This window comes from Amborella trichopoda, chromosome 8, assembly GCF_054954075.1.
Source record: "Amborella trichopoda isolate Santa Cruz 75 chromosome 8, AtrichopodaSantaCruz75HAP2 v2.0, whole genome shotgun sequence".
Taxonomy (NCBI): Eukaryota; Viridiplantae; Streptophyta; class Magnoliopsida; order Amborellales; family Amborellaceae; genus Amborella; species Amborella trichopoda.
Genome location: NC_142343.1, coordinates 32,742,625 through 32,809,196, shown reverse-complemented (window position 1 = coordinate 32,809,196; position 66,572 = coordinate 32,742,625). Strand labels below are relative to the sequence as shown.

The 66,572-nt window shown below is 33.1% G+C and overlaps 1 long non-coding RNA gene and 2 other non-coding genes across 8 annotated transcripts; 2 read left to right on the top strand and 1 right to left on the bottom strand.

Annotated features, from left to right (window-relative positions):
* Positions 1-13,765: 13,765 nt before the first annotated feature.
* LOC18423565 (receptor-like protein EIX2) lies at positions 13,766-16,642 on the top strand. The gene is made up of 3 exons (XR_016061456.1): positions 13,766-14,290; positions 14,421-14,640; positions 15,477-16,642. It is a non-coding gene; the product is annotated as a receptor-like protein EIX2 (transcript).
* LOC148781023 (U6 spliceosomal RNA) lies at positions 16,609-16,715 on the bottom strand. Its single transcript, XR_016039817.1, has one exon. It is a non-coding gene; the product is annotated as a U6 spliceosomal RNA (small nuclear RNA).
* Positions 16,716-26,927: 10,212 nt separating this feature from the next.
* On the top strand, positions 26,928-30,320 carry LOC105421455 (uncharacterized). Of its 6 annotated transcripts, XR_016060720.1 has the most exons (5): positions 27,018-27,393; positions 27,499-27,528; positions 28,658-29,052; positions 29,145-29,290; positions 30,057-30,320. It is a non-coding gene; the product is annotated as an uncharacterized LOC105421455 (long non-coding RNA). The 6 variants fall into 6 exon arrangements; XR_016060722.1 differs by lacking the exon at positions 27,499-27,528 and having other exon boundaries at positions 26,928-27,393; positions 29,145-29,231; XR_016060719.1 differs by lacking the exon at positions 27,499-27,528 and having other exon boundaries at positions 26,928-27,393.
* Positions 30,321-66,572: the final 36,252 nt, after the last annotated feature.

Sequence of the window (66,572 nt, the reverse complement as noted above, 5' to 3'; positions counted from 1 at the left end):
AAAAAATAAATTGACCAAAATACCTCAAAACGTTTCGTTATTTTGGTCATTTTACTTCATGTAAAATATTTTTTTTATATTTTTCAAAGATTCACCTATTTTTTATGAATACAAGCTCCAAATTTTAGGTCATTCCTATTTGTAGAAAAAAAAATGAAAAATGAAATACTACCAGACAATAATGACCGCACGATAAACTTTGGACGGTAATGGCGCTAGGTGAAATCACTGTTCATTTTCGCCTATAGGCGTTGCCGAGTGTTTTTCTATATATATATATATATATATATATATATATATATATATATATATATATATATATATATATATATATATATATATATATATATATATATAAAAGATGAGATTAGCCCACTAGCTCATATGAACATATGAGCCCAACGTCCCAGATTTAATCTAGGCGGATCTGACGATCACGGATGTCTAGTAGTGTTTGAATTTTAGTTTTTTTTTTTATAAATCCAAATCACTTGAAATTTTAAGTGTGTGTTCTTCAAAAATAGGTGAATCTTTAAAAAATATCAAAAAAATATTTTACATGAAATAAATTGATCAAAATACCCCCAAAATGTTTTGGGGGTATTTTGGTCATTGTGATTTTTACGAATAATTTGTTTTATATTTTTATCAGGTGCGCCTTGATGAGAAGAATACACACCTGAAATTTGAAGTGATTTGGATTTATATAAAAATAAAATAAACTTCAAGAACTACAGGATATTTGTGATCATCAGATCGGCCCAGATTCAATCTGGGTTGTTGGGCTCATACGTTCATATGAGCTAGTGGGCTAATCCCATCCTTTCCATATATATATATATATATATACACTCACACACACATTATTTTTAGCGTTATTACGAAAATATCTGAAAGCTTTTGTTATTATATGAATATTTGTTTTACTCCTTCACAACATTTTTTTTATAAAAAAATGATTTTTAAAAAAGATAGAACTGCCCTTTCCAATTTTTTCAATAACCAAAATGTTTAAAATTATGGGTTTTTGAAGATCCAAATTAATTATATTTTCAGTATTTCAATAACCAAAAATATTAAAACTTCAGATTTTGAAGAACCAAATTAATTACATTTAACAGAAAATATTAAATTTTTGGATTTTGAAAATCTGAATTCAAAGTTTTTAGTTATTTAATCCCATAAGCAGGGAAGATATTCCTTTAGTTCTCTTTCTCATACAGAACTAACATTATCGTTTACTATTCAATAACAGGAAAGCACACAACCCCTTTAGCTTTTTCGGTTTGGAAAATTGTTTCATGCGGGTTGCACGGCATTTCTACCTATAAAAAATCCCCTTCAAGATGGATGCAAATAGGTGGTCCATCTAAAAACAATTGACACTAACGATCCAAATGTTTTCTTAATAGAATTATTGATTTTAATTTTTGATATATATATACTCATGATCTCTAGGTTAGAGGTTACGTGTCCTTAAAACTTAAGTCCAAAAAAACTTAAGTCCAAAAATTCATCTCAAAAATAAATTTTTAAGAAGCGCCTCATAGAAGCAAGATCCTTCTTTTCTTATGCTCTACCCAAAGAGGGTAAATGTTTCTATGTGACCCCATCAACATATAAGTTATATATGTCCACAATTCTTAGCCGTTCGATATGAATTGAATGGCTACGATTGTTCATACCACAATATCACGTCAAACATTTTTTTAGTTTTCATTTTTTCAACAAAACATTTTTGGATAAAATTATGGGCGTCCCATCATAAAATTGGGGCGGACCTTTAAAAAAAAAAAAAAACATAAATGATGAAAATGCCCTTGTAATTTTCAACAGTATTCTAGTAGTTTTCATCATCGGAAATATGTTTTAATATTTTTTATCTTGTGCGTCCCTTGTCAGATCTATGCAAGCTCAAAATTTTGCTTCAAAATTATTTATAGAATAAAAATAAAACACTATAAGCCATCTGATCAAGATCTGAGGGTTAAGTGCTAACTTGTGACATTGTGACTTAAGCTATCTCTTGAAAGAAAGACTAATGTGATCTTATCGAGGAATATATATATATATATATATATATTTATTTATTTATTTATTTTTCTTCTTTTCACCCATTTTCTTTTCTTTTGGCAAATATCACTTACACGTAGTCTTATTACAATAATTCTTGCTTCAAAGAAAATAAAACTACCAAATCCAAGATATTAAAAACCTTGATACCATTAAACCAATTTTCTTTAAACAAAGAAAATATTCACAATTCTTATGCTTAGGAATATAAAACCAATATAATTAAATATAGTAAAAAAAAAAAGTGCCGGAGATTACCTCAACCGGGCTTATTACACCCCACACCGAGTCACCAACATTTGATGGCACGGGATTAATGGTTTAATTTTAATCTTGAACCAGGAAAGCAAATTTCGGCCAAACTTAATATTCATCTTTAAATCTCTACAAACTCTAACCCCTAAAATTTTCTTGGCTTACCTCTAATTTTCCAACCCTTAGTATTTTTAAAGTATGTTGGGGTGTGCCCTTCTAGAGGCTTAGGAGAGAGAGGGTTAAAGAGAAAAACTTAGAGAGAGAGACCTAAAGGAGAGAGAATGGGGCATGCACCAGTAGGAGAGAGAAAAAAGTGTAGAGAATAGAGAGAGGGTGTACCCCTATTTATAGGAAAAAATTAGGTTTAGGGTTTCTCATAGTTTGTCTCTTTCTTGAGATTGAATATGGACTGTTGATCAAGCTGATTTATGGGGTGAGAGATCTGAGTCATCCATTCTATAGATGGGCCATCAAGATTATGGAAGATGCTTGGACCATTATCCCCCTTTTTTTAAACCATTATCCCATCAATATATTTAAATAAATTGAATCTTATTTAAATATTATTCATTCCATAAAATAACATATTTTTTCCCATACTATTCAAAGATATTTAAAATCAAGATATGCTTTCAATATTTAGGATAAAATGCGGTTAATCGTTTCCATATCTAATATTAGATCACATGTCACAAGTTACCTTTCCTAAATTTGAATAACTTGACAACAAAGCAAACAACCAAGAGGTGGGGCGTGCCACCCATGTGTGGCATGTGTGGGCCCCACCCACATGTACATGGTGGGCCCATGTGCACTATGGGCCCCCCACAATATTTAACAAATTAATTTCTAAAAATTATTTGAATTTTATACTTTTGTAAAATCAATAATTTTATTTTTATAAGTAAAAAAATTATAAATAAAATATCAAAAGACTCATAAAAATTCAAATAATAATTTTAAAACAATTTATATCATAAAACAAATATAATGAAATTAATATAATGGGAAATGAATCCATAAGGCTTAGGAATTGAATTAACAATCTTGGGACACTCCACCTTTAACTGTGGACTATGGATTACACTTGCTTTATCAGACCGACCCAGTATTTTTCATGACCCACAGTCTAAGCAGGTGCTCATTAATGGGTCACCATAGTCTGACCGATGAGCCAAGGGGCCGCAATCTCAGTCTATGGATTTCAAGTGCCTCCCTAGAGATGAGTCAAGGTCACCAAGACCTTACGCGACCACAACTCTATGGCGTATAGGGGTATCTCTCGCACATGCATACGCTTCACCCTAAAAGTTGAATATATGGCTTTCCCGAATGATCTATTGATATGCATGCCGTGTGATGGATCTTGGATGAGGTTTTGATCCCTATCTCTATAGGCCCACCATCACACACAAGAGACACACAGTCCCTCGGCTCATTCATCCAGGCATAAGCTATGACCTCATCAAGGGATAACCTAGAACCCTTCTCGATTTGTTCTCTATGCCCAGATACCTTGGGTTTTCCAACAGACTAACCTAGATCGTCAAGTACAGTCTGGTATCAACAAATATCGTTTTCTTAGTATGGTTCACAAGGGACCACACTCCCACTAAGTTCATGTTCCACTATATTATTTCATTTTACAAGCATTCATATGGTCTTTAAAGGCCACATAAACCCAACGTCTCCCACTTGGCCTTTGAAGGCCTTACAATCTCTCTTTCTCACTTTGTTTCATTCCCATCTCTCTTTCTCTCCCAATTATAATCTCTCTCAAGTATTTTTACTTATTATTTCAATACGTTAATCAAGACTGTCGCCATTAATCTTTTCACAAAAGGATTTATAGAGGCAACACCTTTTTCTCTTTGCTTCTTGGATCTCATCCCAAAAGTGGTCGTAGCTCATTTTTCATATCGCATCGCGAATCATAGACCTGTTGTCGCAGAAAATCATCACGTACCCTCATTGCATGGGGTCATATGTTTATGGGCTCAAAAGAGTTCTTCAAATAAGCTATTCCCTTTTGTAGCCATACAACCAGCACCACACATTTGGGTTGCATGGGTAAACAACATTATAGTCTGTTGTTCCATCTAGCATGTCAAATGCTAGCAGGTGGTCCCATTGGAATATTTAGTTTATCTGGATCTCGATCTTTCTCAATCTCACCTCATTCTTCAGGTGATAAAAACATGATTTTATATATTTGGAGTTCTTATGGAATCGTGGCACCTCTGACACGCATATCGCCGCCGTGCTGTCGCAAAAAATTCTTACTGCCTCATAACGCACGAGGTGAAAGTCAAGTCGATTAAGAAATTTCTTAATCCATATGGCCTCCTTGATCACCAAATAGCACGCCACGTACTTTGCCTCAAAGGTGAACCATTTCGTCCCATCTTGTTTCTTTGATTTCCAAGAAACTGCACCCCCCTCAAAGCATGAACACATATCCAGATGTAGGCTTCGCATCATCTGGATCTGTGAGATAGCTTGCACATGTATATCTGAATATCTAAGCACCTAAAAAAACGTGGGGCCGTAGTAGCTCCCACTCAATTATTGCATATACAATATATACATTCTTAACATTCTTATGCATAAATCATGAGGTAGCATATCAAGTCTCATGCAAGATGTAATTCAATACCCGTTGGTTTCAGAATATACAAAAACCTTCATGAACCATAAAGGTTCAACCACACTATCATCTTGGTAGTAAATTCATGCAAACCAAGTTATCTAATCAACACAACATGTGTCAAGGAAGCCTTGCATGATGGCATTCCTACAACATTTCCTATGATTCAAAGTCTTAGGCAATCGAAGATTCTAAATAACTAGATACATGGGTCAATGCATATATAGGTATTTAAAAAAAAATGGTATATGATAGTTTTTCTCCCACTTTTATAAATACTTTCAAGACACAATGCTTTTCTTTTTAATAAAAAAAAATTGACTTGGTATATATATATGCATTCACAAGCAATAGTTATATAATAGTATGACAGTTTAAAATGGTTTTCAAATCATCCAATTTAATTTTAAAATACATACTTAGCTTTCATAAATCATTTTACCGCATTCACCTTTAATTTCCTATCAAGTCAAGTTCATGGCCATAAAAACAAATCATATATATCATCTTATAATTTTATCCAAAATAAAGCGTGACTAAATAATGTCTATTAAAGCCTTGACATAATACTTCCTTTTTGGCAATTATGAGATTTTATCAAGAGATCATCATCACATGCAACACATCATATTATAGACATTATTGAGTTGATGTTCACCAAGACCGAATTCCATCAAAACACTCCCTTTGTGCTTACATATTTGAATGAGGCACACCCATCTCTCGTGTTTCATCTTTAAGGCTCAAAGCCCTTGGTCAAATTACATCTTCATGTATATCACTACCTTAAGTAGTTCATGCTCAAGCACAAGAGGCACAAAAACACAAGGTTTTCAAAATCGGCTCTTTCAAATTTGTTAGCACTTATCACTTAATATCTATACATTCCATACATATTCATAAAATAATTAGCCAAAATATAACTAAAGCATATTAAACAAAGGTATTGAATCATCTTTCTCTATATGACATTACCATGTAATGTGGGATAGATTTCATACCTCAAAACCATGTAATGTGGTTCCTGAGCTTTCTTGATTCGTCGCTTTTACTTGTTTGACAAGCTTTTGTGATCTTGAAAGTACACGCAACTGATAGAGAATATATTGGTCATTGATTTCACATGTCACGAAGTGTCCATCTCTTCGGTACTTGGATTCTCCTGCCTTACACCGTGAAGAAAATCTCTTCTTCATCCCATTATTTCAAATATCACAATTTCGATTCTCCCATTGATCTTTATTGTTTCTATGCTACCACCAAGTCTTTCTATATATTCCTTCATTTCGAAGAAAATAATATGATTTTATAGGTATTGTGTTTCTTTTACTTTTTGTTATTCCCAAATCGAATACTTTTCACATAGAGTGACATAGCTTGCCAACTCTGTATTACCTCGCTCTAAAGTTTTATTGTAATAAATCATATTGCAGAATTTCAGGATGAACACTATCTAATAAAATTATCTTTTCTCTCTTTCCCTTTCAAACAAAATTTGTTTGAAAGTAGACACATAATAGTAACACATATTTCCACACGCCTTATATCACTTTGTTAAGCAGGCTTGATAAATATAGTTATTCATGTCTTCAATGAAGGACATACTAAATTGTAGAAAATTCAGGATGACCTCTTTTCAATCCAAAATTTTTATTCCTCTCTTCCCACAGATATTTCTCTCTCAAATAAATTTTATTAGAAACTAGATTCAGAATGGAAGTCTAAAAACTTAGTGTGAGCTATAAAACATTATGTTAAGAGTAGAAATAAAATCCTTACTTTCAAGTCATGGAAATAATTTTCGTTGTAGAAAACAACACTTGTGCACCCTTAAATAAATTGATCATATCTTTCAAACCACAAGGAATTTCTTAATGAAACTTTTTTTGTTTGAAAGTAGACTCAATTTTATGGGTCATAATAAAATTTTAGCAAGAAATAAAATAATATCATTTGTAAGAAAAATCACGGAACTCAGTAGACAGTTCCTCGATTTTGCAGGGTCAGAACTGATACCTTTCATTGATGAGTCCATAACTTTCAATTCCCTTAGGATCTCCCACTAAAATTTTGTAGGTAGATCCTACTCTCAAAGACGCACAATATTACTGAAGTATGTAATAGAACAATACATTATTATCTTTTTCATATCACTACTCTAAAATAGCCTAAAATGGCCATTATGCAGAGTGCCTTTTCGGTGTTTGAATATTCTTATAATTCATAACTGGGGGTGTATTATTTGACCACAAAGGTCATTAGCTTTCATATATCTAATTCCCAAGTTTGACCTCGACTCAGTAAAGAGAAAAGATAACTAATAACATCAAATATTAATAGCTCTGATACCATTGAAATAAAGACTAATGCGATCTTGTTGAGAAGTATTTTTTTTTTATTTTTCTTCTTTTCACCCATTTTTTTTTCTTTTTATTTTCTTTTGGCAAAGATCACTTACAAGTAGTCTTATTACAATAATTCTTGCTTCAAAGAAAATAAAACTAACAAATCCAATATCTTAAAAACCTTGATGTCATTGCACCAATTTTCTTTAAACACAGAAAATATCCACAATTCTTATGCTTGGGAATATAAAATCAATATAATTAAATATAGCAAGAAAAAAAAAAAAAAAAAGTGTTGGAGATTACCTTAACCGGGCTTATTACACCCCACACCGAGTCACCAACATCCGATGACACGAGATCAACGGTTTAGCTTCAATCTCGAACCAGGAAAACAAATTTCGGCCAAATTGAGTATTCACCTTTAAATCTCTACAAACTCTAACCTTCGAAATTTTCTTGGCTTACCCTTAATTTCTCAAGCCTTAGTATTTTTAAATCATGAGAGAAAAAGTGAGAGACCTAAGGTTGGGGCATGCCCCTCTAAAGGCTTAGGAGAGATAAAGTTAAAGAGAGAAAGTTGGAGAAAGAGACCAAGAGGAGAGAGAGCGGGGCGTGCCCGTATGAGAGAGAGAGGAGAGAGAGTTGTGGGAGAGAAAGAAGTATAGAGAATAGGGAGAGCGTGCCCCCTTATTTATAAAAAAAATTAGGTTTAGGGTTTCTCACAGTTTGCCTCTTTCTTGAGGTTAAATATGAACTATTGATCAATGTGACGTGTGGGGTGAGAGCTATGAGCCATCCATTCTATAAATGGGCCATCAACATTATGGAAGGTGCTCGGACTATTATCCCCCTTTCTTTAAACCATTTTCCCAGCAATATATTTAAATGAATTGAATATTATTTAAATATTATTTATTCTATAAAATAATATATTTTTTCCCATTCTATTCAAAGATATGTCCAATCAAGATATGCTTTCAATATCTAAGATAAGATGTGGTTAATCTTTTCCATATCTAATATTAGATCACATGCCACAAGATATCTTTCCTAAATTTGAATAACTTGATAACAAAGCAAACAACCAAGAGGTGGGGTGTGCCACCCATGTGTGGCACATGTGGGCCCCACCCACATGGTACATGGTGAGCCCATGTGCACTATGGGCCCCTATGATATTTAACAAATTAATTTTTAAAATATTATTTAAATTTTATACTTTTGTAAAATCAATAACTTTATTTTTATAAGTAAAAACATTATAAATAAAATATCAAAAGACTCATAAAAATTCAAATAATAATTTGAAAACAATTTTTATCATAAAACAAACATAATTAAATTAATATGATGAGAAATGGATCCATATGATTTAGGAATTGAATTATCAATCATGGGGCACTCCACCTTCAACTGTGGACTACGGATCACACTTGCTTTATCAGACCGACCCAGTATTTTTCATGACCCACAGTCCAAACAAGTGCTCATTAGTGGGTCACCAAAGTCTGGCCTATGAGCTAAAAAGTCGCAATTCCAGTTTGTGGATTTCAGCTCCCTAGAGACGAGTCAAGGTCACCAAGATCTCATGCGACCACAATTCTATGGCGCATAAGGGTATCTCTCTCACATGCATATGCTTCACCCTAAAAGGTAGATATATGGCTTTCTCGAACGATTTATCGATATGCATGTTATGTGATGGATCATGGATGAGGTTTTGGCCCCTGTCACTGTAGGCCCACCATCACACAGTCCCCCGGCTCATTCATCTAGGCAGAAGCTCCGACCTCATCAAGGGATAACTGAGAACCCTTCTCGGTTTGTTATCTATGCTCAGATACCTTGGGTTTTCCAACCGACTGGCATAGATCGTCAAACACAGTCTGGTATCAGTAAACATCGTTTGTTTAGTATGGTCTATAAGGGACCACACTCCCACTGGGTTCATGTTCCACTATATAATTTCATTTTACACGCACTCATAAGACCTTTAAAGGTCATAGAAACCCAACATCTCCATCATCTACTCAAATATGATGATTGAAACTTGGGTTACATATAATATATATGTCGGTGGGGTCACATAGAAAGCCCTTCCTTTAAAGAGACACCTGTACCCCTTTGTTTCCCATCCATTCAGCCATACAAATACTTGGTGTATAAAAGCATTGTGTGTGATAGTCAAAAGTAAACCATTGGGAAGTGGAAGATATTTTGAGTTTGGGACCACTTCATGGATCCTAATTCATTCCTTTTCCTAAATTATGTCATTTTCTATGCCAAACCATCAAGATATCGGATCCCCCAACCACGATTTACCGAACTAGATGATTGGTGACGAATCCGAGTGTGACTTTTCGAAAGTTATAAATTTGGTTTCTCTTAGATGACCGAAAACCTTGAATAAGGATCGTTAAAATCTGAAAAATTTAACATTTTCAGTTATTGAAATAACGAAAATGTTATTAATTTGGTTCTTCAACCATCATTTTTTAAAAAAATGTTGTGAAAGGGAAAAAAATGGGTACAAATACTCTAAAAAATCAAATTAGAGACTACCTCAAAAATTTCACTAAAAGAGGTTGTTTTGATGCTCAAATATCTTCATATTGATCATCTCAATATCAAGATGCATGAACATGAGAAAAAAATGGATTGCAAATTTTGAAAATAATGTATTTTGTAACGTATTTTTGGGCCGTCAATTTTCAAGATTTCCAATTTTTCATATATATGTCGATCTATAGTATTTTTGAAACTTTAAACTTTAAAAATAAATATGAAAATATATTTTAAGGCTGTCACAAAGATTTCCAATATTAAAACCACATTTCTCGACACTATTTGAAGGTCGGCTCTAATTTGATTGTTTAGAGCCTAGGCTCTATACAAACCGTATCCTTTTTGTAATAACGTTAAAAATAACAGATATATACCATCTCATATATAGATTATAACATGTAAATAATACATAATGGAAAATTGTTTCACGTGGGTTGGCCCGCATGTCTACATATGCGATTTAAAAAGTGTAAAGCATCCATTTTAAAGATGAATGCAAATATGTGTTCTATCTAAAAACAAGGGAAACTAACGGTCCAAATATTTTCTTACTGGAATTATTATTTTTAGTTTTTTAAATTTATTTATTTTTTCATATTCATGATCTTCATGTTAGAGATTACATGTCCTTAAAAATTAAATATTAAAATCTATCTAAAAAATAAATTTATTAAGAAGCCCATATTTCTACATATGTGGGCTTAATTGCATAAAAACCGGGTCCATACATAATTAAATGGGTAAATTCAGTTTGCTTGGGGATTGGCCGGATCAATATGGAACAAACCCAACAACGTATGGGGTACGCAATAGACTTGAACGGAGTGGAGGAGCCCACTTTTTGAATTTGTCTCAGCCATTTGTACGCAAATAGATAAGGAAAAAGTTTATATAAGGTTGCAACTTTATAATGTAGAGCAACAGATACACCTAACAAATCTATCGGTAAAGGTAGTTTTAATGTTGAAAAACTTTTTGATTGATCATCTCGACATTGAGATATATGGCCATGACAAATAAAAAGATTTTAAGTATCAGAAATAGTGCATTTTACAACATATTATCTACACTCCATTTTCAAGATTTTCATATGTTTATAGATCTACTAGATTTTAACTATTTTTAAAATTTAAAATTTTATAATTAGATATAAAAATAGATTTTGAGATAATCCTAAGAACATTTTACATCTAAATTATATTCTAAGAAAAAATTTGAAGGCGCACCTTACCTCTACAACTACGGATGCATCCGTTTGCCAGCTGTACCTAATAGATGAACCAAAGGAAAAGGTTTATATCAAGTGTCAACCTTATATTGTACAAGTAAGGTGCACCTAAAAAATCCACTAGAGAAGGTTGTTCCTATGCTAGAAAACCTTTAAATTAGTTCATCTTGATCTCGAGATTCATAGACATGAAAACAAAAAAAACATGGATTTCTAGCTCTCAACATAGTTCATCTTCTAACACATGGTCTATGAAAGAAAGACTTACGTGATCTTTTGCTGGAGAAATACAATTTTTTTTTTAATAATAATCACCTCTTATAATTTTGGCAACAAGATCACTCACAGTTGATCTTATTACAAACAATAGAAATTTCAAAAATAAATAACACATTAATAAAATAAATCTCAACTACTTGATGCCATTCATACAACCTAATACCGTGCTTGAGAATATAAAATAAAAGAATTCAACAAATAAAAGAAAAGATGCCAGAGATTACCTCTACCGGGCTTTTTACACCTTGCACTGAGTCACTATATCCAATGGCGTGAGATCTGTGGTCTAGCTTCAATCTCAAACCGAGTTAGCTGATTTTGGCTAAACTAGGTAACCACCCCTTAAAATCTCAACTAAAACTTTAACCCCCAAAATTAACTTAGATCTAGAGAGGAGAGAGAGTACCACCTAAAATTTGGAGAGAGAAAATTAGAGAGAGAAAGATGGAGGAGAGAGAGTGGGGCATGCCCCTTTAGTAGAGAGAGAGGTGAGAGAGAGAAGAGAGGTTGTGTGCATAGAGATTGGGGAAGAACACTCATATTTGTTGTGTATATTTAAGTTTTCTTAGGGTTTTTTCATAGTTTGTCTCTTTCACAAGATTGAATCTAGACCGTTGATCAATGTGACTTGTTGGGTGAGAGATCTGAGTCATTCATTCCGTAGATGGGCTATCAACATTATGAAAGGCGCTTGAACTATTATCCCCCTTTTCCTTAAACCATTTTCCCATCAATATATTTAAATAAAATAAATATCATGTATTCCATAAAATTGCATAATCGATGTCACATATTCCATAAGGATAGGTCAAACATTATCAAGTAAATAAATACTACCAAATATAAATAAGATAAGATCAATATTTAATATCTATTCAAATTGATCATATATCTTTCAAACAAACTTGCTATGAAACAAATAAAGTCATGGTCAATATTTCCCTTCTAAGATTTGACCACATGCCACAAATCAAACTTACCTTATCTTAAAAACTTGAACATAAAGCAAACAAGAGAGAGGGTGGGGTGTGTCACCCTTTTGTGGCACATGTGGGCCCCCATCCATATGCCACATGGTGGGCGCATGTGCACTTTAGGCCCCCATGGAATATTTTATAAAAGTATATTATTTTAAAATTGAATAAAACAATTTAAAATATATATTTGAATTTTTATAACTTTATACGAACAATAACTGTATTTTTATAAGTCCAAAAATCACAAATAAAGTATTAAGAGATTCATAAAAATTCAACTAATAAAATTAAAATCATTTTAATAATAAAATGAACACAATTAAATTAATATGATGAGAGAATGATCCACATGATTTTAGGAATCCAATCTGTAATAATGAGGTACTCCACCTTCAACTGTGGACTACAGACCATGCTACCTTTATCGAACCTACCCAGTGTTTCCCATGACCCACAGTCCAAGTAGGGGCTCATTAGCGGGTCACTAAAGTCAGGTCGATGAATCAAAAGGTCGCAATCCCAGTCTGTAGATTACAGGTCCTCCTTTAGAGACAAGTCAAGGTCACCACGACCTGATGCGACCACAGCTCTATGATGTGTAGGGGTATCTCTCGCACATGTATACGCTTCACCCAAAGGTGGATATCTGGCTTTCCCGAATGGTCTATCAATATGCATGCCGTGTGATGGAATATGGATGAGGTTTTGACACCCGTCTCAGTAGGCCTACCATCACACACGAGGGTATCATAGTCTATCGGCTCTCTCATTTAGGCATAAGCTCCGACCTCATCAAGGGTTAACCCAAAACTCTTATCGGTTAATTCTTTATGCCCAGGTACCTAGGGTTTTTCAACCGTCTGGCCTAGATCGATAAACACAATCCAGTTTAAGCAAACATCATTTGCTTAGTATGATCCTTGAGGGACCACGCTCCCACTGAGTTTATATTTTACTATGATGAAAGTATTTTACACACTCATGAGGCCTTTAAAGGCTACATAAACCCAACAATCTAGACCGTCCATTTTCATGATTTTCAAGTGTATATAGATATGCTTGATCGTCTTGATTTCTGAAATTTTAAATTTCATAATTAAGGGAAACAATAGATTTTTTATATCATTGCAAGGCTTTGCGACACCGAAACTATATTTTCATTGCATCATTTATGTTTTCCAAAGGACTTTTTGTAGATTTTATAATTTCCTCGAAAGGAGACAAAAATGGTTGCCTAGTGCCTCTCTCTCTCTCTCTCTCTCTCTCTCTCTCTCTCTCTCTCTCTCTCTCTCTCTGTGATCTTCAGGAAGTGTGCATCTTTCAACATGGAAATCAATGAGAATTACTTTTCACGCGAGTGTCTTGATTTCCAACCCTTCATTCACGAATACGAATCTCAGTTTTGGTCATTTCCTGTAAATTTCACTGAAACTGTAATCACTCTTCCCCTTATAAGAACCAAGGGGATAGCTTCTGAACCAATCCAAATTGAAGTCGATTACTACACACATCATGGCTTACTGCAACTTTCCATCTTCCATTGTCTCCCCTTTCTCACTGTTGATCCTCTTGCTGCTCACTCTCTTTGCACATTCCTCCGTTTATTCTTTGCCATTGTGCCATGAGCATGAGAGGGCGGCTCTTCTGAAATTCAGAGCTTCTCTCATCCACCCAAGTGAAACTTCGAAGGGGGTTGAATTTTTGGAGTCATGGAAAGGGCTCAATTGTTGTCATTGGGAGCGAGGTAAGTTCCACTACACCAATTCTCATGTCTTGAGTCTATATTTATCTGGCATTAGAGGGGATGATGCTAAGTTAGGCAGAGTGTATCTGAACGCCACCTCCTTAACTCGACTGCAGCAGCTGAGCTTTTTGGGGTTGAGTTTTAACAATTTAGGTGGTGAGCTACCATTTAAAGGTAGATTAATGTCTTCTTCTAATTTATTTAAAAGAGAGCTTTGTGAGTGCCCATATAATTTTACCTGCCCCTCCACGGAGTTACTGAGTTCTTTTTCACTCATTTAATTTATATGGTTATTTGATTGCAGAACTCTCAAAATTGAGGAACTTGAACTTTTTATATTTGGATTCCAATGACTTTGAGGGGCCAATTCCTGAGGAGGTAGGCCTACTTACTTCACTCCATGAACTGTGGTTGGAAGACTGTAGGCTCCAAGGAAGCATACCTTCAGCTTTGGACAACTTGCACCATCTCAAGGAACTCAGTTTGGGTGGTAACCAACTTGATGGGAGCATCCCTCCGTCTCTGTGCGCCCTCCCTGCCATTTTTGGAAAAACTTTGTCTGAAGGATAATGAAATAAAAGGGGCCATACCCTCTTGCTTGGGCAACCTCTCTGTTCTTTCCGGTCTCAACCTTAACCGAAATCACCTAGGGGGTTCCATCCCTCATGAGCTACATAATCTCCAGTCCTTGGCAGTGTTGGATCTCAGTCATAATGATTTATGGGGTAATTTCTCCTTCTCTACTTTCTCAAACCTATCTGAACTCGTCGAAGTTGCCCTTTCTTATAACCCAAAGCTGACAATATTGCCGTCGAATCACACTCTTTTTCAGCTTAGCTTCCTCTATATGTCTCCATGCAATGTAAGCAAGTTTTATACGAGCATTCCAAGCTTTCTCTCCACACAATACATATTAGAATTTGCTGATTTCTCCAACAACAACATTCAGTGGCGTATTCCCCCTCGTTTACTTCAATTCACAGTAGCACTAGATTAGAGTGGGAATTTTTTCTCGGGGGCCCTTGTTTTACCCAACACATCTTCTAGTCTTATATCTTTGGACATATCAAACAATCAACTCAGTGGGGAACTACCAACAAACTTCTCTTGTTTTCCAAGTCTCAAAGTATTGAAAATCTCTAATAGTTCTCTTTATGGGAACATTGCTAATTATATCAACAACCCCAAGCAATTGACCGTGTTAGGTTTATCTGCAAATGATATAACAGGTAATTTGCCCTCCTCAACTTACGATTTTGAAGTCCTGAACTTATCGAACAACAAAATCACTGGAAGACTACCCTGTAATCTAACTCGTGGAAATCAACTAAAATATTTAGGGTTGTCTGGAAACTACTAGGAGGGGCCCTTGATATCTGAATATTTTAACCTTTCCAGCTTAGAATCATTGCATCTTGATGGCAACACATTGAATGAAACTATTCCTGAAAATCTCGTATCGCGTAGTCCATCCCTGGTGATTCTAGACATTGCAAATAATAACACGTCAGGTGTCATTCCCAAACAGCTAAATAAACTTAGAAATTTGCAAGTACTAAACTTACGAGGTAATCACTTTAGGAGTGGAATTCTATTTAGTTTATGTCAATTGCAACACCTTGCCGTTCTCGACGTTGCTCAAAATAAACTTAATGGTCCCATACCAGCTTGCTTCTGTAATATTTCTTTATTATCTGGCAAGCCTGATACCCTTGGTATTCATGTATCTATTCGCATTAAGTACGGCATAAGATTCCCAATTATAGGAGAAGAGATCAATTTTGCCAAAGGACATGTACAGTTTCAGTGGGAAAGCCCTTGTATACATGACTCAGTTGGATTTGTCTTGCAACAAGTTGAGTGGCCCAATTCCACCAGAGATGGGGCGATTGAAAGCACTCGAGATGTTAAATCTCTCCAACAACCATCTAACTGGGCCAATCCCCAATTCCTTTGGAGAGTTATCAAGTCTCACAACTTTGGATCTTTCTCACAATGGGCTCTTTGGTCCATTACCTCCTCAACTGAGTAAACTCAGCCTTTTGTCCATCTTCTCCGTCGCAAATAACAATCTATCAGGTTGGATACCAAGTGGGACCCACTTTTGTACCTTCAATGAGACTTCTTTTAGTGGTAACCCTGGGCTGCATTCTCTCCAAGGAGTCGGATGTTCCACCACCGTATCACACAATGCTTCGAGCACATCAAATAATAACGAGGGAGGAGATACAGAGGAAGGATGGCTGGACAGAACTCCAATATTTTATGCTTGTGTTGTTTCGGGCTATACTACTGGTTTTTGGGGAACTGTTGTATTTCTCTTTGTGAATAGGAGATGGGGACTCACTTGTGTGAGAGCCATGGATAAAATATTCATCTACATCTTTCCTTCTCAATACAAGCAAATACTTGCATAATTCAAGCATTATTTCACACAAGAAAGTTCTCTTTTGTAGGGTTAATACCATTATGCAGTTATGGTTTTTGTAAAAGTGAACGAGCAATCCATGTTTTCTAATGTTGTTATCCTTGTGCAAGGGCTATACTAATCTTCTCTGTATTGTTCCAATTTTATTGGATGTATTCGAAGAGACAATCCATGTTTTCTAATTTGGGATGTGAGTGAAAGTTGATTCAAGGACATATTATATGCATGCGTAGATGTTTTTTGGCAACAAAAATCGACCACCGACTAGGTAACTCGAGTGAGTCCTGGCGTACTTGTATGAGTCCATGGCGAGCTCAAAAGTGGCTAAAAAACGTTTTAATAGTAAGGAAAAATATTGAAAAATCTATAGAGACCAGGAAAAAAACAAAAGCCAGAATGTGAAATGTACAAGGAAGATGAGAAGAGATTTTCAGAAAGTAAAAAAAATGAAAAAATATATTTTAAAGGTTACTTTCTCAAAAAAATATAAAAAAATGAAAAAATATAGAACCCTAAAAAATCTAATGAAAACTACATGTAAGTCAGTATAGAAATACAAGTCGGTTAGTATATAATTTAGGTGGCCTAGAGTTTCGAAGGACATGGGCAAAGAAACTTGCAATACCTGACTTACTCGGGTAAGTCTGAGTTCGGGTGGAATCACACGAGTAGATAAATATTGGTGCGTACTATGAAACTCTTTATTTTTAACTTTTTTTTTTTTGATAGAATCTAATTTTTCTTTTACTATGTGAATGTAATAATATTAATCTTTAAGGGGTTAACAGTAATCAAATCATGCAAAACATAACTGAAATTATGCATTAACCTCAATATGTTTATCAATTGTTGCTTTAATTTAATTTACTATTAGAAGATGGTCTTCAAAACAAGTTGATTTCTTGATTTGAAGGCCATAAATATCTGAGAAATTGGATCCAATTAATATGATATATGCTCATCAAAATACTTTGTAATAAGCCTACTAGAAGCCACCAATAGATAAAGTAAAGACCAATTACAATATCAGTGTCATGTTTAACACAAATTCTTTTACTTTTTTCACCAAATTATGTATATCTTATTCTTTTCATAACCAATTGGTGCATGTTCTCTGTTTATATTGCTCAGTAACCTAACTCTCAAATTTATTTCAGGACCGAAGTGTTGTTTCACTCTCAAATTTTAACTCACCTCGCGTGATGAGTGCACCAGGCCAAGTGGCCTAAAAAATCAGAAAAACATAAAAGAATATTAAATAACAAATACAAAAACAAAACTAAGGCAAAATAAAAAAATCTAAAAAATTAAAATATAAAACATAGATTTAGAAAAAAAATTAATTTATAGTCGGAGGCAGTTTAAAAGATACAAAAAGAAAAAAGAGAGAAAAAAATATAAACGATGCATTAATTAAAAAACTCACAAATCGTTGTAACAAAAAAATCAAATTACATATATATAATTTTATGCATTATTCCATATTTTTATATATTTTCATTTATTTATTTTTTAATTCAATTCTTTAAGTAAGGATGCCGCGAAGCTTTGAATCCTTGGATGAAAATATTAAAAATGTAATTTTAATAAGAACATATCAAAACCAGCATTTGACCTATCGAACTAATTCGATTTCCTGTTCTAGTGGACCATGGGTTTGGGAAAGTTGAATTCAATGCCATTTTTTATAGTTTCTTGCCCACTTTTTAAATGATTTTATACTTTTCTTTTTTTTTTTTATTCCAAAGGGAACTTTTTATTGCCAAATATTGTACCAATAAAATTGCTATGAAAAAGAAACTATATCATACTTTGGCTCTTTCGAAAAATAGAAAGATCAAATTTGTCGAAATTTTTTTTTTTTTTTTTTTTGATATTTTGGTATTTTTTTTTAATTTTGATGGCTCATTAAAATTTAAGTAAGATCTATTCATGTTGTCATGATGATTTATTAAATGTACATAATTTTGGGAACATAATGTATTTCAAACATAACATCTTTGTGTGATAGTCTCTTGAAAATGAAGTAAAATCGATTCTTTTTACAATATTTGAAAAATTGGCCAATATTTACCTAACTTTCGAGAGCTAAACAAACAAAATTTCATGAGAGTTTTATCAGTTGTATTCAACTAATATGGGAAACATCAAACTGTTTTCCCAACTTTCTATTGCTTTTACCTAAAGTGTTTCTGATTTTAAATGAATTTTTGATAATCTAATAAATCTTTAAATCTTTTATATTGAAAAAGAGGTCCCATATCTGTCGATTTGACCGGTTTTGATTGAACGAGTTCTTTTGCGGATTCAAACAGTGGTAGGATCTTGATAACAATGGGTTCATGTATTGCTCTTTCCCTCTTATATTTCTTTTGAGGCCCAATTGCTCCTCCCTCTCAAATGTATTCCAAGACCCAAGTGTTGTTCTCACTCAAATTTTAACTCGCCCCACCTGAGTAGTGCACCGGCCCCAATAGGTCCTAAAAAATAAGACAAAAAAAAACTGAAAAATAAGACAAATATTACATAAACAAAACTAACGGTATGTTTGATAAGCCCAAAATATACACATATTACGATATATTATAAGATTCTATTTTTTGCAAATTCAATTTGGTTAAAGTGGTGTTTGATTGGTCCAAAATAAATCTTATAAATTTTGAATGTCGCCCCAATATCAGTATCCTCACAAAAATTCGGACTTCAATTTTAAAAGATGCTGAAAAGCGTTAACTTGCAGGTTAGCATTTTTCCTTATGCGTGTGTTTTTAGTTTCTGCCCTCACGTTGAAAATTTTTCCTCTTAGCAGTATCTCTTCTTTTATATTAGAAAGCTTGTCCATTTTGGGAAAGTTTCCATACTTCTCCTACAACATAGAAGATCTATGCTTACCCTACCATCCAGCCGTCCAATTTTGATCAAGAGAGCCACTCACCGTTTGATCTTAGATCCGTCCTCTCAAAGTATTTTATTTTTAATTTTTTTTATATAGATTGTATGAATGAAATTTGGTACATGCAATCTTCTCATTGGGGCGTACCTATAAAAAATATTAAAAATAATTTTTCGATAACATATAATGACCAAAATACCTTTAAAAATTACAAGGGTATTTTGGTCATTTTATTTTATTGGAAATATTTTTTTTTTTATATTTTTTTGCCGATACGAGTTTAATAGAGGATTGAACATCCAAATAGTTTACAGAAAAAAACTTAAAAATAAAATAGTGTAGAGATATGACATTGTGAATGAGGCAATCTTAAGCCTCCATCCCAAATTGACGGTTGGATAAGAATAAGTATAAAACTTTTATGATGTAGGAGAAGCATTCATTTTTCTCTTGCACTTTCTCTTTCATGGCCAGAAACTAGAGCTCATCCAACATATCGGCATGTGCTCTCCCTCTCACTCTCTCTCTCTCTCAAATCTCTCTTTCTCCACCTTTCTTTGTATTCTTTGATTGAGTTTTTGTGAAGTTTTCTTATCCGTGCAAGGCCCCTTCCTTTTCGTGCTTGATTGCCTCATGTTTGTTTTGAAATTTTTGAGAGAGAGATGGGTTCTTCAATATTTCTGTTGACCTAGGTTAAATTGATTGGGTAATTTCAATTTTCTTCTTTTTCAATTGGGGCTTTCTTGTGGCCTTGAGATTTATGTGCTCCATTCGAGAGAACTTTTCAATATTGCTCGTTGAACCTGCAACAAAGGAGAAAGAAATTAGGGAATGGTTTTCTTTCATTCTATTTTGTATTTTAGCCTTAAAAAAACAATTCTACTTTTTTGGCCTTAAGAAAATAGGTAGGGGTTTTATTTTTATTCATGGATGGAAACCATTTTTTGAATCGTATTTAAGTTGCATATTTTGTTCAAGTTTTTGCTCTTTTTGGGATGATGATGTTAATTATGGGTTGAAACGTACACTAGAATTTTGAACTATGTAAGTTTTTGTTCAAAGTTCCGTCTGAATTTTGACCAGAATTTTGAGAAAGTTGTGCAAATTTTTCGATGACTTTACTAATAAAGAAATAAAAATATTGTTAAGTAATAGAGAAAGACTTTTGATAGATTTTAGTAAAAAAATTATTGAATTTTGGTTTGAGATCTGGTAAAGCTCTGATGAATATTGGTTATCAAAGGAGGCTTTAACATCTCAAGGGTTGTTTTGGGTCTTAGATCCCCAAGTGTTTTGGCTGACAAAAAAACCAATTTTGGAGTAAAGTATAGCAAAATTGTGAAGGTCAACCAAGTTATTTTTTGTATTTGGTTTTTGTGGCATACAGTAAAAAAACGAGTTACAAAATAATTGTTGCTTCTTATATATTCCATCATTTTTTGTTGTAGAGTTTCATGTATATCCTCTATTGCTCTGAATTCATATAAGAAGCTTTTTGGTTGAAGCTCTTAAACATTAACATGATCGTGGCAAACAATGTGATACTGGATGGACAAAAGAAGCTTGAAAAACTATTATGATCAAATTTAATAGTAACTTTAATATATCATTAACTGTCTAACAATTAAAGAGTCATTAGAACCAATTATTAAAATAATATAAGACAGTCAAGAAACTCTATGGACAAAGTGGCTTTGGGTGGAATGATGCATTGCAATTCCCGTTTGCTTTAGAACAAGTTTGCGAGGATTATATCAAAGTTAGTTTATTTTATATAAATTTATTCATTCTTGATTGTTTTTTTTTCTGTTACTCAACAATTTTTATAATGAACAACGAAGGCTATTGTGATATACAGGCAAACCCAGAAGCAAAACAATTTAGAAATAAGACTTTTACACTGTACGATAAATTGGCTGAGATATTCGAAGGTAGATTGTAATATGTGTTTGTATATGACTTGCTCTTATTATTATTTTATTTCCAATGGTTACAAAAAGACCCGAACTTTAATAGGTACTATTGCATAAGGAAAAGTTACATTGTCAACTATCCAATCAGAGCAAAGAGGGCAAGCTAGAAATAAATTTGAGGCTCCAGACTCCCCAACTGAATTCGTGTGACAATCACCTGATTTACATGATGAACCTGACATTAATGTAATGGATGAAGTTTCTCAAACTAACTTGGAACGAGCTACCACCATATCAACCACCCCTCACCATAAAAGGAAGAGTCGCTTGGGTGTTGACCATCATATTGCAAATGTCTTAGATAAGATAATAAAGCCATGCATCAACTGTGATCAAGAGAAAATGATGCAAGCTACTAAAGAAGATTATTCTTATGGCTCTTTCTTAGAGGAATTGCAAGAGTTACAAGAATTTGATGCAGTCGAGATGGTGGAATTAGTAGGAATTTTGAAGGATGAAAGCAATAGAGTTGCATTTAAGAAACTAAAAGGATTAATTTGTAAGTCTTGGTTACGCTAAAAAATTAGTAATAGTATTACCTAGTTGTTATTTTCTAGATGACATGACCATAATATTTTGAACACCATCAAACTTGGTTCAATTTTATTTACAATGATTTTGTGATTAGTTGAATTTGAAATTAGTTGGTTACATTTGTAATTGATTTGCTAGAAATTTTCAAAGTTATACTTGTTTTCTCCTCCTTGTTATTATACAATGATATAATTAGATTATTATAAGAAGGTCCCATGTTTATGAGATAATTTATTGATTAGGGTGAACTTAAGTTAGAATTGATAAATTGTAACCATGGACTACGAATCTAAAGAAGAAAGCCAACAAGGGTATATGCTAGTGGTTGTTGTTGTTGTTGCATGGTACCACATTGGAATAAGATTCCTTGTTGACCATCTTGTCTCCAAGGTACTAAAATTATGCAGGAGTTACTAAATGAACATCCTATCCGTTGTAAGGAGAATCTTCGCATGAAGCAACATGTCCTTAAGAATATTTGTCATACAGTACGAAGCGAAAATCTAATCCAAGATTCTAAGTATATAGTGTCGAGAAACAAGTGGGAATATTTCTATACACCATAGCTGATAACTCTGGCAATCAAATAATACAAGAACGATTTCAACACTCTGGTCAAATAACTAGTTGGTACTTTGGTCGCGTTCTTAAAGCTATGTGTACATCAGCACCTTGCTACTGTTTGGTAGTATAAGACCAATAGGCTAGAAATGCAATCTTTTTTAAAAACTTTCATTGTATAAAAACTCAAGGGTTTAAATGCATGAATATCTCAATACAAAACCATAATACATATATTCCAGCTTACAAACATAGTTTATGGACATTTGAATAGTAAAATTTAACCCTAACAGGACCATTACAAATCCCTTACTAAAAAGTACAATTAAACTGAATACAATATTCAAATATTCACATTATACGTCTCTACAATATATTGCATGACTTGCACTTGCAATTCCTTATTATATCAAAATTATATGATAATTTCAGCCTCATTCTTTATCCTCATAATATCTCATACACATCATACACTTGATCATAATAATTCAATAAGATTTCAATTCGCATAAATTATAATGCATAGCATTAAAGGCAATACCGCAAGATAAAAAAAAAAAAAAAACTCAATATTCATACAACATACTCAATTTAATCAATCATGAATCCATTTAATAACTGTAAATACATCAAATTAACACGTAAATATATATGGAGAAACCATGGTTCGAACCCCTTGTGCCCGGGCCATGAAAGGGCTTTTTGAGGACTTAATTTTGTCCCATTGTCTAAGGTATAGGTGATAACAATAACTCTAAGAGATCAATCCAATGGGAAGCAAATGATCACATTTATTTCACTTAATGAGGATCAAATCATGAGAGAGACATGTATCAAAATAGCCCTTCAAAGTTTGAGAGAGATACTACACAAAATAAAAAAATTATGGTGAAACTACACCATGTGGTCCATAAGGGACCACACGAACTTTTCAACATCAAAAAGGGATCTCAATGGACTATTTCTTACGCTCAAATATGATGAAATAAACATCTCATCGGTTGTATATTCTCAGTAAAAAATTTCAAAAATATAAGATCAAGAAATCAAGTTGAAACTACTCAAGATCATGGAGTAAACAAGCTAGTCTACACATACTATGTGTATGGACTACACTATTGTGTTGGGACTTTTCAAATATCAAGTTTTCATGACCAAAAGTGAGAAAGCTACTATAAATTAAGAATTACAGCAAGCTTTGATAATATAAATGAGGTAGGAATTAAAAATATGAGAAGAAAAATCAATACCTTAATGAAACAATAGTATGGGCTTGATCATATAAATGATGGACTACTTCATGGAAGGGTTTCAAATGAAAACTCAAGGAAGAAGATAGTCTCATGGGTGACCACAATTTTTCAAGGGCTCTCACTCTCTCTCTTTTTGAAGTGAATACTCAAATTAGGATAATAATTGATCCCATAAATTACTTTTATACTTAGATCATAAAGATAGATTTGATCTTGATACTTGATGCCTTAGATCAATAGCACATGAGAGGCCTTTATCCAAGCCATTCATCCATATCTTATCACCAAGATCAATGGAAAAGCTTTTGATACCCTTCGCTCCTCAAAACCTGGATTTATAGTCATTTTACCTTGAAGGCCTTAGTTCCATGTTTTATTTCCCTTTAAGTTCAAACGCATGTTTACACCGATGCCCATGGTTTTTGAATAATTTGTGAGAGTCAATAAAATACAAAGACATGAACATAAAGGTAATATGGGATATCTACACATGTGAATAAAATATCTTATGACCACACCAATAGGATTTTAGCAACACTAAAGTTTCACATGGGTCAAGCTCATAAGGTAGTGTTACATAAGATATACTCACATGTTACAAAATCATATGTAGATAATAATATAAATTAAATTAATTCTCAAAATCCTATGACTTCACACATGCCAAAAATGACACATATGAGCTAAAAAAAAAATATGTGACTTAAATCAAACTTAAGTCATAACAATATATAACCCTTTAAATAACAAGATAATCATGTTATATCATAATACCAACAAAAAAATTAATGACAAATAGGTCCCTACATGGATATAACGTCAGCATGATGTCATCAATGAGTGGGGAGGTGGAGGTACCACGTGGCATCCCTATGGCCACTTGGGATCCATGTGGAGTCCCCATAGGATGTCCTTGTTTGGTATTTACATCAAACAAATTTGAAAATCACATTTTTATTGTTTAAAAAATTTGAAAATTTTTTCAAAAATCTAAAATTTTCTCTGAATGATTTCTCAACATTATTACATAATTTCCCATCAATATAAAATCTTTTCTCATCAATTTTAGATTAATTTGGGCCAAAGGTAAATGAGATCTTTAGACTTATAACACTAGTCGGAGTCTTCCATTGGGCTAACTTGAATGACGTTCTATCGGTGTCTCAAGCCGACCCAATAGACTTATGCTCCACAGTTTATAGCAGGGACACATAATTAGTCACATCAAAGTCGCTGAGCCAATGCTTTTCGTCACTGAGGGAACAATGGATTACTGATGCACCCCTGTGGGACATGTTCCTATTCAAATACAAGGGTCCTCTCAAAGCACATGTGCACTAGCTCTTCTAAGTCAAATAATACTTTAGAAGAGTGGCTTCCCCATACGATTGTGGGTGCACATAACATGAAATGGTCATGTGTCGGATACAGGCTCATGTCCCATGAGCTGACCATTCCATACAGGGCGAATACTCTTTCAAATACTCGGGTTATATTATTCTTGAATGGATTCTCTAAGCCTTGGCTTATTACAGCAACTATGAGGCATTCTAATCAATATATTCCTAACTGTGAGGTGACCCTCACACCTCCCCGAGAGTTCACACTCTCAAAGCCTCCAATACTCGAGGTATATGAATCTGGTCCCCAGTGCGCTAAGCACCCAGATTCAGTCTCTCTCTAACTCCCACTGAGCGTAAGACTATTGGCTTTAAGGCCTTGAAAGACCATATAGCCAACAACTACATCTGCCTCTCATTAAGAAATACTCCTCGAGAGATCCGTTATAGTGATAATTACTTCATCTTCTTCAATGTAGAATTTATGTAACATTATTTTCAAAATTATATTTATTATTATTAGCATCTCACCAAATTTTTATCTTTTGAAGGATTGTATTGAAGCAATTGATGGAATTCACAACCCTGTGACAATCGATACTGAAAACCAAGCCCCATATCGCAATCGGAAACTGTTTCTTTCCCAGAACATTGTGGAAGCATGTTCATTCAATCTTTTATTCACATATGTTTGTAAGGTGGGAGGGCTCTGTTGCTGATTCTACAGTTCTCCAAGCAGCTTTACAAAATGGATTCCATGTACTCTAAGGTACTTCTAACTCATGACTTAATTAATAATACTTTTGTAAATATGCCACTGATAATTTAGATGTTTTCAAATAAGTTAGATAAATACTACCTAGTCGATGCAAGTTATGCGAATACCCTAAATTTTATTGTCCCATATTGTGGAGTCCATTACCACCTCAAAGAATATGGGCGTGGACAAAATGCTCCACAAGACTGCATGGAGTTAGACAATTTGAGACATTATTGTCTAAGAAATACTATAGAGCGTACATTTGGTGTACTTAAAAAGCGCTTTGTTATGCTTTCAAGGCCACCTACGTACCCAATTAAAAAACAAGTTTAGTTATTGTAATGTGTTTCGTACATAAATTTATTTGAATACATTCTGGAGGTGATGACTGGCTTTATGAGGAATATGACAAGGAAAATCAAGATCGAGCTCATCGACCAGAAGATTTTGAAGAAGAAAGTACAAGTAATCCACGTGATGCGGGTAGTCGATTACTAGATAGCATTGCACATTATATTGGTTGGTTGGTTGGTTAAATAAATAAGTTTAGTTATTGTAATGTGTCTCTATATTGATTTTCCAATTGAGCAAGTTTCTTTATGGAATGCCAATAAGCTTTCAATTCAAAACATGGTCTCCCTCTATCTCTCTCACGTAATCTTAATATCTTATGCCTAATAAAGGATGGATGTCACCGATGATCTTTCTCTCTTTCTGTGTTGCGATGTGCTTCTTTAAATTATTAGTTTTTAAGCATATTTTTTATGAAGAGTACCTATATTTAATATCGAAAAAAAATACAAGTTTGTCAAATATGTGCTTAATGAAAAACTTCAATTTATTGTGATTGTGTCTTCCAAACAGTCAAATATCTTAAGTCTTAGAAGATTCTAAAATGCAGGTAGATAGTCAAACATGCACAAAAAGATACATATGAGGATAATTAATATATGAAAAACAAGCAACGTTTTTATTTAGATTTTCAAAAATTTAAATATTCTAAACCTATTTTTGTCAAACGGGCTTTACATGGAATATATATATATATATATATATATAAAGATTTGATGAGCCGGCTCGCGTATGGGGCTTCGTACGACAACAGTTGAGATGGTTTTTCCCGATCGTCTTCATTTTAAATCCCAAAGCTCTATATTACAGCATTGAAAAGATGTGGCACCAGAGAGCAGCGTCCCGTCTCGCCCTCTCGCGCGATGGGAACTCTCTCCTTCCATCTCCCTCGCACCTCTCTCTCTCTCCATCTCCCGCCCACCTCTATCTCAAACCCTATGGCTGGCCCCTCTCTCTCAAACCCTCTGGCTGCCCCTCTCTCTCAAACTCTCTAAAACTCGCCCCTCTTTCAATCTCTCCCCTGCCTACCCTTCTCAGCCCCTCTATATACACCTCTCGTTGCCCATCCCTCTAATTTTGGGGTTTTGTTTGTTTTGGGTTTTGGTGGTCGGGTACAGTTACAAAGCCAACTGATGATGTCCCAACAGCCCAGAAGCTCGAAACCGCAATGGCAAGAATTCTGGGTAATCTCTCGTTGCCCATCTCTCTCAATCTCCCTCTATGCCCCCCTCCCCCCCCCTAAAACGCAAAATTTCTGAAATTCTATATGCTCTATTGTTGTTGCAAAGGCGATTGGAACAATCTTCGGTGGATTTGAGGTACGCTATTTTAAGGATATTTTCGAATCTGCTTAAATGCTTTCTTTTTATTCTTTGTTTTTTCTAGGATATTGATTTTTACATGTGATATGAATTCCTTGTTTTGGGTTTTGGGGTTTTTGTTGTTTTAATTTGGTTTTGGGGGTTTTGGTTGTCTCTGTGTATAAGCTTTGCTAAAATTATTTTGCTACTCTTTGATTCAGAGCTCTTATATTGTTTCTTTTTTTGATAGCTGGTTTGGGTCTCATTTGCTTAGCATGTACTTAAATTTGAGTAGAAATTTTATCTCCATTAGATAATAGTTAGATTCCATTGTCTGCACAGAACTATAATGTAAAGCTTCTGATTTTGGCCTAGCTTCATGGGGTTTTTCTGAAAATGCAATCCTGTTTATTGCTAAAATATGAATGTACTTATCGTTGTGACTTAGAATGCATCATAGTTATAGAATGGCATGTAATCAGATCAAAATACTAACTGCATTTCTCTTCTCTATTTTTTTTTCTAATCTTGTTTTTCCTAATTGTGTCCCTGCATTTACTGTACCATCACTTTTGTAGAGCCTAGTCTTTGATCCGGTGCCTTGATTCTTTTATTTATGAATTTAGAACATCCATAATGAGTACATACATAGGTGACGTTTCTTTTTATCATCGTTACTTTTAACCAGATTTAATCAGTCTTTTTATTAGTCAGAAAAGCATATACGCTTAATGAATTTGCAGGACATGACATTAGACAAGACTGAACTTATGCACATAACTTTTGATCTTGTGTTTCTTGAAAAGCCTACCCCAATTAGTCCTTCCTCCAACTATGCATTTTCCTCATCAATATGAACACATGCACCAGTATTCTACTGCAACCAAACATCATAAATTGAAATGGTGCCTCAATTGCTCATCTTTTTATCTATTACTACGCTAAAAAGGCAATTATAAGCTGTTGAAAGTGAATTAGATAGTCCAATAATATATCAAAAACTTTATAGAGTATTGACTCATCTTACTTTATTGTTTGTTTGGTTAAGAAGATTTTTAAAACTTCCATAGACAATTTAATATGGATATTCTTTTGTGATGTTTGTCTATATAGTGTTTTGATATAACGACTCAATTGATTTTTGCAGACGATATTTGCAAACCTCTACTTATGTGGTTAGGTTTTTTATGTACGGTCAGTTGAAAGATTTTTATGGACCGCACCATATCAGTCGATGTGACATCTTCCCCGTGCCCAATTGTAGACAGCACGAATGCCACCATTGAGACCATGGAGCAGGTTCCTCATCTTTCAAAAATGCGAGATGGGGAACTTGACTCATCAACCAATGGCCTACAAATAGAAGAACCATATGTAGGGATGAAGTTTGGTTATGAGAATGAGGCATATGAGTATTATAAGGAGTATGCATTAGCCAAAGGTTTTGGCACCCGTAAGGGGACTACCCACAATAAAGATGGTCAAAGGATTGATAGAGAGCTCAATTGTAATAAGGAAGGGTTTCGCCGAGAGAAAGATCGAGTAGGTGATGTAGTGATTGCTTCTTATTGCTTGCAAAATTTATTGACAACATGAATATGATTTTTGAAATACAGTGTGGTTTTGTGAATTAGGTTGAGTGCAACGAAGTGATCTGAAATTGGTGGAAAGCAACTGCCTGATGGCGAATATTGGAGCTGACAATGTTTTGGGCTACTCATGTGTGTTATAGAACATGAATATGAGTTGAAATACAGTGTGGTTTTGTGTGTTGCATTGGGTACAACACAGATCCATTGGGATTCTATTTTACTTGTACAGTTGTGTGTTGCATTTTGTATGCTGCTGAATTTTGTATGCTTACTGAATTTTGTATGTTCACAGATATCACTACCACTAATTTAGGCTTGCTGCTGAATTTTGTATGCTTGCAGCGTTTTGTATGTTCACAGATATCACTACCAATAATGTATGTATGTTCACGGATGTCACTACCACTAATGTATGCTAGCTGCTGAACTTTGTATGCTTGCTGAGTTTTGTATGTTCACAGATATCACTACCACTAATGTATGCTTGCTGCTGAATTTTGTATGCTTGCTGAGTTTTGTATGTTCACAGATATCACTACCACTAATATATGCTTGCTGCTGAATTTTGTATGCTTGCTGAGTTTTGTATGTTCACAGATACCACCACCACTTATATATGCTTGCTGCTGAATTTTGTATGCTTGCTGAATTTTGTATGTTCACAGATATCAATGCCACCAATGTATGCTTCCTGCTGAATTTTGTTATGTGTAATGCATTCAGTCCATCATCTCTTTCGTTATGTGATGCATCAGTCCATCGTCTCTTTCATTATGTGATGCATCAGTCCATCATCTCTTTCATCAGTTCATTATGTTATGCATTCAGTCCATCACTTGGTTGGCTTCAATTACATGAATTTTTTTATTGATTTTGGTAACTTGAACTCCATTGATAACCACTTAGGCATCCATCAACTCAATATTTCCTTCTTGTTGCATGTTGAAAAGGAAGGTCCTGAAGGGCTAAAGATTTTGGATCAATTGTTGATGATTGAAGAGTTTACTAATCCAATTCCTTGTGTAGAGCATTTTTTGGGCCCCTGGTGGGTTTTTATACAGGGCATCCATTTATAGGTTTGGTTATGTTTTGTAGATTATAAGTTTTGATCAAGTTATAGTCATTGAGTTGCAAATGATTGCTTGAATTGGAACTGAGCTCAAAATCCTTGTAATGGCAGTAACATTCATCGGCTTGGAATGCATATTATTGTGAATATATCTCCTATATATGTAGCTATTACTACAGTTGTGATTGAAGTAAGCATACGTAGCTATTAGCCCATTACTACAGTTGCAAATGATTTCAAAAGTTACAGTTTTTGAAGGCAAGCAACCCAATCGTTTAATATCTGAACTCTGTTTTCCCATCAAATTTGAGTTTGACCTTAAATTTCATGGGCAGAAACCAGGACAAAAATGAAAAGGCAAATTCTGAAATTAACTAAGAGAACCGGTCAGGTTTATGATTCAGGAGAATTGATTTTCATCTTCACATCATTAACTAAAAGCCCAAAAGCATATGATATGCAGCAGAGAGAAACCCAACGAATATGATATTAAAAAACAACCCCAAATGTATGATATTCATAAAAAAAAGGGAACAAAAATTATAAATAGAATACAAAGTCGGTCTAATCTCGAATGGCAAAGTATCACCAGGCATCCAGAGCAATCTGCACAATAAAATTGGAAGCGAGAGAGGGGGAGTTAATGCGTTAATTCAACAAAAGTAATTCAAACATAAATGCATTAGCTAAAGTATCAACAATTTGTTGCATACGCCCTAAAGTATCAACAATTTGTTGTTGAATGAGCATCGCTTTAAGCCTAACCATAATACACTTGCAATTTTTGTGACTGATTGGGAGCTTAATGTACTTGATATGCATTGTAAGTTGCACCATGGACATGTTTGCCATGGATATCCCCCAGCACTTGTGGAAATTGATGACATGTTGTGTAGTTCAATCTCGTTTTGCCCTTCTTATCTGAAACCCCAACAATGAAAGAGAGAAATGAGAGAAACCAAACACAACCAGAACTTGCATAGGAATATTGAAAAGGGCAAAAAGCAAATGAACCCAATACGTGATGTGGTAATATGATATTAACTGTTGATTCATCAGAGATAGAGAGAGACGAGAGAGAACTTGTATAACAATACATAAGGAAGGAATTAAAATTACATAAAAAACGCTGAAGAAAGCAAAAACAGGGCAGCCTAAATGAGACATATCAATACTTTATATCGAAAGAGAAGCCAAATTGCAAACCAAAAAGTTGCAGAAAAAATACCAAAAAGAAGAAAAAGAAAACATGTGAGAGGTGAACTTTCTCAAGAATCTCAACAACTTCTTGCTTCCAATGTAAGGTGACTTTTGGACACAAATGTAAATGAACAAAAAGTAAATCATCAAAAGTTTTCCACAATCTAATCATTCATACATATTAAAAAAAAGATAAAATCGTCTATTTTCACCAAAAAAACATTGCAATTTTATTCACTCACAGACCAAAGCAATGGACGACTCTATAGGCATTTGCCTTTGAAATTCAGATAAGCTATTCATGATATTCAATGCATATACTGAAATATTAAGCTTTCTGGCACTTCCCAATGGTAATCATTCATACATATTAAAAAAAGAATAAAATAAGTGCTTTGGAACCCACAATTCAAAGTTTAGGTAGGGACTCCATTTGTAAAATTAGTGCTTTGGCCATTAGAGAGTTTTCATCATCCTTACCTGCCTGTACATTCTATTTGTCTCCCTGAATAAACAAGGCGATGGGACTAAAATCTCAATATTACATCAAGTTGACTATGGTTATACGCAAATTTGTGCCATCTATGGAAGTGAAACTAACTCAGTGGATGCTAAGTCAGTTCATCGTCCACTCTTCAGCCTTATACCTTGGAGTTTGGTTTCAAGTTTTACAGAATTCTAATAATATATCGAGAATTATTATGTGAATCAATAACTATAGATGGCAACAATTCAATCTTGTCCAATGTCATGTCCTGCAAATTCATTAAGCGTATATACTTTTATGAGTAATAAAAGGGCTGATTAAATCTAGTTAAAAGTAACCATGATAAAAAAGAAATGTCACCTATGTATGTACTCATTGTGGATGTTCTAAATTCATAAATAAAAGAATCAAGATAAAGGATCAATGACTAGCCTCTACAAAAGTGATGTTACAGTAAATGCAGGGACACAGTTAGAAAAAGAATAGAGCAGCGGAATGCAGGAAGCACTTTGATCTGATTACAGGCCATTCTATAACTATGATGCATTCTAAGTCACAACAATAAGTACATTCATATTTTAGCAACAAACATGATTGCATTTTTAGTAAAACCTCATGAAGATAGGCCAAAATCAGAAGCTTTGCATTATAGTTCTGTGCAGACAATGGAATCTAACTATTATCCAATGGAGATAAAATTTCTACTCAAATTTAAATACATGCTAAGCAAATGAGACCCATACCAGCTATCAAAAAAAGAAACAATATAAGAGCTCTGAATCAAAGAATAGCAAAACAATTTTCCTATGCATAGAGCAAATGAAGCTTATGCACAGAGACAACCAAAACCCCTAAAACTAAAATTAAAACAACAAAAACCCCAAAACCCAAAACAAGAAATTCGCATCACATGTAAAAATCATTATCCTAAAAAAAAAACGGATTAAAAGAAAGCACCGAAGTAGATTAAAAAATATCCTTAAAAAAATAAAGAAATCGACTTTAGAAATCAAAATAAAACAGTAATGGGTAAGGCATAAAAGATAGCGTACCTCAAATCCACCGAAGATTGTCCCAATCTCCTTTGCAGCAGCAATGGAGCATATGGAATTTCAGAAATTTAGTGTTTTAGTTTTATTTCTAGGGAGAAAGGGGGGGCATAGAGGGAGATTGAGAGAGATAGGCAACTAGAGATTATCTAGAATTCTTGCAATTACGGTTTCGAGCTTCTGAGCTATTGGGACATCATCAGTTAGCTTTGTAACTGTACCTGACCACTAAAACCCAAAACAAACAAAACCCCAAAATGAGAGGGATGGGCAACGAGAGGTGTATAGAGAGGGGCTGAGATAGGTGGGGGAGAGATTGAAAGAGAGGGGCGAGTTTCAAGGAGTTAAGAGAGAGGGCCAGCTAGAGGGTTTGAGAAAGAGGGGCCAGCCCATAGGGTTTCAGAGAGAGGTGGGCGAGAGAGAGAGAGAGAGAGAGAGTTCCCATTGCCCAAGAGGGCGAGATGGGACGTCGTCGGAGAGACGGGACGTTCCTCTCTGTCGCCACATCTTTTCAATACTGTAGTGTAGGGCTATGGGACTTAAAATGAAGACGATCGGGAAAAACCATCTCAACCGTTGGCGTACGAAGCCTCATACGCCACCCAGCGTATCAAATCCTTTATTTATATATATATATATATAAACCATCTCAACCGTACGAAGCCCCATACGCGATCCAACGTATCAAATCTTTTATATATATGAAAAATGATCTTGTGAGATCCTTTCACACTTAGGTGTGTAGAACTTCATAGGATCACCATTAAATTTGACACAGATACCTAAAAAAGTTAAGTCCCACATCCAAGTGATAATTTTTTTAGAGATTTGTGTCAAATTTAATGGTGATCTTTTAAAATCCTATACACATAGGTGTGGGAGGGTATCATAAGATCATTACTATATATATATATATATATACATATATATATATATATATATATATATATATATATATATATATAAGATCAGTACATAAAGCTAATCCTTCAGCACATATTTCTACTGAGAGTTCTCCAAGTGTATAAGCTGAATATACTATAATTCCATTATGTTTCTTTCTAAGTCTATCTTTGACTTTTTCTACAAATAAATAGGGTAGACCAGCGATAAATTTTTCTTTCCAGTGGTCTAGTTGACAATCTTCTCTTATTAATAATCTTGAGAAAAAGACATCCTTATACCATTTGTAATGAGATAATGTAGGACAACGAAGATTAGAGAGCAGATCTTCTGATCTTGCCGCTAATAATGCCGTACTTCCTACAAAATGAAGTGTAATGGTATATATTAAGGTGTTTACTGCGTCACTTTCAGTATAAATTATTTCTTGATTTTGTTCATTCCTGGCAGTCCATTGTCTTGTATTAGTCAGGATTCTATTTTTTGTTTCATCATCAACATAGATATCCCACCATCCTCTTAACCAACCAGTGAATCCATTAACTATTGCTTTAGCAACCTCTTGGTCTGGGTTGCCTGCCATTTTGTTTGCAGAAGCAAACATTGTCATGTGTCTCATGACATCTAATATTTTTAGTTCAGATAAACCATCTATTGTCCAATTGACTATTGATCTTCTTGAATATGACACAACTTGTTGTATAGCATCTTCTTCAAGTTGGACATCAACAGGTGTAGGTCTTTTATGATATGGTAAAGCTGTAATGGGTTTCCAATTTTTTCCATAGGCTATTCGGTGTATATCAATAGGTGTAGTATCCATTAAGGCATTTTCTTGGTTTTGTATGCTATCTTCTATAATCGGTTCTATTTCTTCCTGGAGCATCATTGTTTTATGCTCTGGTATTTTGGACTTTCCTTTATCTGACGATTCTGGTAATGGACTAGGTATAGTTGGTAAAGGAATACTGATTTTGGGAGAAGGAATTCTTTTTATGTCTAATTGAGCTAATTTGGCTATTAACTGATCCATTAAGGTTTTATTATTTTCACCAATATGGAATTTATTTTTGTTTAATTCTGGAGGTGGTTTAAACAGGACTGCCTTAGGAAGGGAAGGAGTTACTTCCTGTGAAATGAGTCTTTCTATTCGTTCTGCCCTTTTTCCTAAAGACTGCATATATAAATTAGTATAATTGTTTTGTTCTACAATATGAGGAATAAAATCTTGTTTTTTCCCTAATTCTTTGGGTGGAACTTTATATGGCGTGACAATTATATCATATAATGACTATGGTGGTTCTCCTTTACTTGATGAAGTTACTCCTTTGAGTATTATACTTTTTTCAAGAGGGTGTGTACTAGCAGTAGTAGTACCATCCGTGCTAATATATGTTTTTTCTTCTAGAGTTTGAAGATTATTGAATGAAGGAATATTTATTTGATATTACCTGTATATTTCTTTTAACAATATAAAAAATCCTTTTGTTTCTCTTTCTTTTTTGAGAAATTTGTTGTATTTTTAATGCATTAGTTCGATTAATCTTGGTTGAAAGGTTTGAAGATACCATTTCCTGATATGTTGATTTTCTACAGAAAGATAATCTTTTTTCTGATAATCAATATTAATTTTCTTCTTTTTTCTTTCTAATTTAGCGGCTAAATATGCTGCTATATACTCATCATCATATATGTTATTAGTATTTATTTCTTCCTCTATTTCATCTTCTATTTGTAATGTAAGTATTTAGAATTCCTCTATATTTGGTTCAGGAATATATGTAGGAAGAACTACATGATCAGCCGTTCTTCTTACTCCTTGTATTTAGAAGTCTGAAGATGGTGTTGGTTGGGAAGAAGAAGAAGAAGAAGGAAGTATGATAACATCAGGAGTAGTATGACAGGATTTTCTAGCAGGTATTAATGGTTTTTTATTTCTTTTCCTGATAATATCTATATCATCTTTAACTCTAGATTGTTGAAATTTTATTTCAATATTTCCATCTGGATGCTCAATTATTTGGTTTGGAATATTATTTCTATGTGCTTCTTGGGGTTGGTTTGCATGTTCTAATGCCCAAGACTGAGGTAGAATAATATCTGACCAATTAATTGTTTTGGGTACAATTATATGTGATTTTTCTATATTTATTTGAAATAATATAGTCTGATCTTTTTTATCAACGTGCATAATATTAGGACAGAGAGTATTCATTACTTTGTAATAAATTATGTATATTATTGCTAAGTTCTGAGAACCATGCATCGTATTGAATCCATGAGTTTTTAAATTAATAGATAATATATCTAATATGTTTGGATATGTTAAAGAAACAGAAAAACGTGGAAAACAATTAAAGTATATTGGTCCACTACATAGGCTGGATTCAACCATACCTAGGAGTGAATCTGCGAAATTATTGTGTCTTGTATCTCTTAGGCATACAAGCACAGAAATGTTTAACCCTAATCGGGTTAAAGGTTTGATGGCTATTTGAATTAACCCAATGTGTAAATATTTATAATTATTTTCTTTATGTTTTTCAATAATTTTTCTTGAGAGTAGTTGAAAGTCTTCTTGATTCTGTGTTACGGATAAACTCTCTTCTACTATTTTTAATACATAACCTAATTTGAATTTAAATGACCCTTTTTGATAAATATCTTTTATTGGTACCTTAGGAATATTCCAATTTTGGATATGATCTTCAGTATCATTTATAATAATCTGTTCCTTATTTTTAACTCTTAGTTTCTGAGGTTGAGTTGCAGTATTACCTTTAAGATTCCTAATTAAATTTGCCATCTGTAGGTTGCGGATAATGACAATCTGGACGATCAATGGTCGAGCGTGTTTCCCTAAGCGGCTCTTCCTGACCTTGGCGGGTACTTTGCATAGACTTGTCCTTTCGTCTCTTGCCTTAACTTTCGGACCAACTTTCTTAGATGTAAATTTAAGTAGGTTTCTACAGTAATATTGTAACTTTTTACTCTTAATAGTTTTCTATTTTACTGTTTGGCTCTGATACCAAAACGGGCCTAGATCTCCAATAAAATCTTATGTATTTGTTTAGAGTAAATATGTGAATATTAAACTGTTATATTTGACTATTTTAGAGTAAATATGTGAATATTAAACTATTATATTTGACTATTTCTTGTAGAATCTTGTAAAAATTTAGACAGAATAAAATTATGCAAATGACAGGTACAATTGATATATCAATAACTACCCACTGTGTGCGGTTGAAATCTCCTATTTTGAGACTAAATAATATTTTAAATTGCATAATATCAATATTTCATTCTTATGAAAATTGTTCAAGCAACTATCTATATTCAGATTGATACAAACTAAATTATTACAAACTGTATTCAATACAAACTGTACTATTAGAAACTGTATTCAAAACAATAACACACTTACTGTTTACATATGCAATAACTGGCAAAAAGTTTCCAATGTTGAGGGCAATAGGAAGGAAGAGAATGCAGATTGCAATCACACATGCTATTATAAAGATAAGGAGGAGAGATATAACCTAGTAGGTAAAATGAATTATGGAGCTATGAGGTCAGGATAGCTTTTGATGATGAAGTGTCTTCGGGCAGAAGAGAGGGATGAAAAAGGAAGAACAAAGAAGAAGAGAGAAGAAGAAGAGTAGTAGAGTGGAGCAAGGCTAAAGGAAATTCGGAGAGGCTTGCGACCTGCGATCTGACTTGAGAGCTTCAAACTGGTTTGCGACCCCTGGGTAGGAATGAGAGGGAGCCCCCTCTTATATAGAAGAGTTTGCTTCGTGATGAAGCAATGGAGTGAGAGGATGTGATGAGACCGAAAGGGGGAGAGGACATAAAGTGAAAGCGGAGAGGACATAAAGTAAAAGCGAAGAGGACATAAAGTAAAAACAGAAAAGGGAAAAAGACAAAAAAGGATAAAAGAGGATGCTGAAAAAGGCATCATGTACAGTGACTTTTTTGTTCATGCACTTTTTGGAAAGTAGGAGGTAAAATTGAAGTGGTTGATCCCCAAACTAGAAACCAATTTTTAAACCAATTGGGGAATTGTTCGAAAATAGGTAATCGAAACTGGATATACCAGCTATGAGTATTGTTTGGATTTTGATAATTAAATATTTTATGCCAAGCCTTTATGTAGTCGGCATATTTGTAATATTTGTATGAAAAATCGGGCTTGTGTAATTTCTTTCCTTGAGCGGGATTACATCCTCACTCATCATAATAGAGTAGTTTCTTAATTTGGACTTTGGAGTAAGCAATGACTCTAGTATTCTGTTGGTAATAATGGACAACAGATATATGTGATTCAGTGGAATCTGAAGATATGGAATCATAATTAATTATGTTATATATTTTTGATTTAATTGAATCATCTAAATGTAATGATTCTATTTTCTTTTTTAATTTACATTGGTATTTGTAATGACCAACCTTTCCACATTTATAACATACTGGAAGCTTCTTTTTATTCTTTGTATTTGGAGAGAATTTGTTTAAACTTTTTCTTAGACTTTTTATATTGTTTATGTACTTTATTTGCTTTGGATTTATATTTGTCTTTTTTATATTTTTTCTTTTTCTTTTATAATTTTTCAGGCATATTTTTCCTATCTAGATAGTATCCAAATTGTTCACAGAAATCACCAAGTTCTTTTCGCTTGGTAATTTGTTGTTTATCTAATTGTCTTTTGAGTTTAAGATCAGTACATAAAGCTAATCCTTCAACACATATTTCTGCTGAGAGTTCTCCAAATGTATAAGCTGAATATACTATAATTCCATTATGTTTCTTTCTAAGTCTATCTTTGACTTTTTCTGCAAAGAAATAGGGTAGACCAGCGATAAATTTTTCTTTCCAATGGTCTAGTTGACAATCTTCTCTTATTAATAATCTTGAGAAAAAGACATCCTTATACCATTTGTAATGAGATAATGTGGGACAGCGAAGATTAGAGAGCAGATCTTCTGATCTTGCTGCTAATAATGCCGTACTTCCTACAAAATGAAGTGTAATGGTATATATTAAGGTGTTTACTACATCACTTTCAGTATAAATTATTTATTGATTTTGTTCATTCCTGGCGGTCCATTGTCTTGTATTAGTCAGGATTCTATTTTTTGTTTCATCATCAACATAGAAATCCCACCATCCTCTTAACCAGACAGTGAATCCATTAACTATTGCTTTAGCAACCTCTTGGTCTGGGTTGCCTGCCATTTTGTTTGCAGAAGCAAACATTGTCATGTGTCTCAAGATATCTAATATTTTTAGTTCAGATAAACCATCTATTGTCCAATTGACTATTGATCTTCCTGAATATGACACAACTTGTTGTATAGCATCTTCTTCAAGTTGGACATCAACAGGTGTAGGTCTTTTATGATATGGTAAAGTTGTAATGGGTTTCCAATTTTTTCCATAAGCTATTCGGTGCATATCAATAGGTGTAGTATCCATTAAGGCATTTTCTTGGTTTTGTATGCTATTTTCTATAATCGGTTCTATTTCTATTTTCTATAATCGGTTCTATTTCTTCCTGGAGCATTATTGTTTCATGCTCTGGTATTTTGGACTTTCCTTTATCTGACGATTCTGGTAATGGACTAGGTATAGTTGGTAAAGGAATATTGATTTTGGGAGAAGGAATTTCTTTTATGTCTAATTGATCTAATTTGGCTATTAACTGATCCATGAAGGTTTTATTATTTTCACCAATATGGAATTTAATTTTATTTAATTCTGGAGGTGATTTAAACAGGACTGCCTTAAGAAGGGAAGGAGTTACTTCCTTTGAAACGAGTCATTCTATTCGTTCTGCCTGTTTTCCTAAAGACTGCATATATAAATTAGTATAATTATTTTGTTCCACAATATGAAGAATAAGTTCTTGTTTTTTCCTTAATTTTTTGAGTAGAACTTTATATGGCGTGTCAATTATATCATATAATGAATGTGGTGGTTCTTCTTTACTTGATGGAGTTACTCCTTTGAGTATTATACTTTTTTCAAGAGGGTGTGTACTAGCAGTAGTAGTACCATCCGTGCTAATATATGTTTTTTCTTCTAGAGTTTGAAGATTATCGAATGAAGGAATATTTATTTGATATTGCCTACATATTTCTTTTAACCATATAAAAAATCCTTTTGTTTCTCTTTCTTTTTTGAGAAATTTGTTGTATTTTTTATGCATTATGTTGATTTTCTACAGAAAGATAATCTGTTTTCAGATAATCAATATTAATTTTCTTCTTTTTTCTTTTTAATTTAATGGCTAAATATGCTGCTATATACTCATCATCATATATGTTATTAGTATTTATTTCTTCCTCTATTTCATCTTCTATTTGTAATGTAAATATTTGGAATTCCTCTATATTTGGTTCAGGAATATATGTAGGAAGAACTACATGATAAGCCGTTCTTCTTACTCCTTGTATTTGGAAGTCTGAAGATGGTGTTGGTTGGGAAGAAGAAGAAGAAAAAGGAAGTATGATAACATCAGGAGTAGTATGACAGGACTTTCTAGCTGGTATTAATGGTTTTTTATTTCTTTTCCTGTTAATATCTATATCATCTTTAACTCTGGATTGTTGAAATTTTATTTCAATATTTCCATCTGGATGCTCAATTATTTGGTTTGGAATATTATTTCTAGGTGCTTCTTGGGGTTGGTTTGCATGTTGTAATGCCCAAGACTGAGGTAGAATAATATCTGACCAATTAATTGTTTTGAGTACAATTGTATGTGATTTTTCTATATTTGTTTGAAATAACATAGTCTGATTTTTTTTATCAACGTGCATAATATTAGGACAGAGAGTATTCATTACTTTGTAATAAATTATGTATACTATTGCTAAGTTCTGAGAACCATGCATCATATTGAATCCATGAGTTTTTAAATTAATAGATAATATATCTAATATGTTTGGATCTGTTAAAGAAACAGAAAAATTTGGAAAACAATTAAAGTATATTGGTCCACTACATAGGCTGGATTCAACCATACCTAGGAGTGAATCTGCGAAATTAGTGTGTCTTGTATCTCTTAGGCTTACAAGCACACAAGTGTTTAACCCTAATCGGGTTAAAGGTTTGATGGCTATTTGAATTAATCCAATGTGTAAATATTTATAATTATTTTCTTTATGTTTTTCAATAATTTTTCTTGAGAGTAGTTGAAAGTCTTCTTGATTCTGTGTTACGGATAAACTCTCTTCTATTGTTTTTATAGCATAACCTAATTTTAATTTAAATGATCCTTTTTTATAAATATCTTTTATTAGTACCTTAGGAATATTCCAATTTTGGATATGATCTTCAATATCATTTATAATAATCTGTTCCTTATTTTTAACTCTTAGTTTCTGAGGTTGAGTTGCAGTATTACCTTTAAGATTCCTAATTAACTTTGGCATCTGTAAGTTGCGGATAATGACAATCTGGATGATCAAGGGTCCAGCGTGTTCCCCTAAGCGGCTCTTCCTGACCTTGGCGGGTACTTTGCATAGACTTGTCCTTTCGTCTCTTGCCTTAACTCTCGAACCAACTTTCTTAGATGTAAATTTAAGTAGGTTTCTACAGTAATATTGTAACTTTTTACTCTTAACAATTTTATATTTTACTGTTTGGCTCTGATACCAAAACGGGCCTAGATCTCCCGTAAAATCTTATGTATTTGTTTAGAGTAAATATGTGAATATTAAACTGTTATATTTGACTATTTTAGAGTAAATATGTGAATATTAAACTGTTATATTTGACTATTTCTTGTAGAATCTTGTAAAAATTTAGACAGAATAAAATTATGCAAATGACAGGTACAATTGATATATCAATAACTACTCACTGTGTGTGGTTGAAATCTCCTATTTTGAGACTAAATAATATTTTAAATTGCATAATATCAATATTTCATTCTTATGAAAATTGTTCAAGCAACTATCTATATTCAGATTGATACAAACTAAATTATTACAAACTGTATTCAATACAAACTGTATTCAAAACAATAACACACTTACTGTTTACATATGCAATAACTGGAAAATAGTTTCCAGTGTTGAGGGCAATAGGAAGGAAGAGAATGCAGATTGCAATCACACATGCTGTTATAAAGATAAGGAGGAGAGATAGAACCTGGTAGGTAAAATGAATTATGGAGCTATGAGGTCAGGATAGCTTTTGATGATGACGTGTCTTCGGGCAGAAGAGAGGGATGAAAAAGGAAGAACAGAGAAGAAGAGAGAAGAAGGAGAGTAGTAGAGTGGAGCAGGGCTAAAGGAAATTCGGAGAGGCTTGCGACCTGCGATCTGACTTGAGAGCTTCAAACTGGTTTGCGACCCCTGGGTAGGAATGAGAGGGAGCCCCCTCTTATATAGAAGAGTTTGCTTCGTAATGAAGCAAAGGAGTGAGAGGATGTGATGAGACCGAAAGGGAGAGAGGACATAAAGTAAAAGCGGAGAGGACATAAAGTAAAAGCGAAGAGGACATAAAGTAAAAACAGAAAAGGGAAAAAGACAAAAAGGATAAAAGAGGATGCTGAAAAAGGCATCATGTACAGTGACTTTTTTGTTTCTTATGGAAGTGGCCACAGTAAAAGGCATCTGTGCACAATGGCTTTTTGTCTTCTTCTGTCGGTGGTGATGGTGAAGGGTATCTTTGTACAGTATGTCGGTAGCTTCTGTCAGTGGCTTTTGTCTTATATGTTGGTGGCATCATAAACGTATCTTGGTATATTCTGTGTATGTCAGTGAGGTACTGTGGAGCATCTTTTAGGGTCTTTGGCTGAACTCTTCTGGGTCTGTTTCTTCTTCTGGATCTGCTTCGTCGAGTTGCAAATATTAATTGGTGTGTAATGGTGAGGATTGTACAGTTTCGTCTGATGAAACCGGTTTTCTTCCTGCTTCTGCGAATATCTCTTTCATTTGTTTTTCTAGCATTTCCTTGGAAGCATTGGGGTTAGATTGGAGCATATTTCGTAGGTATGTAGGAAAGTCAAATGAAGTATTGGCTGTATTATGGTCACTTAGACTTGGGTGATATATAGGTTTTTGTGGAGGTATTCTCTTAAGAACTATGGTTGTGGGATCCATATTGAAAATATCCCACCATTTGACTGAGATGGTTTTGTCCAGTCTGGGAATGTAGGTATGGTCAGCTGTATTATTGACAGAGATGGTATATTCCCATTTCATAATCCATGGGAGTTGATATAAGGCCACAAAGTAAAGGTGATTGTCAATATCATTATTGCTATTATTGAATTTCACAAATTGTTCCTGCACTTTTTGGAAAGCAGGAGGTAAAATTGGAGTGGTTGAACCCCAAACTAGAAACCAATTTTTAAACCAATTGGGGAATCGTTCGAAAACAAGTAATCGAAACTGGATATATCAGCTATGAGTATTGTTTGGATTTTGATAATTAAATATTTTATGCCAAGCCTTTATGTAGTCGGCACATTTGTAATATTTGTATGAAAAATTGGGGTTGTGTAATTTCTTTCCTTGAGCGGGATTACATCCCCACTCATCATAAGAGAATAGTTTCTTAATTTGGACTTTGGAGTAAGCAATGACTCTAGTATTCTGTTGGTAATAATGGACAACAGATATAGATCCTATTTCCATGAGAATTGCTTCATAATATTATCTGGTTTTGACTCCATTGGTTGGATTTAGATGATTTATCAAATATAATGGAGCAGATGGGGTCTGTATTTATGTGATGGTCATCAATGGTGATGTCCATAAGGTAGGCTCGTTCAATGTATGAAGACCTAGGCAAATTAGGCCTTTGATTGGATTTGGATTGTGCTTGAGAATAAGCAGGAGTAGAAGTATTAGCATCAGGATAAGTAATTTGGTGAATATGAGAATTGGAAGGTGAAAGGGTTGCCAAAGGCGGGAATTCACCTTCAAAGGATATTATATTCAGTGGGCGTTTGTCGTTGCGAGAATTGCTACGAGAACCCATGGAATTAGGTGGAGATGATAGAGTAGTATTATTTCTATTAGCTTCAAAGAGCTGTAATGCAAGTGAAAGTGGTGATTCTTCGTCGTTGGCGTCAGTGTTGCCCCCCCTGCAAAAATTCACGGGTAAGGAAATCAGGAAGAGAATTGGAAGACCCGGGAAGGTGTTCAATCGTGAAATCAAAGGCGGACAGGATAGCCTGCCAGCGGGCAAATATTTGTTTGGAAACGAGATTTTGAACATCTTTTTGCAGAATATCTTTGGCGGCTTTACAATCAGTTCGTATGAGAAATTGTTGATTGAGAATATCACTCTGAAATTTTGTAACACTTAAAGTACAAAGGAAATTTTTTTTATTCTGTAACAGAGTTTTGACATTATTAATCAAAGTGTATTGGTACATTTTGATAATTTGAAGATATTCCTGTTTGGTCTATTGATAAAGGATATAAAAGTGTAAGAAATGGGACTCCAAGTATAACTGCTTGACTTAATCCTTTGACCATGATAAATGGTGTATTAATACATTGATGGTTATTACAGACAGAAGCATTAGATAATTTATAATTGATAAAGAGTCTACTACCATCTGATGTATTTAAGATTTGAGTTGTCTTATCAAAATATTTTGAAGGTACTAGACCTTCATTGATGCAATTAAGGTCAGCCCCTGAGTTTATTAAGGCTGAGGTTTGGAAACTATAATCTTTTGCTACAATTATCTTGACTTGAACAAACTATTTTTTAATAATAATTTTGTCTATTAAATTAACAAAGGGGATGGTTACCAGATGCGGTTTGGCTTCTGAAGTTTCTGGTATATCTTCTGGTGGATCGGGCTCATATGTCATGAGCTGATCGAATTCTATTTCATCTGTATCAGTTTCTGGTTGAGATAATTGTTGTAATTCTAGAGTTTTGATTCTATTTTTTAATTGATATACTTCTTTTTTAACTTCTTTGATTTCTTGCTTTAAGTCTGAAATAGAAGGTTCTTTATGTTGAGAAGTATGTTGTTCACTTATTCTTTTCATAATAGAAGCAAAATTGTATTCATCAGGTGTTTTATTAATTGGAGGTGTTTTTGCTTTTGTTTTAGTTAATGTAATAAATTTAGTGATTACAGATCTTTTTTCCTCTGGATCTGTAATTTTCTCGATAATATCTAATATTAGATTATCTTCTTGAGTAAGCGTATGAAGATTATGTATAGGTATAGGACAACTACAATTAGTGTCGTTCATTTGATTTGATGATTTTGTATATATATATATGGTGTAGTTTACATACAGACGCATCCGTAGGTGTAGAGGTGAGGTGCACCTTCAAATTTATCATGGTATTTAATTTTGATGTAAAATGTTCTTAGGATTATCTCAAAATCTAGTTTTATATCTAATTATAAAATTTTAAATTTAACAAATGGTTAAAATCAAGTATATCTATAAACATATGAAAATCTTGAAAATGGACAGTGTAGATAATATGTTATGAACTGCACTATTTATGAGATTTAAAATATTTTTATTTTACATGGTCGTACATCTCGATGGCGAGACGATCAATCAAAGGGTTTTTCAACATTAAAACTACCTTTTTCGACAGATTTGTGAGGGGCATCCGTAGTTCTATATTATAAGGTCGCATCCCTATATAAATTTTTTCCATATATATATATATATAGATCCTTTCAGCCTACGGGCTGATAGCTACAGTGTCAGTCAATGGCCCAAGTTGAATATGGGCCGTTCTGACGATCACGACCTCATTTCTTGTTTGAATTTTCATTTTTTTTCTACAAATCAAAATCACTTGAAATTTGGAGCATCTATTCTTAAAAAATAGATTAATCTAATAAAAATATAAAAACAATAATTCGTAAAATAAAATTGGCTAAAATATGTCCGAAATATTTCGATGGTATTTTGGTCAATTTATATTTTGCAAATTTTTTTTTTTTATAATTTTGAGTGTATTTTAGTCAATTTATCTATCATATATATATATATATATATAAGATAGATTTAGAAGTTTATAGTTGGAGACATTTTAAAAGATACAAAAAAAGGGAAAAAATATAAAAATAATACATTAATTAAAAAAGCATAAATCAATGTAACATAAATCCAAATTACTTATAATTTTATGCCTGAGTTTCACATTTTTATGATACTTTTTCAAATTTTGTCCCAATTCAAGCACTGCTTAGGCAAGATGGAGCGATTTTACGTGTTGCTTCAAGGAATGCAATCGTGGCTGATTTCCCAGCCAAAGATGGATCAACTACATCATTTTTTACACTCAATAAGTTCTCATTTTGAATCCTGGAGGTTACATGTTCAAATTGAAACGTCAAGACAATATTGAGATCAAACATGGACAAAACTTATAATTAACGCTACTCGGAGAAGTTATCAAATTTGAAGGATATATGTTTATCATTTCAAACCAAAGCATGAAAGATGATTAGATATAGTCAACTATTTCGATATACTTCATCAATCTTTATTCTCATCACATCAGGAAACATATTTAAACCCATTTTTGAGGAGAGATAGTAGAATCCATACATGCCCATTTGCATTTCCCATATTTGCGCATGATAGAGAGAGACTATACTTATGTAGAAACGAAAAACAATCCACGAAAACAAGAAATAAAAAATAAACACAAAGGAAAGAAAGAGACAATCAACCACAATGCAAAGATATACATGGTTTGGCAACGTGCATACGTCCACGGGAGATGAGAGCTTCTTTACTGGCAATTGAGAATAGGGTTACAATAGCTCTTTTCCTCACGCCTCTATGTTCTCTTTGATTACAAAGAAATCTGTGTTTTTCCTTAACCCTAAATGAACCTCCCGTCGCAACAATATATATCGAGTTTTAGATAGATGGTACAAATTACCGAAATACCTTAAGTACAGATATATATCGAATTCCAGATATATCAAATCCCATGTACGGATTAGGGCCTTTGGCCCTCCGGGCTTTTAACGGTCATCCGGAGTTGTTATTTTGACTCTACCTTGACAGATCTATTTCTTCAAATACAAGACATTAATCCTCGACAACTTATTACATTGACAATCAAGAGACAGGCTCCCAATAGTACCATCTTTTATCCTGAGTGTAGAAATCATCAAATAGAGAGAAAGTTGTTGATACTTGACTTACTTAAAGCTTAAGTTAGAGAAGTAGTAGATCCGTGGACAATACCCCTACATATAGTCAGGAATACGGGACCCCATATGCCCCTTGGTATTAATATTCTCCATTTGTCGATATACTTTCTTTTTAGAAATGTGAATGTATAAGCTTCAAGGCCCGAAATCAAACGTGTTCGACCCCGTATAGAGGGTAGATGTAAATTGTAAAAGGAATTGGATGTTCTTGAAACTCCTCACATGCTAAATATATATGTAAAAACCATTCATATTTCCATAACATGAAACTTAAAGGCGAATTTGGCTCCGGTTGTGTTAGTTATTTGGTTTTATATATCTGATATGAAGTTATAATATCAAAAATATATTTTCTAACACATTTCTGGACAATCACAAATATGTTATATAAGTTGGTGAAATTATCAAAGGACTATGAATACCAAATGATAGGTCCATGTCTGAGTGGAACACAATCATTTCACAATATAAAATACAATAAATTTCAACATAGTTTATTGCTCATCATCATCATCTAAGCCTTATCCTAATTAATTGAAGTCGGCTACATGAATCATGCTCATTATTCTTTATCAAGGACCATACTCTCAATAAGACCAATAGTCCTCATATATTTTCTCAGTACTTCTATCTATGTCATTTTGGGCTTTCCCCTTGCTTTTTTAGAGCCTTCTATTTGAACCAAATTGTACCTTCTAATCGGTGTTGTATTGGGTCTAAGCAGCACATAGCCAGCCGATCTAAGTCTACATTTTATCATCTTATCTTTTATTGAAGCCATACATAAGTTCCCTTGTATGTATTTATTCTGAATTCTATCATTTCTCGTCATGCCACTCATCCATCGTAACATCGTTATCTTAGCTACATTCATCCTATGGATATGTTGTTTCTTAGATACCCAGCATTCCACCCCATAAAGCATGACTAGTTTTATAGCAGTCCTATAGAACTTCCCTTTCAATCTCAATAGAATGCGGTGATCACATAAGACTCTAGATGCAACTCCCATTCGCCCACCCAGCTCTAATTGTATGTGCAACAGCTTCTTCAATCTCTCTATTCTCTTGGATTATCGACCCTTAATTTAGGCATTTCTTGATAGTCAATTTTAACTACTTCATAATTTCTACTCATATTATTACTAAACTTGTATTCCATATATTCTTGGCCTGATTAATTTTAAAAAATTTTGACTCTTGAGCACCCCTTTATGTTGACATTTGTCTTTAGTCTCATTAATCAAAATTGTCATCTGCGAACAACATATGCCACGACACCTTGTCTTGTAGGTGCCTGATTAACTCATCTATAACCAAAACAACGCGATATGGGCTTAGAATTGACCCCTGATACATGATCATTGCTATTGAAAGTTCACTTGTCACTCCACTAGTTGTCCACAGACTAGTTAGCGCTCCATCATACATGCACAATATAAAATAAAAAATACGCACTATTTAAATGTTGATTAATCAAAGAATGGAAAAAAATAATTGAAAATTTGACTTTTTCTTTAAAAAATATATAAAATGAAGCAAAAAAAAAGCAAAAGAAAAACATAATTTATCTAGGTAAATGACGAACCAAAAAACCTATATTTATCTAACATGATATAGAAAAAGCACTAAACAAATTAAACGATATAAAATAAAAAAATATTTAAAAATCTAAGGTATATTTTAAAAAAGGTAGAAAGCTGAGCAAGAAAATATCAATTTCATTGTAAATTAGGGAAAAAATTAACAAAAATAATTTGCAATAACCCTAACAAAATGAATATGATATGGGATATTTATAATACATTAAAATATATTAAATTATTTGAGGCACTTTAAAAAAAATTGAGTTTAGAACTCTTCAAATTTTCTACTTGATCGAAAAAAATTATAAAGAGCTTCACTAGGGTGACCAATTACAAATTACAAATGTCAAAATTTTTGGTTGAGATATTGAGATAGAAAAACAAAGGATGGTGGATTAGGGGTTCTCAAAAAACCCGAAATTTGGATGTTAAAACGTACCTTTGGATCCAATGTATCTAGGCATTTGCTAGTAGGATCAATTATAAACAAATTGAAGCAAATTTCAAATTTCTTGGTTAACATTTTAGAAATAATAACAAAAAATGGAGATGAGGTTTTGGGGGTAAAAAAAAAAAAAGTCTTAAAGTCCTTTCTCAAATTAGAAATTTTCAACCAAATTCTCTAGGTCTTGGCTAGTGGGTTCATTTACCAATATTTTTAAATAAATTTCAATTGTTTTGGATGAGATCTAAAAGGGAGAACATGAACGAATGGCGGATTAAAGCTTCGAGGGTAAAACATTGTGAAATTTTGATCTCAAAACCTCACCTAAATCGCAAATGTAAGGTTGTTTCTATGAGAAAATCTATGTATTGATATAAAATGAGCCATTTGGGGGAGTTTATGTAGAGAATGATCAATATTTGACCCAAAAGGTCAAAATGGGTTTTAGATCTGACTCGTGCGATTCTAGCCGAAAACCAACCCGATGACCTACCATGTTTGAGCCGATTTGGGCGGTACTGATTCGACTCCCTGGTTTTTTAAATCCTTAATGTCATCATCAATAAAACCCCTTGATTTTATTGATAAACCTACAACTGTCATGATTCTAATCTATAAGAGTAGTCTCATTTTTCCATGAGCTCTTACCAAATGAACAAGAAACTAAAAAATTCATGTTTCCTCACATCTATGGGCCAATTAATATAAGCGAGACTAGACCAACATAATTCATAAAACACCTTCTATAACATGACATGAGAGAGATATGGTTCCAATGAGGAAGTTAGGGATGAAATATCTTCCATTTATTTATTGGGCTTATTTAGCAATAAAGTACTATTCTTCCACTATTAAAAAATGGGATGTGGTTTGTATAGAGCCAAGGCTCTAAACAATCAAAGTAAAGCTCACCTTCAAATAGTGCTGAGAAATGTGTTTTTAATATTGAAAATCTTTGTGATAGCCTTAAAATATATTTTTATATTTAATTATAAAATTTAAAGCTTCAAAAATAGTGTAGATCGAACAGATCTATGAAAACTTGAAAAACTTAAAAATTGGTTGTTCAAAATTACATTACAAGATGCACTATTTCCATTTTATACTATATGAATAACAAATAATAGACGTAGGAGTCCCTTGACTCATACTATTCTACTATGGGCTCCCTCTAACACCCAGTTTTTATATAGATCTTTGATCCTAATTTGTAGAGATCCATGATCTACACTATGATGATCATGAATACAAAAGATAAAATAAAATAAAATATTTAAATATCTTCTAAACTTTTTCTTATCCATTGGATAGGAATCTTTACTTGTAGAGGTTCATCTTAAAGATGGACGTTTGTGGGTCACAGCAAGCTAGCAAGTCCGCTTACTCACAAAACACTTTTCCATATATAATAATGTGTCCAGTTTATGGATATATTCATATCAGGTCCCCGGATTGATCCCGACCCGGCACGTAAGAGATGGACCAAGACCCAGCTCCAACCCATTGGGTCCGGTATCCAAGTTGAGATACAGACACAAATAACAAAAGGTGAGGGTCTCATCTTTTCTGACTAAGGAGGTCCTGCCTTTTGTACCAAAACAAAAAGACGAACCAAACTAATGTCTCTTGTTTTCCATTGCATAGGTCTTGTTTTTCCCAACATTGGAACTTTTCTCTCTCAATTTACTTCCTTCCTTGTAACATAATAATTTTCTTATTAAGACTTATTAAGTCTATCCCTTAATATTTAGCATGAGAGGAGAGAGGAAGAGAGAGATCAAGTAATACATAGTTTTCTAGAGAGATGAAAGCAGTATAGAAGCTTCCAAAAACCTTATAACAACATAATTAATTCCTTTTTTATTTTTTTTATGATTAGAAGAACAAAATCAGGTAAGAGCAAACCAGGAATAGAAAAAGAAATATCGGGGAGCCAATAAAGTTATGGAGCAAATCAGGGGCTGAACTTGCAATGTGATAAAAGTTGAGCCAATAGACAGCCTGGCGACGTGATATGCATCGCCTGTATGTATCAGGCTCAGATAGAAACAAGGTTTTAAAAAATATCTTGGGGCATAAAAATTGTAGATTTTATTTCTTCTGACCCTGAGTTAATTTAAATTTGTTTTTTTAGGCCAAACAAATCTAAAAAGATATGCCTTTTCTAAAAGCCATCTTTCCAAACTTTTAGAGAGAAAGAAAGGTTTCATCGAGGTGAGAGATTATAGAGAAGAGAAAGGGAGTGAGAGACGCACGAAGAGAGAGAAAGAGAGAAATTTAGAATAAGTGAAGAGAGAGAAATGATTGAATTTAGAAAAAACATGTCTTTCTCACATTTGTTTAAATTAAAAACTAGGTTTAAAGTGGCAATGAGATTAGAAAATATCTTTTGAAACATTGGGTTTATCAATAAATTAACCCTAAAATTAAGGGATATAAAGATCTTCTCTTTTTTTATTTCAAATTTTACTGGAAATTGGGCATGGAAATCAATTTCAGGGTCGTGTTTAGATTGATTTTTACGCAATTTTAAGCTCCACATGTCCCCCAAACTCTTTATAGCCAAAATCTAGGAGAATTTTGGATGAAACCCACTCTAATTCTTGCTTTCAACTAAGCAATTAAATTTAACGATAGAAATTGTGGGGTTGGTCAAATTATGGTTCAAAAGCAGATTTGATCTTGAAATATTAGCCCTCTCTGAGAATCATTGGCAGCGCCGACTTGAAATTGTGCAAACCCAAAGAAAAGAAACCAAGAACAAGATGGAAAAATTATATATAAAAGAACTAAAAATCAAAATTAAATTAAAGCAGAGGGAAATAAATTTATCTGCAAACATAGAGTTGGGGGCACGTATCAGGACTATATGTTGATTTAAACTTTGGTGCCTTCTCTTTCTCTTAAAGAATTGGCTTTAAAAGTGTTTTTTTATTTGGAGATTTGTAGAGAATTTTTGGTGGGAATTTTGAAAAGATTGGCTTAGGGTTTCTAGTCTTCGTTTTTTTTAGGATCTTACTAGACCTAGGGTTTCCTCTAGCCTAAGGGAATTTAATTTTCTAGGATTTTCCGAGTTCCTAATTTCTTACAGATTTTTTCTAAGATTTTCTAATTTTTTTTTTATAATATTCTATTGGGGGCGGGGGGGACAATTTTTTTGTAATTTTATAAAAATTTCTAGAACGGGAAACTTTTAATGATGTGGTCCAATCCGCATGGCCTGCTAGGCCTAGCGACATTGCATCGCATCGCTGGGCTGTTTCAGCAAAGTTTCAATCCAGATTGAATCGGATCATGTGTATCATAATTCAATATAGTTTCAGCACAGTTTTGACTCAATATTGGGATCTATTTTGAGGCTTTCCGAGGTTCTTGAACTATTGGTTGTGTATACTAAGCTAGTGTAGTCTCTAGGGTTCAGGATTACAAGTTTTAGAGAATTCTCTTGCCAAAATTTGAGAGGGGTGTCTACAAGTCCATAGTGCCTCCTACAAGTAGTCTAGTTAACTTTCTCTAGTTAGAGCTTAGACTACTATGCCCCATTGTATCGTGTTTCTCCCTCATCCATCCATCCATCCCCAATACTGTATCTAGGTTAATTTCAAAACCAGCTAGCATTCCTCCATGCTAAGGTTCAAGACATAGTCATGTTTCTTCCTAATTCTTTGCAATTTATCTTTTAGATATTATCATTTACATTTGTTTTGAGAATGTGGAGCTTACGTATTCACATTGGTCCATAATTTTGAAGATTTAGCTCCACATGTGGAAACTATCAATCTTATACCTCAATTTGTTGTCTGCGGCAGTTATCTTCTCGCACTTTACTTAGTCAAAAATCAACCTCATAGAGGTTTTTGGTGCATGCACCCAATAGAAGTACACACGTATATTAGGTCAGGTTTGTTTAGGATTTAAGATCCCTCTTAGATGAAGAATAAGAATCTCAAAAGTTGGATCCCACCAAGATCGTGTACTTATCCAGTTAGAAACAAAATAGGAGAAAGCATGGCCATAATATGAAAAATAAAGTGTGAAACACATACAATACAAGAACACAAAGATTTACATGGTTCACCCCAAGAGGGCTACATCCATGGGTACGAAAGAAAGCTACATCACACATTTTGGGATATAGAGTTACCTCTCTAACCCTCAGCAAAACCCAATCAAGCTTACTCTTTTAGACCCGCTCTCAACTTAACCACTGTCCAGAAAGAGACACATCTCTATTCCACAGCTAAACCACTGTCCAAGAAGAGACCATTGAGAGCATTCAAGACTTTCTCTCACTAAAAGGGAAAACCACCCAAAATCTCAATGGGAACTACTTCTCTATAAGAAACTAGCCTCTCAATCTACGTGAGACACATCCATGGTGTTTCTCTGTATAGGAAGCTCTCCTCTCTAAAGGGTCGACACCTTGCCTCTCATGCACAGGAAGCCCCTGCCTCTCTCTCTAAAGGAAGCCACCATTCTCATATGGTGACTCAAATGTGGCACACATAGTCTTTCATATCTAATCCCATATATATATATATATATATATAGTGAGGAGTCTACATTTAATAGGAAACTTTCTATAGACGTTACATATATCTCAAGAACCAAGTGATATATCCCAGAGTCCTAATCTTTTTGGATTTTTATTTTCTTTAAGAAACTTATCAATATCAATATCAATTTCACATAATATGAGATTTCTTTATGTGGAGGATTTTGGATATCACCATTTCCAACAAGGTTGGGTTAGGTTGGATCCAAATATCTTACTGGCTTCAAAAGTTGGATCCAAACTCATACTTATGTACCTTAATTTGTTGCCTGCTTGTGGTTGTTATTTTTTCGCACTTTACTTTTTCAAAAATCAACCTGACAGGATTTGGGTGCATGCACACAACAGTACACACGTATATTAGGTCAAGTTGGGTTGGGTCGGATCCAAATGTCTTGTTCCAAAAGTTGGATCCAAACTCAAACTTAATTCAGATCACTTTGGAAAAACCTGGAGATCCAACTAGTAATTGCCCAATTAAATTGGAACTCCATTTTTGGGCGGTTTTGGTGATCGGCAGGTATTAAAAAAAAAAAATTAAAAAAATATATGAATTCTCAAAAAAAATTGGTTTGTAATACATTTTTTAATATTCTTTACATTATGGTAAAGATTAAAATTTGTTTTGGTCATTAATACTCACTTTTATATTCTTCCATCTTTTTCAAAAAATTTTAAAAATACCCCTAAGCACAAGTCAATTTTTAACAATCAATTTTTTTCATTAATCTTCAACTTCATTTGAATGTGTTTTGTTTTAATCATTCTTTATAGACTTTTTATATTTTAATAGATTTTTTTTGTATCTTTTTTATTTTTTCAAAACTGTTTTCACCGCTTGGGACTTGCTTGGTTAGAGCGGTTGAATCGTCCTATTTACCGGTTAGGCAGGTTAAACCGCTTCCAGGCTCATGTCTGGTTAACCATTCCGGTTTGATTTTATGAACACTAGGTCAAATTGAAAGTCTCTCCTTAAAACAATATCCAAACTCAAAACTAAAGAAAATATGCTCCTTTGATATGTGTTTATAGACTTCAAACTACAAAACTCCAATAGAATTCAAGATAAGAAACAATGAATTCATAAACATAAAATTCTAATAATTCGTAATCTCCGGCAAAACTAAAGAAAATCTGCTCTTTTGATATGTTCTTATAGACTTCAAACTAGAAAATTCCAATAGAATTCAAGATAAGAAACAATGAATTCATAAAAATAAAAATCTAATGATTCGTATTTTCCAGCAAACATGAACTCCAAACAGAAAATCTGATATGCCTTTCAAATGGTGCATTTTGGGGCAACGAAGTCTCTTGATTCCCAAGAGATTAGTCTCGAAAGAAATTTGACTCAATTTCGTTGCCTAAATGCAGTATCATACTAACACAAAGATGACGTTATTTGTAGGGTTGAGAAATTTTCAGATCGGGTTCAGATCCGGATCCAAAAAGTATGTATCGGATCCGGATCTAATCAGATCTGTAGTTTCCAAATCTAGATCAGGATTAGAAATTATATAATAGGATCCGGATCCGAATTAGTTCTAATTTTATATAGTATAAGGGAAAGTATATAATGCGATCATTTATCTTTGGTACAAGGTGGTCATAATGAATATTGACCATTGGATGTGAAATTGAGTGGTTGCATTTATTTCATTGATCAAGCTCAAAGTTCAAAAGAAATTTTTTTGAACTTGTGACACACCCATGGTATCAGATTTCACATCAGATGGTTGTAAGTAATTGTGGCCTTCATGTACCAAAGATAAATAGTCTCATTGTATATAATCCCATAATATAAAGTTAACATATACATATAAAAATTGTTAAAATTTAAATATATATATATATATATATATGGAAAAAGCTAACAATAGCTGGGCAGCTATAATGAATAGTAATATAGGTGGAATTTCAGCCGTTAGTTCTTTATAATATGGTTCAGAATGTATATCACCATACGAACTTTAATATGTTTTTTAGAAATCAGATCATAATAAAATTGCAAACATGTGTACTAAAAAATAGGGTGCACAATTAAAAAATATATAAAAAATATTTTTCAAAATATAAAATGATCGAAATACCCCTGAAAAATGACAAGAGTAATTTGGTCATTTTAAATTATTGAAATTTTTTTTTATAATTTTATATGGTGCACCATATAGTTAAGAATGCACCCAAAATTTTATCTTAATCAGATTTATAGAAAACAAATTAAAATTCATATGGTGATATACATGATGAAGATCTAACGGCTAAGATTCCTCCTATATTACTATTCAATATAGCTGCCCAACTATTATAAGGTTTACTATATATATAAACTATTAAATATATAAAATATAACATATATATATATATATATTCTTACAAAAATAGGGTTGAATCCGGATCAGATCCACTTAGACCAAAATATGGATCAAATCCATATAGTATCTAAATTTTGGATCTGGATCTGAATTCCAAATCCAAATTGTGGATCCATATTAGGATCTGGATAGGATCCAAATTTTAAGTTTCAAATGCGGATCGGATAAATTCTCAACCCTACTTCTTTGAAACGGCTCCTCCATCAACTATTTATGGTGTCAAAAAGTATAGCTTTTAACGTTGTATAACGGTATAAGTGCCATGTTCTTCAAAGAGGCAAAAGAGTAGCAAAAGCATTCTAAGAAGGACTGCACCAGTATAGCCATGAAAGTGAAATTTCATTAAAACCTTATAAAAAATTTCCCTCCATAAAATATAAATACAGAGGAACCCAAATCCCAAAACGCAAAGAAAACAGAAGCAAAAGGGGAGAGAATGTACTTTGGTTTGTTTAATAACCATACTTGGTCCTTCCCTGCAATCCAATTTATTTTTCCTCTTTGTTTCATTAAAGTTTCAAGCTAACACAATTAGTTTTAATCAACCAAACAGAAGGTAAACGTTTTACTTTGGTGTATTAAAAGAATTAGTAAATGGCCTGAGAAGTGGGGGGGCCTCTTTTTGCAGGCCCCTGTCCTCACGTGTCTGTGATTTGCTTCAAATTCAAAGTGAGAGACAGGCGTTTTATTGCTCTTTATCAATATTTTAATGGATACTTATTTATGAACAAACAAATTTCGTCAAAAAAGGTGGGCCGAACGCCATGCACCTATCACATCTAGGGTTGGGTTAAAAGCCTTTTTGTTCCCAAAGCAAATTCTTTCTGTTGCTCCTCTCTGCCTGCTGCATCAATGGCAGTTTTCAAAAGTTGACAGAAATGCCCCCCAAACCCTTGGACGATGACCATATCCTCCTTTTATATATAAATGGTTTTTTTTGGGGAGAGAAAACAAGAGTGAGATATCCATAAGTACAAAGATGCCCATTGCCCCATGGTGGGAATGAAAAGGCAGACATGTTGGCATCATTCATTCAATTCTTGGTTCTTACCCCGGTAAAATGAAAAAGCTTGTTTAACACAATCAATTTTTTTTTTTTTTTTTGGCAAAAATGGTATCTATGTTGAACTTTTTATAAGCCAGGGGCCTGATTTCTACAGGTGTCTCACTTCTCACTTTTTAATTTAATTTTATATATTTGGTTATGTTGATTTTAATTAGTTGGAAAAAAACTTTGATGACAATAATGATATTTCATTGGGCTGAAAGTTTAGATGTGTATGTGACTCACCTGAAAATTTTTTGCATAAATAATTTAAAAAAGTAAAGTAATAAAAATATCCCTAGAAGTTAAAAGGGTACTGTAGTTATTTTATTTTTTACAATTATTTTTCTACATTTTTATTGGCTTTCCAAAATGACATACACATCCAAGATCTGATTTGTCAAAAAAAAAAATGTAGATATAAAAGACAAAAATTTCATGATCTATTTTTATAGTGATTCTTGTAACAAATTATTTTGATTGCCCATAAAAAATTTCAAGTTTTATAGATTAGCTCGATCTGCACTTTTTTTTAGAGCTTTTGATTTCATAATTAGGAGCAAAACCATATTTACGTGCTATTATAAGAGTTTCCAGCATGGAAGTTGTATCTTCCAGCAGGGTTCGGAGTTGCACCTTTGATTGTTTAAGTTGTATCTTCCAGTAGGGTTTGGAGTTGCATCATAGTAAGACTTACCTCTAAACCCTGCTCACATATATGGTTCTCGCATAAAAAAAAACTCTTTGAATTGCCTCAAAATACATTTTCACTAGTAAGTATGAAAATTAAAACTCAAAAAATAGTGTCTATTAAGTAAATCTAGAATGCTTAAAAATCGTGAAAGTGGAATGATCAAATAATATGTTACAAGATTTACACCACCACACTAACACCTTCAAAAATCTAATTCCTAATCTAATTAAAAAAAAACGGGTGGGAGCATGTCCCCACTGAATTATCCCAAAAAAAAAAAAAGGATTTACTATTTTTAGAAACTTGATATCTTTTTTCATATGTATATATCTTATGGTCGAGATGATTAATTGGAAGTTTTCTTACATCCTTTTTTGATGGATTTTTTAGGTACTCCTTACTTCGATTGTATAAAATTGACACCTTATACATACAAAAAAAGATCACGTCAAGCAACTAGCAGATGGAATAGTTAAGCCCAACGGCCGAGATTGAATATAGACCGATCTAATGGTCACAATTATATTTCGTATTTTGAATTTTAAATTTTTTTTTTAACAAATTGAAATCAATTGAAGAGTGTCCACTCTTCTCATCAAGGTGCACCCAATAAAAATATTATTCACAAAAACTCAATTGACAAAAACACCCCTATAACTTTTATAGGTATTTTGGTCAATTTATTTTTTAATAGTTTTATTAAATTCGCTTATTTTCCAAAAATAGATACTCAAAATTTCAATTGAATCAAGTTTATAATATATATATATATATATATATATATATATATATATATATATATATATATTTCAAATACGAGATACAATAATGACCATTAGATCGACTAAACTTCAACCTTAAATTCTATGCGATTAAAAAACACACCATGCTTACTGCGAATTTAGTACTCAAAATATTTGACCATAAATATATTTTGAGTAATTCCCCTTTAAATATGAATATGAGCTCGCGCCCCAATAGAGAAGTACGGACGTACCCATGTGGGATTGCATGCATGCACGTGGGCATACATGCTTGTAAATGCATGCACCTACGTCATGTTATAGTACATACGATACTAATACCCATATTAAGGGCTCAACCCATTAGGTCTGGTTTCTATGCGGTCAAGTCCGTATATGCGGCAATCTAGGCTTATAAATAAATTTATTTTTGAGATGGATTTTTGGATTTAATTTTTAAAGATATGTAATCTCTAACCTAGAGATCATGAATATGAAAAAATAAATAAATTTTAAAAATTTGAAATAATAATTCTAGTAAGAAATATTTAGATCGTTAGTTTCCATTATTTTTATATGAAACACTTACTTGCATCCATATTTAAGAGGGATGATTTACACTTTTTGGATGATTTACACTTTTTGGACCACATATGTAGTTATGCGGTCCAACCCGTATGAAACAATTTTCCTAAAATTATTTGCGGTATTTCACCAAACAATAATTTTACTTATTTTTTGAATGTTTTTTATGTTGTATATTTATATTATAGTTGTATTGTATGTTATTATGTTATATTTTTCGTTCTCTCTCTACATGGATCCGACCTCTCTCGATCATAGTTAGCAAGTCTCTGCTTAAGACATGATTTTTTCAAAAAATCTATGACTTAAAAAATCTTCGCTCTTTTGAATTCCTTTAAGAACTCCGAGTTTTTCAAAAGAACTTCAAAAATCACATTTTTTTTTAATAGAATCGATATAAATATGTATTTTGGCCTTTTTTCAAAAAAAATAATAATCTAAGATCTCAATTTAACAAAAGACTTATGCGAAAGATTTTGCTAATAAGTTTCCTAAAAAAAAAAATCCGAACAATACAAGCAATAGATTATCCAAAATAATAAGATATCAAAATGATCATATATCTGAAAACAATAGGTAGACTTAGAAGAAGAGTAACCCAATGAAAAATCTTTTATTTTCTTTAAACCCAGAGCGTCTTTATAACGAGCAAGAGAGAGATTCAATGATACTAAAAATTTAGGCAGTTAGAAATTTCATGTGAGATTTGAATTTTTTTAAGCATTTTTTTCGTTTTCTCTATATACGGAGAATTTTGATTAATATCATATTTTTAATTTATTGGTTTATACGACATAGCATTTTGGATGGATCACTATTTTATGTATTTGGGTCTTTATGTTTTGTTTTAGTTTACTTTAATTCTATACTAAGGGTCTTTTTGGTTTTTTTCTTTGAAAATAATCCTATACGTTGGTTTACAGTTTTTGTTATTTACTAATGTAGTTTTTGTGTTTAGTATTCTTGTTGTTGTTTCACTTTATACTCATATTAAATCTATGATATGTTTTGTGTTGTAACAACAAAACAAGCATTGTTGCTGGATATATTGGAAGTTTAGACAAAAAATTATCAAGGATTACTATAATGACTTTAGGTAAGGCCATAAATTATTTTTCAATGGTTTTAATGTATCTATACAATAACTGCAAATCATAATCCTATATTGTTTCATATTTTCATGACCGATTTTTTCCATTCTGAGCCAAATCTAAAACATTCACGAAACCTTTTTTTTTTTTTTGGCAATCCCTATTTTTAACCCAATTTTTCCCCCTAAATTTTTGAAATAAAACCAATTTATTATTGATATTTTGATTTGCCGATATATTATTATTCCCAACTTGCTAACTATGCTGTGATGTATATGTATAAGAGTGCAACGTCTCCGGGATTTTCTCTTTTGTGATAAATGGCTTATCAGAGTATCTTTCTCCTTTTTTTTTTTTTTTTTGAAAAGTAATCTTTCTGTGTTCTTTTGCTTTAGATGAGAGAGAGGGTGAGAGAGATTTGCCAGTGCATGTGAATGAGGTGATGGCAAGAAGGTATCATTAATTTCAGCGTTCAGAGAGAAGGTGAAAAGATTCTTTACTGAGAGAGAGGTGGGAGGGTTCTTCTCACTGACTAGAGACAGAGAGTGTTGAGTATATTACTAAAGGAAAGAGAGATTCTGGATAGAGATTAGAGAGAAAGTTAAGAGAGTGGTATTTGTAAGAGAGAAAGAGAGAGAGAGGGCGCTATTTGAAGGGTTTGAAAAGCGATTCAATGGAATTTTTTAATCGGAGTTGAAGCTTCTGCCCGGTCTTTGGTATGCAAAAGCAAGAGGACAGGATTGAGTACAAAGGTCTTAGTCAGGGTCTGTCTTTCTCTCTCTAACTTGTGTTCACGTGCTCCCCAGGGTCCAAGCAACTGCTGACACAGGATTTAGTGAAAGCGGTTTCTATTCTGCATTCCCTTCCCTCCCCTTCCCTCCTTTCGAGAAGAGGATGAAAAGCCTGGTGCTAGTGAGAGAAAGACAGTGCGCGATTTTCTAGAGAGAGAGGGAGATACGATGTAATGCATGGTCCCATCGACCCCGTACATCTCCCAATAGGCTTCCGTATGGCGTTTTGCTACGTCAGCGGGCGCGCCATTTCAAATGCGGTCTACCTCTCTCTCTTTTCTTTTTTATTTATTTATCCAATTATTTTATTTTTTGGGGGGATTGAGCCCTACTTGAGTTGGAATGGAATCCGAATCAATATTGCGGTCTTTCATCTTAGACCATCTCTATAACTTTTAAACATGATATAATTTTAGAATAACGATTCTATGAGACCCCCTTACATCCATGTGTATAAAAGTCAAGTCCCACACCATGTGATAACTTTTCTAGAGATATATCATCCTTTGGGATCCTACACACATGGGTGTGGGAGGGTCTCATAGAACCATTACTCATAATTTAAAAAAAAAATATAGAATGAAACTATTTATCTTTGGCACAAGGTAATCCCAATTGATCTTGACCGTTGGACGTGAAATTAGATAGCTATATTTATTTTATTGACCAAGCTCAAACTTCAAAAAAAAAATTTTTGAATTTTGTGACATACATAAACTATCAAATTTACATTGGATGGTTGTAAGTAATTATGACCCCATTGCATAAAAGGTAAACGTCTCGTTATATACAATCCCTAATTTTAATTTTTGCATTGTTCACCTTTTCTTTCTTTTTTTTTATTCAAGAGTGAAAATTTTTATTAATCACAAATGTAAAATAACAAAATTACAATGTCGTAGGAGAAATAAATAAAAGATAGCTTGAATTCCATCTTTAGCCAATAAATCTGCCTTTGGCATTCACCTCCTTATAGACATGATTGAAAGACACCACACGATTTCAACAAATATCCACCACTTCCATCCAACACTTTCTCAAACTCCCTGGGGCCTTGTTCACCCTTATTAATTTAATTACTCGCTGCTCATCAAAACCACATTGAGTCAAAATCATGAATATAAAGCAAGAATACGTTTAGAAGGCGAGTCACAGTTTCGTGACTTTTTGGAACCGTTGAGTTCCCGATCCTAATGATTCTTACTTGAATTTTGGTCATTTCATGAGAGAGCATTAGGATCCACAATTTATCCTATTTGCAATAGGAAAAGTATATTAATACAATTAAGTTTGCTAGAAGGAAGACGCGATCCAATCTTACTATAAATGCGCATTTTTTAATTTTTTAATTTATCCTATTTGCAACAGTAATTCATTGGGGATGAGTGCTCTTATCCGTTTTAGTTTTTAAAAGTTTAATGGGAATGAAAACCACAACGTATAACTAAATGTCCGTCGGTCAAAGTGCGCCTGTGTTTTGATATTGTTGTCTAAAATATAATACTTGGCACAATTATTGGGAACTTCTTTTGGTAACGAATCCACACGAATGTTATTAGATTCTCTTCTCTTGCCCTAAACGGTCTAAAGTCTTCGGCTTCAGGCTCTAAATAGAAGCTAAACAAATCACTCTCCCAATTAAACAAAAAAAAACTGTAAATTTTTCAAATGTATCCCCTCTATATACATAAATACAACTATAAAACATAAAAATTTGAAAAAATACAATTATTATAAAAATGGTATGGTTTGTATAAGGTTGAAGCTCTAAACGATCAAAGTACAATGCACCTTCAAATAGTATCAAAGATGTTCATTTAGTATTGAAAATCTTTGTAATGGCCTACAAAACTGCTTTCTCTCACTATAAAATTTAAGGTTTAAAAATAGTCTAGATAGAGGAGATCTCTGAACACTTGAAAATCTTTAAAATTGGTTGTCTAGAAAATGCATTAGAAGATACACTATTTTCAAGAATTGAAGTGTATCTTTTCTCATGTCCATACATCTTGAGGTCGAGATAATTGATTTGAAGATTTTTGGGCATCGAAACAACCTCTTCTAGTGAGTTTTTGAGGTGCAATTATAATTTAATTGTTTAGAGTTTCACTCTTATATAAACTTTTCCCTTATACAAATACACATTTTTTTATTTTTTTCACATCAAAGGACTTTCCCCAAATATTCTGAAAATCGAAGTGTTTCGATTTTTTGTTAAATCATAAGGCACTCCGGAGCAAATAAGATAAACATTGATCCGCTCATGCACATGGGCATTCCTTGCACATGAATACGAATAGCGCTCCTAAAACTCGAACGTACATACGTACATTTACAACAACAGAGAAATGAGATTATGTATTATAAGACCACTTACCATTGTGATAAGAAAGTAACAATTACTTATAGCCATTAAATATCAAATTGAATGACTTGGAGTGCGTTATGAAGTTTGAGAAATTATTTTTAACTTTGAGTTTAGTCAATGACATACTTACAATCATGGTATTTAAAATCTGACAAGAGTGTGTTACCTCATTGTACTAAAAGTAAATAGTCCCTTTATATACTAAAATTTGACAAAAATGCTTGTGACCTCGTTAAACCACAATTACAAACCATCTTACTTCTTTTTCTTTTTGTTGATAATACTAATTTTATATTTTTAAATATTTTCAATATCGAAATAGAATTTTTCTCAAAACACCCGAACATCCAAAAATCCTTAAAATTTCCCCAAAATTAGATCTTCCACTATACCATCCGTAAATGGAGATGAAAAATTAGATTATAAGCCGACATGTGATTCCGTTTCCATTGATTTGAATCCAGGAACATGCACTGTTGATTTGGACACTCTCACAAGAACAAGGGATATATGAGTAAATTTTCATTATATGCGTCAAATAATTACGGCAATTTGGACACTCTCACAAGAACAAGGGATATATGAGTAAACTTTTATTATATACGTCAAACAATTACTGTAGGACGTACCTCCAAACTTTGTCATAAGATATAATTTTGGTGTAAAAGACTCTTAGGGTAAACTGAGATTCTAATGTTATTTCTACTTATAAAATTTTAAACTTTAAGAATAGTTCAAACCAACATATGAAAATCTTGAAAATGGATGGTCCAACTAATGAGTTGCAAGTTTACTTTTAGGATTTGAAAACTTTTTCTTTTTTTGTATCTATACATCTAGACCTCAAGATGATCAATTAGATGATTTTCCAACATCAAAACAACCATTTCCGCTGGACTTTTGATGTGTACCTTCATTATACACTATAAGATATCAATCGTATATAAGCGAAAAAGTATACCAAGAAACCATTTATTTTTGGTACAAGGTCATAAAAGCTCTTATCTATTAAATTTTAAATCGGGTGGTTGTTAGAGTGTAATTGACTAAAGTTGAAAAGAAATTCTCAAACTATTAAATTTAATTCCAAACCATTAAATTTAACATCTAATGGTTAGGAGTTTTTATGACCTCCTTGTAACAAAGATAAATGTGATTTTATACAATGAGACGATTTACCTTTGATACAAGGAGGTCACAATTACTTACCACTATCCAATGTGAAATCTGATAGCTTTGGTGTGTCAAAAAATTCGAGAAAATTTCTTTTAACGTTTGAACTTGGTCAACATAATAAAATGTAGCCATCTAATTTCACATTCAATGGTCAAAATTAATTGTGACTACCTTGTACTAAAGATGAATGGTTTCATTGTATATTTTTTCAAGATAAATGGTCTGTTATATAAACTTTTTTTAAAAAAAATTGGTTTGATAAGGCTGCAACCCTATCAAAATAATTAAAGCCTCAACTCATAATTCATCGAAAATTACAATTTACTTATTGGGAAACTTTTACATCAATCATCTTGACTTGAAAAATATGATTGTAAAAAAATTAGAATTTTACGCTCTAAAAATAGTGCATATTATAATATATTATTTAAACTGTCTATTTCACCCTAAAAAATAAGTGTTCATAAATCTGCAAGATATGTACTATTTTTTGAGTTTTCAAATTTTATTGTCAGTGTTAGAAATTGATTTTAGATTCATCATGGAGATTTTCATGACCGAAAGTGCTTTCTGAATGAGGATTCGAGGTGAGGTTTTATTTTATTTTATAAAACCTAAGCCTTATAGAAACTTCATCTTTTTTATAATGGAAGAAGTTTATATAAAGTTGCAACCTTAAAATGTAGAATCAAATATGCACCAAAAAATCCATCATAAAAGGTTGTTTGGAGGTTGCAATCCATTGTCTAGACCGTCTATTTTCAAGATTTTCATGTATTTTTAGATTTGCTTGATTTGAACCATTTTTAGAGTTTAAAAATTTATAATTAGATATGAAAATAGATTATCTAACCATCATGAGAATTTTTTATGTCAAAATTATATTTGTGATAAAATTTAAAGGTGCCCCTTAATTGGATTGTTTAAGACTGCACCTTTTTTATAAGATTACAAAAGTTCATGAAAAAAAAAAATTACAAAATTTCAAAAAAAAACAAAAAACAAAAAAGAAAAAGAAAAAGAAAAAACAAAAAAATGAAAATAATAATAATAATATTATTATGTATCATTAACTGTTGGTTAATTTTGATGTCTACGCCCTATGTATAGCTAGGAGCTAGAGTGGTAGAGTAGGGAATCACCAAACGAGACGAGTCATGGCTCGAATACAGATTCCGAGCCTCTAAACCACCCCCTATTTATGGTACCGCTTGCTACCCTCCTTTCCGTGTTTTACTGAAAAACGAGCAAATTTCAATGTCCTTTGAATGCAATAATGCCATATGTATCCAAGGCTTTTCATTTTCTTTGTTTTTTTTTTATATATTTTTATTTTTATTTTGGGAACGTTAACTTTTCACTTCCAAGCCCTCTAGAAACTTTTTAACAAACTTGTATTGCATTAAATATTCTTGAATAAATTGTGTATTACATTAAATTAACAATGCAATCTAAAAAGACTTCACAATAAGGAAAAAGTTAAATTAAGGCCAAAGCTTTATAAAAAACGTAAAACCTACCTCAAAACCCATTGAAAATTATAGTTATAAAATTGAAAAACTTTCAAATTGATCATCTCAACCTTGATTATTATGATTGCAGAAATATTAGAATTTCAAACCTTAAATATAGTGTATATAATAACACATTATCTAGACCATACATTTTCTAGTGTTCATAGATCTACAAGATCTATACAATTTTTTGAGCTGCAAATTTCACAATCAATGATAGAATTAGATTTTAGATCCATCTTAAAGACTTTTCATGCATATAGTGTTTTCCAAACAAGATTCCAAGGTGAGGTTTTACTTCCTTTTTTTCATAAGGCCCAGGACTTGTACAAACTGTATGTATAAAACTTTTGACTATGCTTAAAGTGAAAAAGAAATTTTTTTTGAACTCTTTAGAGTACTCCGAGCTATAGACTTCACATATAATGGCCACCGGTGATTGCAACCTCATTGCTCCAACAGATAATTGGCTTTACAATGTATAGTCCCAGAGCAAAAAAGACCCCTCTATTTAGAAAGAAAAAAAGAGAGAAAAAAGTAGGCCTCTCTTTCGGTCCTTTTAGACATGAAGTTAGAACACCTAAGTTGTCACTTTTAGAGTGAACATAGTGAGA